This window comes from Manihot esculenta, chromosome 16, assembly GCF_001659605.2.
Source record: "Manihot esculenta cultivar AM560-2 chromosome 16, M.esculenta_v8, whole genome shotgun sequence".
NCBI classification, from domain to species: Eukaryota; Viridiplantae; Streptophyta; class Magnoliopsida; order Malpighiales; family Euphorbiaceae; genus Manihot; species Manihot esculenta.
The window spans coordinates 11,140,287-11,212,375 of NC_035176.2; the positions used below are offsets into that span (position 1 = coordinate 11,140,287).

The window sequence follows — 72,089 nt, forward strand, 5'->3', positions numbered from 1 at the left end:
ATTTGATGAGAGCTCTAGTATGGGTTTTATGTTTTCAGTTTTGATACATGCACAGGTCGAGCCTTGGTTCAAGAAATGTTTAAGTTTTTGTTTGAACTAAACATGGGCGTCACCTTCATCTAAGCTACTAATGCACCTGTACCAGACAACTCTAGCCGCAAGCCTTCTTTAGCAAGCCTGTAAAATTCTTTCACCACTAGACTTATCTTTACTGTGATGTGGGATAAACTGCCAAGTGATTTCCGGCTAAAAGCATCTACCACCACATTTGCTTTATTCAGATGATACTAGATTTTGCAATCACAATCACTAAACAGTTCTACCCATCTCCTCTGCCTCAAGTTTAACTCTTTCTGACTCAAGATGTATTGCAAACTCTTATGATATGTAAAGATCTCACATTTTACCCCATACAGATAATGCCTCCACATCTTGAGTGTAAAGATCACAATTGCCATCTCTATATCGTATATAGGATAATTTAACTCATGCTTCTTCAACTGTCTAGAAGCATAAGCAATTACCTTTTCATTCTGCATCAACACACAATCTAGTCCCACTCGGGATGCATCACAAAGCACTGTGAAATCCTCATTACTTGTAGGCAGAGCTAACACTGGTGCTGATGTTAGTCTTCTCTTTAGCTCTTCGAAACTTTCCTCACATTGATCTGACCAGATAAACTTTTGATTCTTCTGAGTCAACCTAGTCATAGGAGCAGCTATTTTGGAGAAATCCTGAACGAATCTCCTATAGTAACCTACCAAACCCAAAAAGCTTTTGATATCTGTTACAGTAGTGAGTCTGGACCAGTTAGCTACAGCTTCTACTTTCTTAAGGTCCATCTCAATTCCCTTTTCTGACACTACGTGCCCCAAGAAAGAGATACTCCTCAACCAAAACTCACATTTAGAGAACTTGGTATATAGGTCGTGTTCTCTTAAGGTCTTCAACACTCTCTTCAGATGGTGGGCATGCTCCTCTGCATTTCTAGAATACACCAAGATATCATCAATGAAAATGATAGAGCATAATTTAGACCACATATTGATGTTAATTTACACTTTTTCTGCCTAATTTTGTGATTTTGATCTTATTCTGTAGAAAATGGTGTAAAGAGACAATTTGGTGAAAATGCCCCTAAAACTGCTGAAAATGAAGCAAAGGAGAGCAAGCATGCCAAGTGCAACTTGAAGGAGCCAAATAAGGAAAGTAATTTGAAATTCAAGTTTCAAAGCCTTAAGAGAATTCAAAATTCAAATTCAAGATTCAGCCTATTAAGGAAAGTGGTAAATAAGGAAAGTGGCAAATAAGTAAAGTGCAGTCAGTAGAGCAATTTGAAATTCAAATTTTAAATCTTCAAGAATCCCTTTCCTTATTGAGGAAGCCAAATCTCAAGAAGATGCACATTGAAAATTTGAAATTCAAAATTCAGCTTGTTAAGGAAGCCAAATCTCAAGAAGACATACTTGCCCCCCAAATCTTGCACATTCAAAATTTAAAATTTAAAAGGAGGCTCCACCTCATTAATGTACACTTGGGCAGCAAGGAGACCTAGGGCAACACTTTCAACTATAAAAAGACACATAAGGAGCATCCTCATGCTTTTTCTACTCTCCATTAGACATACATATGGGATTGCAATTGGCCACATCTCTTCTTCATCTCTTTCTTTATTTTTGGTTTTGTTTCAGCCATGAGTGGCTGAAACCTTTTATTCTAGTTGAAGATTAGGTGAAACTTTGGTTGTTTTATGGATTGGAATATCTGAACTTAAGTTGTTTATCTTTTGGTTATTCAATATTTATGCAATTTCATGCTTGATTCCATTATTGCTTTGTTATTTTGATCAATGTGGCCAGTTGATTCTTTATTGCAAGGTAATATATTATTAGTTTGAATAATTTTGAGTCCGTAATTGCTTGGATTATTCAAACATAAGAACACTTGGTGGAAAAACTAAGGAAGTTGCATAATCTAGCAATATCACCATGCGTTTGGGTAGTTAAGATTAGATCTCTCTATTTCTTAATGCAATTGACAGTTGTTTTGATGTCTAAGGCCTAAGGACGTTCCTTGGCAACTTGTTGATTAGTGATTAATTAGAGAACGTTTCCTAATTGGTTTATGATTAAGGAGAGACATGGTGGTGAGAAGCGTCTTCCATCTCCATAACTAATTTATTGAATCTATCAAGGGAAACTAAGTGTCAATGATCAATTCCAACAACTGAAGTGGATCCAATTCTTCAACTAGATCTTTCTTATTATTGATTTCTCTTTATTTTTACTATTCACTTTCTTTTATTGCTTTCAACATTAGATCAGTTCAATCAATCTCAAAACCCCCCTTTTTACTTTACTTGCACTTTATTTTTATTTTGCTTTCAGTTTCTTTGCTTTCAGTTAATTCTCTTGGTCTTGACAAGGAAGATAGGTAAGTTTTCAATTCCCTGTAGATTCGATTCTTTCACCACTATCTGCAGTTGTAAAATTATTGATAACTGAAAAGGTTATTTTTGACCGGCTTCGATAACCGACTGTTAAAATTAGTGCCGTTGCCGGGGAATTGATTTAACTTATTTGTTTTTCTTTCATGACCAGATCTAAACTCAAGAAACTGATTCATGGCTGAGGTAAGTACATCTATTCTCACTGCTCAGATTTCTGAACTAACCTCTGTTATGAAAAGTTTTGTCATAGGTCGAGCTCAACAAGCCCAACAACTTCAGCGAATCAGACCATGTGGGATTTGCGCATATGTAGGACACCCAACTGATCAATGTCCTACACTTTATGAGGATGACCAACAAGTACATGCATTTGGAGGATTCTATGGACAGCCAAGACACGATCCCTACCTTAACACATACAGTCCAGGTTGGGGAGACCATCCGAACTACGGCTATGCTAGGGACAATGACTACCAAAATTATCAAGAAAATCAAGCCCAACCAGCACCTCCAAGTTCCAATACTAGTCTTGATGAGGTAATGAAGACTTTGCAAAGTCTCCAACAACAGATGGATCGAATGGCCACCTCATTAAGTGCACTCATGTTAAAAAGTGAGGAAGAGCTTCAAGATGTCAAGGCTGATGATGAAAGTTCGCAAGTACAAGAACATGTTACTAAAGAAAAACAGCCAGAAAACTATTTGTCCAAACAGAACCTGTTGATAGTTTAGATATCATTGATTGTTTGAATTAAGAAGTTTGTTATATAAATCAAAATGATATGCTAAACAATGATTTTTGCAGGGAGGCTAGCCAAAAAGACGAAGAAAGCCAAAAAGAGCCAAAATTGAAAGATAAAGTCTGCAACATCCAGCAGATGAATTGCATCCAAATGCAGGAAGACCAGGTACCGAGCACATCCTTTCAGCTTGGATCGCAAGACCAATCGCAGAAGGACCATGGACAATGCACACCTCTTTAGCTCAAACCACAGGGCAGTCTCCCCATTCATCCAACGCAAACAGCCTATGTGCACAAGGAACAAGTAGAAGTTCAATCGCCCAAACCAAAGGAGCATGCAGATCAATGCCTGCCCAAACCACCGGATAAGGTAGAATTTATTTTGCTCGAATTCAGTACCAAATTACAGCCACCTATGGAGAAATATGAATTGAAGTTTGAAGTGCTCAAAAATACAAACATAAGGGCTAGAGGCACACATCATCTGAAAGATGAAAAACTAATCATGTTACTTCATGAGTACATGAAAGAAATAGGATGGGTTGTGACCAAATCAAAAGGAGTGCTACACTTTTTACTTAATGCAGTTGGGACACTTTTTCCTCCCCCAATTACTTGAGCCTTGATCAAGTGGAGAAGGTCCAGCCCGTGACCTTAAATAAGGGCGCACCATGCACACCACCCCAGAGGAGTACTCAGTTTCCTTTGATCTTTTATATTTCCTATACATTGAGGACAATACATGATTTAGGTATGGGGGTGCATATCTCTGAACTTTTATTTTTAGTCATTTTTGCTTTCAGTTTTAGTTTGAATAGCCACAGTTTGAATTTTTTTTCATTTTTGTTATTTTTGCTTTCATTGCATACACATTTAGCCACATTTTTTTTTCTTTTTTGTGTTTTGATTTGCGTTACTCAAACTCATAGACCATGTTGGATGAGCTTTTTTTCCATGACCCCATTGATGTGATGACTCTTTAAACTTATGTTGAATCAATTGCAGTGAGTTGTATTCATGTTTGGGAATTGCCTTTTAAATTGAATCTTTGAGCTTGCCATGGTGAAAAATATATATTACTCATTAGATAGAATGAATTGAAAGATGTGTGAATGAACTTAACATGACTTGTTTTAGCAATTGGTGTTGATTTGCCCAAATCCATTGAGATAGAAAATTCGACAAAGGCTTAGACTTCATGAGCACAAATTGAAAACTGTTCTAATGGTTGAAAGACTATGAACAGAGCTAGTAGCCACTTAGACAGGTGACCAACTGAAAATATATACTTTCACATCAAAAGGTTGGTGACTTTTTCAAGCAAGATTTAAGTGCAAAAGGCTAAATATAGTACTTCATGGTAAGGGCACATCACTCTGAAAGTTAGAGAGAGTCTTAATTGAACAAATAATATGTGCATGTGTAATCTCTCTCTTGAGTAAAATAAATACTAGCTATGGTAGGTGAAGGGAGACAAGGAAAGAAGGTGAGTAACCTTGATGCATACATTCTTCACTGCAATGATTCAAAGTAAGTATCTAGAGTAAGAGTTTAAGTGGAAATAAAGGATCAAGTAGCAAAGAGAGCCTGTTTGACTATGTTTATTTGCTTGAGGACAAGCAAAAGACTAGGTGTGGGGGTATTTGATAGAGCATAATTTAGACCACTTTATCATGATGATATTGATGTTAATTTATACTTTTTCTGCATAATTTTGTGATTTTAATCTTATTTAGCAGAAAATGGTGTAAAGAGACAATTTGGTAAAAATGCCCTTAAAACTGCCTAAAATGGAGCAAAGGAGAGCAAGCATGCATGCCAAGTGTAACTTGAAGGAGCCAAATAAGGAAAGTAATTTGAAATTTAAATTTCAAATCCTTCAGAGAATTCAAAATTCAAATTCAAGATTCAGCCTATTATGGAAAGCGCTAAATAAGGAAAGTGCAGTCAGCGAGCAATTTGAAATTCAAATTTCAAATCTTCAAGAATCTTTTTTCTTATTGAGGAAGCCAAATCTCAAGAAGATGCACATTCAAAATTTGAAATTTAAAATTCAGCTTGCTAAGGAAGCCAAATCTCAAGAAGACATACTTGCCCTCCAAGTCTTGCACATTCAAAATTCAAAACGAGGCTCCACCTCATTAATGTACACTTGGGCAGCAAGGGCAGCAACTTGGGCAGCAAGGAGACCTAGAGCAACACTTTCAACTATAAAAAGACACATAAGGAGCCTTCCCATGCTTTTTCTACTCTCCTTTGGACATACATACGGGATTGCAATTGGCCACATCTCTTCTTCATCTCTTTCTTTATTTTTGGTTTTGTTTCAGCCATTAGTGGCTGAAACCTTTTATTCTAGTTCAAGATTAGGTGAAACTTTGGTTGTTTTATGGATTGGGATATCTGAACTTAAGTTGTTTATCTTTTGGTTATTCAATATTTGTGCAATTTCATGCTTGATTCCATTATTGCTTTATTATTTTGATCAATGTGGCCAGTTGATTCTTGATTGCAAGGTAATATATTATTAGTTTGAATAATTTTGAGTTTGTAATTGCTTGGATTGTTCAAACATAAGAATACTTGGTGTAAAAACTAAGGAAGTTGCATAATCTAGCAATATCACCATGCGTTTGGATAGCTAGGATTAGATTTCTCTATTTCTTAATGCAATTGACAGTTGTTTTGATGCCTAAGGCCCAAGGACGTTCCTTGGCAACTTGTTGATTAGTGATTAATTAGAGGACGTTCCCTAATTGGTTTATGATTAAGGAGAGACATGGTGGTGAGAAGCGTCTTCCATCTCCATAACTAATCTATTGAATCTATCAAGAGAAACTAAGTGTCAATGATCAATCCCAACAACTGAAGTGGATCCAATCAACTAGATCTTTCTCATTATTGATTTCTCTTTATTTTTACTATTCGCTTTCTTTTATTGCTTTCAGTATTAGATCAGTTCAATCAATCTCAAAACCCCCCTTTTTACTTTACTTGCACTTTATTTTTTATTTTGCTTTCAGTTTCTTTGCTTTCAGTTAATTTTCTTGGTCTTGACAAGGAAGATAGGTAAGTTTTCAATTCTCTGTGGATTTGATCCTTTCACTACTATCTGCAGTTGTAAAATTGTTGATAACTGAAAAGGTTATTTTTGATCGGCTTCGACAACCGACAACTGAAAAGGTTAATTATCTCAAAATTATTGTTCATTTTTTTTTATTTTAGACTATAGTTGTAACATCCTCGAACCCATAGTTAGGAATAGTGACATCACTATGTATGAGTTAGACTATTTCATTATTAGAGCAAGTGGTATTAGGAGAGATACTAGCTTACTCCGAGCTACTTAGGATAGTTGCTAGTATAACTCTACACTGCTAATAATTGAATCATAGAAAACTTAAATAAATAGATATATTCAGAATAAAGTAGACAGTGTGATTAGCGAGTTAGAAACGAGAGGAGGTGCTTAGGGTTTTCTGCCGTGCTCGCTTGAGATACTTGTCAAAATCTGATGTGTTTATCTAAGTAAAATAGATTTCTAAAGGTTAAAAGTATAATTTAGTAGGTCAATTTATGAATATTGAAAGTTTGAAACTAAATTGAAATATGTTAAAGAGTTTAGTAGGTTAAAGTGTGAATATGGAAAGTTTAAAGATAAAATTCAGTTTAGTCTATCATTTTTTCCACCTTTTCACTTAAACCCTCCATGTGTCACCTAACTAAGCATGAAAGAAATGATAAATCAAATGAAAAAAAAAAAGATTGTCTTCTTCCTTTCTTCATTTTGCCGAAGATCATTCCATTAAAAAGATAAAATCTTTACTTTTCTTTCTTCCACCAAATCTAATCCAAACTCTCACCAAATCAACTTATTTCTTTAATTAAAATCCACCCTAAGATCAAGAGCTAAAGAAAGAGACATATATTGAAAGAATTGAAGAAGAAAAGTTTAGGGTTCCATATGCACCAAGCTTGAAAACCAAATATGAGCTTAGAAATGTGTAGGAAATAACATCTTCTCATTTCTTCATGCATAAATTTGAATTATAAAGTTTTAATTTTTAATTTATTCAATCATTTTCTAAGATATAATTTACCTAGGTAAAGGAATATTAAAGGGAAAGGAGATAGCTACATAGTAGAAGTGGAAAAGAAAGAAAAATTCAAGAAAGGTTTGGTGTTTGTATGACTTTCTATTTTTCTTTAATTTTCTCATGAATATGTGAAATTAGGGATTGATTTTACTTGCTAAAAATATTACTTTAATTGTATAAATATGTAACATGAATGTTGAAATGGTGTTTGAAAGGTTTAAAGTAAAGAAATTTAACATGGAAGTTAAAAGTGCAAACCTGGCAGGATACATTTTAACAGGGCAACATGTGTTAGTAGCTTCATAACTCATTGTATAATTATTAAAATTAGACCTAAAATATACCAAATGAAAGCTGAGAAAAAGAGCTAAAACTTTTATGATTGATCAAATTCTGAATCTGTAGGTAAGATGATGTAAATTATAAGTAAACCTAAATTAGACACAATAATAGAGCATTCAGAACAGACAGTATTAATTATACTATAACTAATTCTGTACTAAATAAAATTAGATAAGACCAATGCCAAATGAATATTAAGAAGTATATCTAAATCTTTGTAGAAGATGCTTAAACTTAAATTTATATGAAAATGCATGTATCTGATATGTTTTGTGATACTAGAAACAAGTACTAATACTAGACTGATTAAGACCTTATTGAGCAACTTGTAAAGAAAAATTCATAACTTAACCTAGGGTAATTAGATTTGTATGAAATATAACTTATGGGAAAGATAAAATATAAATACACATTTTTTATGAGAAACTTAAGTCTAATTGTAGCTTTAAAATGCTTGAAAAGTTTATGCAAAATATGGTAAAATGCAGCCTCTTAAATTGAAATGCATAAAAATTGGCATACTTGCTTAATCGGTAAGAATTATCACGTGCTTACTTATTGTACTTGATTTTTGCACGTTCTTACTTGATAATAAAACTTATTTATACATGATGATTTGAGTAAAACTTGTCATTCTTTATGTATTAGTGGTATGAAATGTAAGAAGTAGATTAACTTGACGCAATATTGGAATGCTAAGTCGACAAAGTTTTGCACTATTTGCCATAAGTTTCTCAAATTGTTAACCTTGGCATATGACATATGTACTTTGGAAATAATTTCAAATAGTTTCAAATGATATGCATTTACGTTAAATAATTGATATATTAAATTAATGATACTTGGTCCTGATAAACTTAATAGGAGTCGAGATTAGTTTAAGGGTATGACATATCATATAAATATACAGAGTTTGCAGTATTGCTACCGATACATGATCTATATTTGAGGTTATATATCAGGTACCTCATAAGTATGGCCACGGAGTCCTGCTATCATAGTTTTGGCTTTTGAACCTATTATTTGGCACCATGTGCCCACCGTTATAACTCCTTATCTACCTAATCAACCCTACTATGTGTTTATAAGGGCTGAGAACCTAATTGATATTGATACTCGATTTTTGTGAAATTATCAGTGAGTGTTAGCATGTTTGCATCTACTGCATGCACTAAACTATGATGATTTGCTATAAATAAAAGGTGTGCAATAGTGACAAAAGAAAATATTTGTATTGAATCTGAAAGAAATTTTTGACATACACAAGAATACATATGACACTTCTATCTCATATCAAAAAATTTGACGAGTATGCTTTGTATCATATTAACTACACTTTACAAGCTTGTAATTGTTTATTTAATTATTTATAGACATAAATATGCTTGTTTTATTTTATTATTTGTTTGAAATCACCCACTGAGCATTAGCTCAGCGTGTTGCTTTTTACATCACACAGGTTATAGTAAAATAAACACTGTAGAGGTCGTTAGAAATCTACATTAGACATTAAGATTATTATCATAGCTTGTTATTTTGAGTTTTCGAGTCATTATACAGTTATATTTTGGCATGTACATATTAAATAGAGTGGGCTATGAAGGTTATGTAAATTAAAATAATGAAATTATATATGAATAAATAAAAAGAGCTAAATGTTTGTATGTGATGATATTAATGATAAAATAAGGGATGATGTTGTTATGAAATGTGTGTTGAATTAAAGAATAGTAAGATATCAAATAACAGTTGATAATTATAAATATGTTTTTCATATATATTAAAATGCTGATAAAACAGAAAAAACTCTACCAAAATTTTGGTTTAAAATCTCATATTTATTTTACTCACTTTATAAAAGTTGTACGATCTATCTAATAACTTGCTAATTACACATAAATAATATGATTTAATTTTGAAATATGTAAAAAAGTATAATTTGTGATAATTTTTATTCAGTTTACGCTTTTATAGAATAAAGAGTTTTAAATTGACTATTATAACTCTATTTAATTTTATTTTATTTTAAAAAAATCTGTCAAAATATTTTTTAATATTTAATAAAATTTAATATATTTAAGATGAATATAATTAAAAAGTTAATAAAAAAATTATTTTTTAATATGTATAAAAAAGTTAAGTAATCAATAATTATAAAACGGATGAAATATATTAAAGGATAATTTATTATTAAATTTTTAAATTTTTATAAAATTAATTAATTAATTTATATTTCAAAATTACTCTTCTAAAAAATTACATATTTTATAAAATTTAACTTTTATCTATCTTAAAATATTTATATTATTTAATTTTTATAATTTAATTATATGTATTATTTAGTTTTTATAATTTTAATTATTTATATTATTTAATTTCTTTAATTAGGAGTTGAATAAATTGGCTAATAGTTTTTTCGATAGAAAAAATTCAAAAAATTAATTTTATAAAATATGTAGGTATTTTAATTGATTGAATTTAAAATAAAAATAAATTAATAAATTTTTTAAAAGTTTAGGAATCTGATGTAATTTTTTATATAATAAAAATAATAATAATAAAACGACGTCATTGTGTGCGTAAGCAAAACACAGCTACGATTGCTGACGATATCGTAATCGTCATCGAAACGACTTCACCTCCCAACGCAACGACTCCGCCACCGACCTATCATCTTTCAATTGCATTTCCGCTGTTACCCAAAAGACTCCCTCTTTCTCTCTCTTTTCCTGTTACTTTGAAAGCGAAAAATGAAGTTTCGGTCTAACTCATTTGACACGTGCCAATGCATTCATCGTTACCCACTTGCTTCTAATCTCCTGCTATCCTCTCTCTTACCTTGGAATCACAAAAACGAAAGACACACTTCTACTTTTGGGGGTACTTGTTGTTTCTTGTTCTAGTTTTCACTTTTGGGTAAATCTTGGATAGATCTGGTTTTATTATGCGAGGTTCTTGCTGTTTTTCTTTCTGGGTTCCTTTTTTTGGGATGTATTTCATTTTCTTTAAATTTTGAGCTTACTTCTTTTTTGGGGATTAGTTTCTTGTGTACTGGTCTTAGTTTTGATTGTTTATCTGTACAATTAATTTCTGCAATACCCAGTTGCTCAATTTGGATTCAGAAACATGATTTCTTTTTTATTTTAATTTTCTGGTTTCTGAAAGTCAGAAGTCTTTTATTGGACAAATCCTAATTCGTGTAGCTTAGAGGTCTTCTCTCTGTTTTTTATTTTATTTATTTTTTTTGCAATTTTTCTTAATTTTCTTTTATTTGTATACTTGTATACTGTTTTTTGTTCTGTGAAAAATCTGCAGGATGATAACTTCATAATAAGTTAGGTGTGTGTTATGGATCATAAGTTCAATCTCAAAAGTCCTTCATAGGAAGTTCTCAAAAGTAGATTAATGGCTAATTTTTCTGATGCATCATCATCTTTGAGCTTTACTTCGTCTTCTCATGTATCAAATGGCTCAATTAGTCAAAATATATCCACCTCCTCAGTCTCTGAGGCAAGGCCTAGCCTTGAGGTGATCAGTTTAAGCAAGCTTAGCTCCAATTTGGAGCAGCTCTTCATTGATTCCAGTAGTTATTATAGTGACGCTGAAATTGTTGTTGAGGGAAACCCTGTTCGCATTCATCGGTGTATTCTAGCTGCTAGAAGCAGGTTTTTCCATGAGTTATTCAAGCAAGAAAAGGGGTCTTTAGACAAGGAAGGGAAACCAAAGTATTGCATGACTGATCTATTACCTTATGGAAATGTTGGATATGAAGCGTTCCTGGTTTTCTTGAACTACTTGTATACTGGAAAGCTTATGCCATCTCCTATTGAAGTATCAACTTGTGTCGACACTTCATGTGCTCATGATGCCTGTAGACCTGCAATTAATTTTGCAGTTGAAATGTTGTATGCCTCATCCATATTTCAAGTACCAGAGCTGGTTTCACTTTTCCAGGTTAGAGGCTTGTGTATAATATTAATTTTTTTAATTGAAATAAGAACTTAATGTTTTTTACTTGAAATTACTAAAGTTTGGGGATTGAAATTGTCTACCGTTGCTGATCTTTGCACTAATATAATTGAAGGATTTGAAATTTGTTAGTGTGCTGTCTAAGTTCCACTTTTTATTATAATGATATCAAAAGATATCCAATTAAAAAACCGAAACTTTGAACTCTATGCTAAGCCTGATCAATCGTTTGGGAAAGTTTGTGCTTGTATTGTTAATTCATTATGGTATGCTGTGTAAGAGGTCATTCTTTTGATGAGATAAACTGGCAAGGAAAAAGACTGGTTTTTGGCCCTTATACTTGGGTCAACCTGATTTTGGTTTAACACTTAGTTGAGTTGAGTTGTATTGCCTTTAGGTCATATTAGATTCCAGAAAAAACTGTAGTAACTTGATACTCTACTATTTGCAGAGACGCCTTGTTAATTTTGTCGATAAGGCTCATGTGGAGGATGTAATCCCTATACTTCTGGTTGCCTTCCACTGTCAATCAAATCAACTTGTTGCTCAATGTGCGGATAGAATAGCACGGTCGGATCTTGATAACATCTGGATAGAGAAGGAGCTTCCATATGAAGTTTCAGAGAACATTAAATTTCTTCGCAAGATGCCTGTGTCTGATGATGAACAGAATGTTGAGGCTGTGGACCCCATGCGCGAAAAGAGAATTAGGAGAATACATAAGGCATTGGACTCAGATGATGTTGAACTGGTAAAGCTTCTCCTGACAGAATCTGAGGTAACATTGGATGATGCCTATGCTCTTCATTATGCTGCTGCATACTGTGACCCCAAGGTTGTGTCTGAGGTGCTTGGCCTTAGTCTTGCTGATGTCAACCTGAAGAATTCACAAGGTTACACAGTTCTCCACATTGCAGCAATGCGAAGAGAACCAGCAGTGATAGTGTCTTTACTGGCAAAAGGGGCTTCTGCTTTAGAATCAACATTGGATGGGCGAAGTGCTGTTAGCATCTGCCGAAGGTTGACCAGGCTAAAAGATTATATTGCTAAAATAGAGCAGGGGCAGGAAGCAAATAAAGACCGGCTATGCATTGATGTTTTAGAGAGAGAAATGCGGAGGAACCCAATGGCTGTTGATGCTTCATTGACTTCCCATTCAACATCTGATGATCTGCACATGAAGCTTCTGTACCTAGAGAACAGAGGTATTCTGCTGCACATCATACTCTTGAATATCATTAATCTGTTTGCTAAACATGACATACAGGTGGTCTCTTTATTTATTTGCTTTTCCTCAAGTAGGACTGGATTTTGCTTTCTGGATCCAGTGGGTTAAAATTTATTTTTTTCTTTCAGAGAGTGTTCTTATATTTTTATTAGTTAATCTTGATGATCTCATTCCAGTTAATCTCCTTGCCCCCCCCCCCCCCCCTCCCTTTCTAATAATGTCAACTATGATCTGCCAAAACTGAAGTTTTGGATTATTTCTTATTCTCATTCTCATCCATGAGATTACTGATATTTATGATGCTTTGTTGCGAAACCTAGATCTTGAATATTAGTAACATTGTTAAAATGTTGATGACTTGTCTGTTTGCTAATATTGTAATTTTATACTGTAATTTGATTTCCCGTTTACCATTAATCCGTGAGTCAGTTTATCTCATTGTATTGCGTGTATAAAGCAAGCCAATATGTTGAAATAGTTCTTAATTGCTTTGGCTCTCATTCTAGGAAGAGTGAAAATGATAATGAACAATGTAAGAGTTCTAAATAATGGAAGCCATATAAATGAATTTGTGGTCTAATGATCTTCATATCTTCACATTATTTTGCTCTTATGAGATTTTGGTTGCTTATTTTGGCAATTTGTGCTTGTGATATTCTGCCAATGATTCTGTATGCTGTTCTCCAGATCTGAGAACTTTTTTTCTATTTCCATTTTAACATTTTACCCAGCATGCTTGCTGAGAACTTGGTTTGTTTCTTTAGTATTTGATGCTTATAAAGCTATACTGAAGAGATCATATCTATACAGCTGGCCTACACCAGATATGAAATTTCTTATATTTAGTTTCAAATTTGATGAAATAATATGGGTCTTTATCATGGGTTATGTATGCTTCAATACATAAAACTGTGTTGTGCATCACAGTGGCATTTGCACGATTACTCTTCCCTAGTGAAGCCAAGGTAGCCATGCACATTGCAAATGCTGAGAAAACATCTCAGTTTGCTGGCTTTTCTGCATCAAAAGGCGTGAATGGCAATTTCAGGGAAGTTGACTTAAATGAGACACCAATGATACAAAAGAAAAGACTTCTTTCTAGGCTGGAAGAACTTAATAAAACAGGTATGTTCATGCTTTTCCTTGCTGTTTTTTTTTAATCTTTTTCTGGATATGACAGAGTGCCAATTAATTTTATTTTCTGCAATAAAACTATTTTGTCAAATTACTGAAATTTGATGAGTGCTGCAATGTTTATAATTTGTGATGCTTATGTTGCCCTATGTTCTTGCTCTTTAGGTTTACTTCATGAATATACTTGAACATTGCATCTCAATATTTTTTTTTTTTCCTTTTAAGGTCAATACTTTATAGACATGCAAGTGAATTGAAGTTTACCATGCATGGATGAAGGGTATATCTAATTTTGGCGAATACTTTATAGATGTTTAAGGGGAATTCAAGTTTAACATGCATGATCTACATGAATGATGGATTTAATGCAACAGTTGGTTGATAAATCATTTAGACAAAAAGTTGCCAGATCATGGATTGTAGAAATTGTAGGTTATAAATGTATCCCCTCTGTTTAAAATAATCAATAGTCTAAATAAACAAAGGATTTAAGGAAATCAGAACAAGTTGAGGATGTTATAATGAATCTTTGGAGCATCAAATTCTGAAAATTATATAAGCTGGCAACTATTGAACTTCCTGAGATCACACAAGCTAATAGGAACTTATGTTTTTATTATTGTCCTCATATAAACTTTGTGGTTTTGATCATGGCAGTGGAAATGGGCAGAAGATATTTCCCTAGTTGCTCCGAAGTGCTTGATAAGTTCATGGAAGATGACCTTCCTGATTTTTACCTCGAAAAGGGCTCCACAGATGAACAGAGAATCAAAAGGATGCGCTTCATGGAGCTCAAAGAGGAAGTTCTCAAGGCTTTTAATAAGGACAAGGCTGAGCGCCCTGTGCTGTCATCCTCTTCATCCACATCTTCTCTCATAGAGCGAGCTAGTAACAGGCTCAGAAAATCATAAGGTCATGTAAAATATCTCTAATAAGCCCTGTGACTGAACATCAGGTTTTGGGAGAGAAATGGCAAGAGTCTAAAACGTTTTTGGCTCTGCCTGTATAATTTTAGCCGGAGACTAAACCAGACTCTATCAGCTAAACTCCAAACGCTATGAAGCCAGTGGCAGATTATACTTTGAGAATTCATAGAAAATGTTGTTTAGTTACGTGTAAGAAAATGTGATAATAGAAATTTGCAGCTAACTCATTCAATTTTAACCCATTTCGGTTGCATTTGGTAGATTAGTAAACTTGTTACAATTTTTATCCTTCCCTGCGAATGGACGAAAATCATTACCATAGTACTATTGAAACTGTACGATTTGAGTTTAAATCAATGGCATTATAGAAAAGAAAAAAAAAAAGAAGCGCATATTAACTTTGTTTGAAATTGGCCATTGTTGTAAAGGGGAATAAAATTTGAGAATTATATCTTCAAATGAAATTCCAAGTGGTAACTAACCATGGAATTAGACTGATTCTTTCTTTCCTTTTTTTCTTTTTTCTTTTTTTTTTTTTAATTTTTGTTTTTGGGGATATATGATGGCGTGCACAGGCTGTGTACTTCCATTACTAGCAGTACAGATTCCAACAGCTTTCCACTTCCATGAGAAGCATTTACAATGTCAAACCATTTATGTTTTTTTTTTGCTTTTAGAATCTAAATATTCTAGATTTAAAATAATATACGTGCTAATTTTTTGGAAATCACCTCTTTAGGGCTATGATTTTATTATTTTGAGTATTTAGTTTATATATATATATATATTATATTACCCCATTCGTTTGATAAATATAGATTTACTTTTCTCTTATTATTTGTTTTAAATTATATGCTATTATTTTTTATGTTAATTTATTGTTAACTTATTAATATACCTTTATTTTATATGCATTGATAAAGTAAAATTTATTAGTTTTAAAAATAATTTAGCTATTTAAAGTAATGTAAATAAACGGTCTATTGGGAAAATGTAAATAAAATTTATTGTAATATGAATATTAATTATATATATATATATATATATTTAAATTGTATGAAGACTGAAGTAAACTTATTTTTCCAATAGAGAGGTTATTACTTTAATACTCTTTTTGTCCTACAAAAGTCCTATTTTACATTTTCGTCTATTCTAAATTATAAGCTACTTTCTTTTTTGAGATTATAGTGATTTAATGCAATAATCGCCCAAAATGTGCCATGAGCTATCATCATAAAACAAAATTATGTGATAAAAATCTGATAAGCTGATATGCGGTCCCACCCATAGAAAGAAAAATTCGGACGCCATAATAACTAGTTCTTCATCAAAACTCGCCCTCTCCAGACACTGTTAGTAGATACGATCTAGTAGATCTCTGTTATGCCTGTACTAACAGAATCACTAATCAATTAGCCGGTGAGATCTTCCATCAATTAGCTTGCACCAGTCGAATTTTTAGAGAATACTATAATTAACTCCATCTTCTTATGAGATTAAAACTAGTGATCACAGAGATAAATGTAAGCTATTCTTACACAATTACTATTGAGCTCTAAGTAATTCCTTACATTTGCCTTTTCTTCAGTTTATTGACTTGAGTGTTGGAGTGGCTGCCGTAGTCACCAACCACCTCCGTTCTCTTTCTTGCAGGATTAACCAATTGCAGTGCAGCTCTATTTCGGCCTAATCATTTGATTTCGTTGTTGGGAATCCCTTTCTGTATGCTCATTTGGATTAAAACTAGCCTCTTATTCCCTTTCTCTTAAAAAGAAATCACTCTTTTCTCTTTCTCGAAATGGTCGACAATTTACTAGCTATTGTTAAGGTTATTGCTACCAATGAGGGCATTATCATTTCTTTCACTCCTGGCAGTGGACAAAGCACACCTTCTATAGTCAACGAAATAGATCTCAACAATCTGTGTAATGAGCAAATACTCCAATACATCAAAAAGCTACAGATTACTCTCTAGCAATATAAAACTCGGAGGGAGACATCTTTCATGGCTCCCAGGGGAAGGGAGAAAGCCTCCGTGACACCTTAAGGACTCGGACATAAGCAATCCAGATGCAGTCTAAAGAGAAGGCCGAGTTTGAGGAAGAGGAGTCATCGAACGATGCTCTGAGGGATGTCAACTGGAAGTTAGCATGGGCTGTTCAAACGTACTAGAAGGAGCAGGAAAAGGACTTTGGCTTAGATGATGCATGATAGAGCATATTTTAGACCGTTTTATCATGATATTATTGATGTTTATTTACATCATTTCTGCCTAATTTTGTGGTTTTAATCTTGTTTTGCAGATATTAGGTGTAAAGAGACAATTTGGTGAAAATGCTCTTAAAACTGCCAAAAAGTGCCAAATATGAAAAGTGCCAAATAAGGAAAGTTTTCAAATATGGAACGTCTTGAAATAAGGAAAGTGCAGTAGCAAAAACAAATAAGGAAAGCGTAGTCAGCAGATTATTTGAAATTCAAATTGCAGATCTTTCTTACCTCGTTTAAAGATGTGCAGACACCTCAGCAGTCAGATCTTCCTATTTAGGCAGCAAGATTTCAAGAAGACACACTTGCCTCTCTTGCATTCAGTATTCAAGATTTGAAATTCAAACGGAGGCTCCACCTAAAAAGGAAAGATTGGACAACATATCTTTCCCTTTGCACAACCCCATCCGCGCGCCACCTTCCTTCTGAAGAGCCATCCGCGCGCCTCCTTCCTTCTGAAGACCTTGCAACGCGATTCTTTCCTTTTCAGACACAACTTGGGCAGCAAGCAGCCTCTTGGGCAGCAAGTAAGGACCTAGGGCAATATTTTCAACTATAAAAAGACACATAAGGAGCCTCCCCACACCTTTTCAACTCTCCCTTGGACACACCTACGGGATTGCAAGTGACACCATCTCTTCTTCTTCCTTTCTTTATTTTTGGTTTTTGTTTCAGCCATGAGTTGCTGAAACCTTTTATTCTAGTTGAAGATTGGTTGAAACTAAAGTTGTTTAATGGATTGTGAGATCTGAACATAAACTGTTTGTCTTTGGTTTGTTCAATATTCATACAATTTGGTGTTTGAATCTATTATTACTTTGTTGTTTTGATCAAATTGGCCACTTGATTCTTGATTGCAAGGTAATTAATTGTTAGTTTGGATAATTTTAAGTCCGTAATTGCTTGAGTTGTTCAAACATAAGAACACTTGGTGTAACAATTGAGAAATTATATGATCTAGCAGCGTTTGAGTAGCTAGGATTGGATCTCTCTATCTCTTCATGCAATTAACAATTGTTTTGATGCCTAAGGCCCAAGGACGTTCCTTGGCAATTTGTTAATTAGTAATTAATTAGAGGACGTTCCCTAATTGGTTTAATCATAAGGAGAGACATGGCGGTGATAAGCGTTTTCCATCTCCATAACTAATCTATTGAATCAATCTCAAGAACATAAGTTTCAATGATCAATCCAAACAACTAAAGTGGATCCATTTCTTCAACTAGACCTTTCTCATATTTGATTTCTTTTTTATTTACATTATTCGCTTATTTAATTGCTTTCAATAGTTGCGTAATCAAATCAACCTCAAAACCCCCCATTTTAGTTTTATTGCACTTTATTCTACTTTCAGTTATTTGCTTTCAGTTTCTCATTCGGTTAAGTCTCTTGGTCTTGTTGAGAAAAATAGATAAGTTTTCAATTCTTTGTGGATTCGATCCTTTACCACTATCTCAGTAGTAATATTTTTGATAACCGGAAAGGTTATTTTTGACTGGCTTCGACAACCGCGAGTCAAAAATTGGCGCCGTTGCCGGGGAATTGATTTAACTTATTTGTTTTTCTTTCATGACCAGATCTGCACTCAAGGATATGCTGCCTTAAGATCCAAAAAAAAAATATTTTGAGCGCACAATCAAACGACTTGGGAAGCAAGTCACCGCCGAATCTACCTCTGAAGAGCCTGCCATCACAGAATTGATTCATGGATAAGGTAAGTATATATACTATCTCTTCTCAAATTTCTGAACTCACCTCTGTTGTGAAAAGTTGTGTCATAGGACTAGCTCAACAGGCTCAAGCATCCCAGCCACCAAGGCCATGTAGGATCTGTGCATATGTGGGACACCCAACTGATCAATGTCCTACACTTTATGAGTATGACCAACCAGTTCATGCGTTTGAAGGATTCAATACTCAGCAAGTACATGAATTTGGAGGATTCAATAGTCAGCCTAGACATGCATTTGAAGGATTCAATAGCCAGCTTAGACATGATCCATACTATAACACATACAATCCAGGCTGGAGAGACTATCCAGACTTCAGTTATGCATGGGATAACGACTACCAGGATTATCAAGGATATCAAGCCCAACCAGCACCTCCCAGTTCCAACCAGTACGTTGAGAAGATGATAGAGACATTGGCAATTTCTATGCAAAGCCTCGAACAACAGATTGGACAAATGGCCACCTCATTAAATGCAATCATGTTAAGAAGAGAGGAAGAGCTTCAAGATGCCAAGGCTGATGATGAAAGTTTGCAAGCACAAGAACAAGCTGCTGAAGAGAAACAACCAGAATACTGTTTGTCCAAACAAACCAGTCAAACAGAACTTGTTGATAGTTTAGATATCATTGATTGTTTGAGCAAAGATGTTTTTGATATAATCAATATGATATTCTGAACAATGATCTTTGTAGGGAAGAGAGCCAGAAAGAGCCAGAACTGAAGGACACTGTCTGTTGCATCCAACAGGTGGACTGCAACCATGCGCAAAATAAGGGAGAGCCAGTCGCACCTCTTAAGATCAGCCTTGCACAGACAGAGGGAACTCCAACCGAGCCACCTCAGCTTGGATCGCAGGACAGTCCTGCAACACTTCCCATGGCACCTATTCAGCTTTCATCGTATGAAACTCCTTCCATCCTTCCACTGCAGACCAATCTTGCGCAAAAGGAGGCAACTGAAACTAATTCTGCCATTCATCCAATGCAAACAGCCCATGCGCACAAGGAACAAATGGTAGTCCAAGCACCCAAACCAAAGGAGCATGCAGATCAGTGCTTGCCTAAACCGTCGGATAAGGTAGAGTTTTTTTTGCCTGAATTCAGTATCAAATTGCAGCCACCTATGGAGAAATATGAATTCAAGTTGGAAGTGCTAAAAAATGCAAACATAAGGGCTAGAGGCACACCTCATCTGAAAGAGGAGAAGCTAATCATGTTAGTTCATGAGTACATGAAAAAAATAGGATGGGTTATGACCATATCAAAAGGAGTGCTACACTTTTCACTCAATTCAGTTGGGACCCTTTTCCCTTCCCCAATTACTTGAGCCTTGATCAAGTGAATCGCACCATGCACACCACACCAGGGGAGTACTCAGTTTCCTTTGCTCTTTTATGTTTCTTATACATTGAGGACAATGCATGAATTAGGTGTGGGGGTGCATATGTAATACCCGGCTAGACTCCGGTATCGGAATTCCTACCGTCCGGTGGAATCTCGGATGTCGGAGATCTCTAGAAGGGTAGAATCATGTTTTATGAAATACTTTCATGTTTTTAATGGTTTTGAGTATGAAATTGAATGAGTTTTTACAAGAAAAGTCTTTGGAGGAAAACCCAGGTTCGGCCGCCGAAAGTCAAGTTCGGCCGCCGAACATGCATGCGTTTTGGAGGCACGTTAGGCCCCCGAAAGCATGAGTTAGGGAAGCAAAGGTTCGGCCGCCGAAAGTCAAGTTCGGCCGCCGAACATTGCATGGATGCGGAGGCACATTCGGCCCCCGAACGTGGTCTGGCCAGCCACTATAAAAGGGTCCCTTAGCCGAAAATGGGCGAGCTTTTTCTCCCCATTTCGGCCAAGGTGAGCATTCCGCCATCCTTCCCCAATCTTGAGTTTTTCCTTCCTTTTTCCATGATCTTTACAAGTTTATAACTTTGGTTTTGAAGATCTTTGAGCTTAGAACGAGTTTTGGAGCTTGGAGACCAAAAGTTGGAACTTCTCCCATCTCCAAGTTTAGATCTCCTCAACCCTCGATCTTCAAGAGGTAAGAGCCGATCTTAAGCTCAATGTATGATTTAAACAAGTTTTATGAAGTTTTTAAGGGGTAGAATGCATGTTAGGTTATATGATGAGTTATGGGTTAATGTTGATGTTTTGAACAATGTAGCTTGTTTGTGTGTGATTGAAGTGTTATAGATGGGGTATATGTATGTTTGAGGCCCCTAGGAACTTGTATGCATGCTTTGGTTGAAAAATATGCATGTTTGGAAAGGTTTGGAGGCGAGATGTGTTAAGGGAGCCAAGTTTCTGCCCTTTGGCAGAAACCAGGTTCGGCAGCCGAAGGTACTTTCGGCCGCCGAACATGGCTGGGGAGGCAGGCCTTTCGGCTGCCGAAGTTGCCCCCGAAAAGAGACTTTCGTCTCTGTCTGGGACTTTCGGCCGCCGAAGGTGCCGCCGAACCTGCCTGAGTTTCGTCTCTGTCCAGGACTTTCGGCCGCCGAAGGTGCCGCCGAAAGTGCCCTGTTCAGCCATTTCATGCATATTTTCTGTGATATTTTCAGGATGTTTTAGGGGGTTTTTGGGGAATAGTTTAGAGTTATGTTCTAGCATGTTTGGTCCCTCATTTGAGTCCACCTGTGTAGGTTCGGACCCGAGGAACCGAGGACCCCAGCAGTGAGTTCAGCTGCGGTGTTGTCAGAGTCAGCCAGAGGTGAGTGGAACTAAACTCAATCTTTTAAATTAAATGTTTTATCATGTTTCATGCATCATGATTATGCAATAGGATGATTGCATTAGTTTCACGAATATGCCGCATTGCATCATTTATTGTTGATGTGGGTGAATGTTGGATGACCCAATTAGTCCAAGACAGGAAGACCAGGACCCCATGCTACGGCCTGGCACAGAGTAAGAAAGACCAGGCCCCAGTCTACAGGCCTGGCACAGAGTAAGGCACGGTTATGGGACTCGAAGACCAGGAGCCCAGAGGAGGCCCTGGAAAATGGTAAGTAATGTATGTTATGACAGGAAGACCAGGCCCCATTCTACAGGCCTGGCACAGAGTTAACTTGGACTATTTGGTGACAAGTTCACCCAACCCTTATGTGAATTGTCTGTGTTATGATGCATTCCATTTGAGCATAGTGTTAATGTGTTTTACTAGCTCTACTCACTGGGCTTTTAGCTCACCCCTCTCCCTTTTCCCCCAGGCTTACAGGTACAGGATATAGTGCGGGAGTCCGGATAGAATAAAGAAGTCATGCTTATGTAATAGCTAGCAATGGACATGATCAAATTGTAATGTAAAAGTACAGTGTAATTATGTAACGGGTTTTATGGATGTTAGTATGTGCTTGACCATAGATTGTTGTATCCCTTTTTGCATGATCTTAGAGATTTTGTTAATGTTTATGCAAACCAACTCAACAAATGTATGTTACCCATTGAGGGCACAGATGAGATCCCACAGAGGGATCAAAGTTATGTTAATGTTATGCACAGGTTGAGTTTGGTTGATGTTCATGGAAAGAAAAGTTTTAAATTTTTATGCATATTGTTGATCATGTATGGGATTATACAGGTTTACAGGTTTTATGTCAGGCTTGCTACGGGTCCCGGCGGCCTTAAGTCGACCCGGATCCTAGCGCCGGTAGCGGTCCGATTTTCGGGTCGTTACAGAATGGTATCAGAGCCCTAGGTTCATATGGTCGGACCTAGAGTGTCGGGCTCATAGAGGTTATAGAGGGTCAAGCACAATAGGAAAAGATCATGTCCACTAGGATAGGATGTGGAGTCCTGTCTTGCATGATGATGTGAAATGCCATGATGATATGCATGTGCATTAATGATATGCTATGATATGTGATGTATGTGATGAGGGTTCATGTGTGCCCACATGAACCATATAATGCTAATGTTTATGTGTTGCGTACTGTCTTTCAGAAAACAGGATGAGAGGAACTCGTCGATCAGCAAGATTGACTGGAGTACCACCTGAGGATGAGGGCACGAGCGCCCGTCCTCCAGCATTGCCTAGGGCAATGTCAAGCAGGTCCAACAGGGACAGAGTAGCAAGAGACCCTAGAAGGTCTTTGGATCTGGGTAGAAGCAGATCAGTAAGAGGAACAGTGCAGGGAGGAGCGTCTGAGGATATGGAAGTAGATCAGAGGAGGGATGGCAGTCTCGGTGTGAGCATGCCGGAAGAGGGCATGGGAGAGTCCCAAGGAGGCACTCAGGCCTCGGAATTTGTTCAGCCACATCATTACCCACCCTATTCACACCATCCCGGGTATTCGATGGGAGGTACATCGGATTACCCTAGTTTCACCCCTTATCCCACACAGATGCCATACCCACCATACTACCCTCCGTACTCTCAGTACCCAATGTATCCACCTCCACCCTATTATCCAAATCCAGCAAACCCTACCTCAGAAAATGTTGCACCATCTCCACCACCTACAGAACCAGCAGCCCCAGTTGCTCAGCCATCTAGACCTAGCTCAGCCAGTGGGAGCAAGGTTAAGATGACAGACTATATGAAGCTGGGTGCTCCCCAGTTTGAAACCGGTAATGATCCGTTCGTGTACTTAGAGCGGGTCAAGGCAATTACAGATGAGATAGGGGCGGATGACAGTAGAGCCATTCAGATGGCCGGGTTCACACTTAAGTGCAAGAAGGCACGAGAGTGGTTCAAAAATTATGTGAACCCGAGAGTGGACAGCATGACTTGGGAAGAGTTTGCAAACGAGTTTGCAGGATGGGCTTTCCCTGATAGTTCAAGGGAATTGAAGATGATAGAATTCGAGCAGTTGAGGCAAACTGATGACATGAGTGTAGACGAATATACTGACAGGTTTATGGAGTTGCTGCCATTTGCAGGGCAAGACCTTAGCACAGACCAGAAGAAGTCGAGGAGGTATATCATGAAGCTCCATCCCAGGTATTCCTCCTTGGTACAGTCAGCAGATAGAGAGAGTTTTCACGCCATAGTAGACATGGCTAGGAGAATGGAGGCTAGTGCCATCGTTCAGGGGACAGTTAAGCAGACAGTGGCACAAGCTTCTGGTTCTAAAACTCCGGGAGGGGGAAGGTTAGATCCCTCTACCTTGAGTGCAGCAGCTTCAGGCAGTAAGAGATGGAGTAAACCTAAGGGTAAGAAGAATAAGTTCTGGAACAAGGTCAAGTCTAGTCTGGGATTTGGGAGTGGCTCAAGCTCTGGTGCGGATAATGCAGTTTGTGCGAGGTGTGGTAGACCACACAAGGGAGTATGTCGGTTTGGGGCGAACGTCTGTTTCAGATGTGGTCAGGAGGGGCATATAGCTAGAGATTGTCCAAGAGCGGCCCCGATGGCTCAGTCCCAGCAGACAGCTTCGGGCAGTGTAGCGCAGCCAGCAGCTCCAGCCATGACTCAGGCCAGTGGCAGAGGCAGAGGGAGAGGAGCAGCCTCTTCTTCAGCGGGTTTCAGAGGTGAAGGTCCGTCAGCCCCAGCACGGATCTTCACAATGACACAGCAGGAGGCAGACGCATCCAACACCGTGGTAGCAGGTAATCTCGTCATTGGATGTTCGGATGTATATGCATTGATGGACCCTGGTGCATCTCATTCATTTATTGCTCCGAGGGCCGTAGCGAGGTTGGGATTGATGATCTCTGGGTTAGAGTGTCCTCTCTGGGTCAGTGGACCCAAGTGTGATCCATCAGTGGCAGAGTCAGTCTGTCAGTGTAGTCCTGTGTTTGTTGAGGGGAGATGCATGTCCGCCGACCTTGTGGTTCTAGATTTGACAGATTTTGACGTCATTCTAGGGATGGACTGGTTATCTACCCATGGTGCTACCTTGGACTGCAGGGACAAGGTAGTCAGGTTCAGAGGTCAGGATGGATCAGAGGTTGTCTTCAGAGGAGACAGGAGGGATACACCTAGAGGTATGATCTCGGCTCTTCAGGCTCGTAGGTTGCTTAGGAGGGGATGTCAGGGGTATTTGGCTCATGTGAGAGAGCTAAATAGTCAGGTTAGAGAACCCGCCTCGGTGCCAGTGGTTAGAGAGTTCTTAGATGTGTTCCCAGACGAGCTGCCAGGTTTACCACCTGCTAGGGAGATAGAGTTCGAAATAGAACTGATGCCTGGAACTCGACCGATCTCTATCCCTCCCTACAGGATGGCGCCAGCAGAATTGAAAGAGTTGAAGGAGCAATTGCAGGAGCTGGTAGACAAGGGCTTCATCCGACCGAGTACCTCACCCTGGGGTGCTCCAGTCTTGTTTGTGAGAAAGAAGGATGGATCCCTTAGACTTTGTATCGACTACAGGCAGTTGAACAAAGTCACTACTAAGAATAAGTACCCATTGCCAAGGATCGACGATCTATTCGACCAGCTAGCAGGAGCGGGTTGTTTCTCCAAAATAGATCTGAGATCGGGGTACCATCAGTTGAGGATCAGGGAAGAGGACGTACCAAAGACAGCTTTCAGGACCAGATATGGGCATTTTGAGTTCCTTGTGATGCCGTTCGGGTTAACTAACGCCCCTGCAGCATTCATGGACCTCATGAACAGAGTGTTTAGCCAATACCTGGATCACTTTGTTATTGTCTTCATAGATGATATCTTAGTGTATTCCAGGAATGCAGAGGAGCATGCCCATCATCTGAGGTTGGTTCTGCAGACTTTGAGGGAACATGGCTTGTATGCCAAGTTCTCCAAATGTGAGTTCTGGCTGAGGAGTATTTCATTCTTGGGGCATGTAGTGTCAGAGAATGGAATAGAGGTAGACCCCAAGAAGACAGAGACTGTGGCTAACTGGCCTAGACCCACTTCAGTGACAGAGATCAGGAGTTTCTTGGGTTTGGCAGGTTACTACAGGAGGTTCGTTCAGAACTTCTCAAAGATAGCAGCTCCTCTAACCAGACTAACCAGGAAGAATCAGAAGTTTCTGTGGACCGACCAGTGCGAGGAGAGCTTTGAAGAGCTCAAGAAGAGATTGACTTCAGCACCAGTTTTAGCTCTGCCATCTAGTGGAGAGGACTTTACAGTCTTTTGTGATGCGTCCCGTGTGGGACTGGGTTGTGTACTTATGCAGAACAATCGGGTGATTGCTTATGCTTCTAGGCAGCTAAAGAAGCATGAGTTGAATTACCCCACACATGACCTTGAGATGGCAGCAGTAATCTTTGCACTCAAGATGTGGAGGCACTACCTCTATGGGGTTAAATGTGAGATCTTTACAGATCATAAAAGCCTACAGTACATCCTGAGTCAAAGAGATTTGAACTTGAGACAGAGGAGATGGGTAGAGTTGCTGAGTGACTATGATTGCAAGATTCAGTATCATCCGGGTAAGGCGAATGTTGTGGCAGACGCCCTAAGCCGGAAGTCACTAGGCAGTCTATCCCATATCTCGGCAGAAAGAAGACCGGTGGTGAAGGAGTTTTACAAGCTCATTGAGGAAGGTCTACAGATGGAGTTATCTGGTACAGGTGCCTTGGTCGCTCAGATGAAAGTGACACCCGTGTTTCTAGAGCAGATGGCTCAGAAACAGCATGAGGACCCAGAGTTAGTGAAGATTGCCAGGACTGTTCAGTCAGGCAAGGACAGTGAGTTCAGATTTGACAATAAGGGGATCCTCCGCTACGGGAGTCGATTGTGTGTACCAGATGACATTGGGCTAAAAGGAGACATTATGAGAGAGGCTCATAATGCAAGATACAGCATTCACCCCGGAGCCACCAAGATGTATCAGGATCTAAAGAAGGTTTATTGGTGGCCAGCTATGAAGAAAGAAGTGGCACAGTTTGTGTCAGCCTGCGAAGTTTGTCAGAGGGTGAAGCTGGAACATCAGAAGCCGGCTGGAATGCTTAACCCGCTACCCATTCCAGAGTGGAAATGGGAAAATATAGCTATGGACTTCGTAGTGGGGTTACCGGCGACGTCCAACAGATTGGACTCCATATGGGTGATTGTGGACAGACTCACCAAATCTGCTCACTTCATCCCTGTCAGGAGTGGCTACTCTGTGGACAAGTTGGCGCAGGTGTACGTTGATGAGATAGTCAGACTGCATGGGGTTCCTGTTTCTATAGTGTCAGATAGAGGGCCCCAGTTCACCTCCAGGTTTTGGCGGAGTCTGCAGAATGCCATGGGTACTAGGTTGGATTTCAGTACTGCCTTCCACCCCCAGACTGATGGACAGTCAGAAAGGACCATCCAGACTATAGAGGATATGCTCAGAATGTGTGTGCTGGACTTTGGCGGTTCTTGGAGGCAGCATCTACCTTTGGTGGAGTTCGCCTACAATAACAGCCATCATGCTAGCATCGGGATGGCTCCATATGAAGCTTTATATGGAAGGAAGTGCAGATCACCTGTTTGCTGGGAAGAGGTAGGAGAGAGGTCCTTAGCAGGACCCGAGCTAGTAGAGATCACCAGCAGGGTGGTGCCCATGATCAGAGAAAGAATCAAGACAGCTGCAAGCAGACAGAAGAGTTATGCAGACATCCGCAGAAGACTAGTAGAGTTTCAGGAGGGGGATCTGGTATTGCTCAAGGTGTCTCCAATGAAAGGAGTGGTTCGGTTCGGGAAGAAGGGTAAGCTGGCTCCGCGGTACATCGGACCCTTTGAAGTCCTGCAAAGGATTGGGAATGTATCGTACAAGCTGGATTTACCTGCTTCGATGGAGAGAATCCATCCGGTTTTCCATGTTTCTATGTTGAGAAAGTTCGTGTCAGATCCGGACAAGGTTCTTAGTGAGCCTGATGTGGAGATCCAAGAGGATCTCACCTATGTTGAGCAGCCAATACAGATCTTAGACACCCAGATCAGAAAGCTAAGGAACAAGGAAATCCCGATGGTGAAAGTCCTGTGGAACCACCACAATATAGAAGAATGCACTTGGGAGACACGGGAGTCCATGCTCCGGCAATATCCTCATCTCTTTTAGAGGTTAGTATCTATGTGTTCTACATGTTTAGTATGTATGTTATGTTTTATGCTATGCATGTACTAGTTGAGGAACATTCGGGGACGAATGTTCTTAAGGGGGGGAGAATGTAATACCCGGCTAGACTCCGGTATCGGAATTCCTACCGTCCGGTGGAATCTCGGATGTCGGAGATCTCTAGAAGGGTAGAATCATGTTTTATGAAATACTTTCATGTTTTTAATGGTTTTGAGTATGAAATTGAATGAGTTTTTACAAGAAAAGTCTTTGGAGGAAAACCCAGGTTCGGCCGCCGAAAGTCAAGTTCGGCCGCCGAACATGCATGCGTTTTGGAGGCACGTTAGGCCCCCGAAAGCATGAGTTAGGGAAGCAAAGGTTCGGCCGCCGAAAGTCAAGTTCGGCCGCCGAACATTGCATGGATGCGGAGGCACATTCGGCCCCCGAACGTGGTCTGGCCAGCCACTATAAAAGGGTCCCTTAGCCGAAAATGGGCGAGCTTTTTCTCCCCATTTCGGCCAAGGTGAGCATTCCGCCATCCTTCCCCAATCTTGAGTTTTTCCTTCCTTTTTCCATGATCTTTACAAGTTTATAACTTTGGTTTTGAAGATCTTTGAGCTTAGAACGAGTTTTGGAGCTTGGAGACCAAAAGTTGGAACTTCTCCCATCTCCAAGTTTAGATCTCCTCAACCCTCGATCTTCAAGAGGTAAGAGCCGATCTTAAGCTCAATGTATGATTTAAACAAGTTTTATGAAGTTTTTAAGGGGTAGAATGCATGTTAGGTTATATGATGAGTTATGGGTTAATGTTGATGTTTTGAACAATGTAGCTTGTTTGTGTGTGATTGAAGTGTTATAGATGGGGTATATGTATGTTTGAGGCCCCTAGGAACTTGTATGCATGCTTTGGTTGAAAAATATGCATGTTTGGAAAGGTTTGGAGGCGAGATGTGTTAAGGGAGCCAAGTTTCTGCCCTTTGGCAGAAACCAGGTTCGGCAGCCGAAGGTACTTTCGGCCGCCGAACATGGCTGGGGAGGCAGGCCTTTCGGCTGCCGAAGTTGCCCCCGAAAAGAGACTTTCGTCTCTGTCTGGGACTTTCGGCCGCCGAAGGTGCCGCCGAACCTGCCTGAGTTTCGTCTCTGTCCAGGACTTTCGGCCGCCGAAGGTGCCGCCGAAAGTGCCCTGTTCAGCCATTTCATGCATATTTTCTGTGATATTTTCAGGATGTTTTAGGGGGTTTTTGGGGAATAGTTTAGAGTTATGTTCTAGCATGTTTGGTCCCTCATTTGAGTCCACCTGTGTAGGTTCGGACCCGAGGAACCGAGGACCCCAGCAGTGAGTTCAGCTGCGGTGTTGTCAGAGTCAGCCAGAGGTGAGTGGAACTAAACTCAATCTTTTAAATTAAATGTTTTATCATGTTTCATGCATCATGATTATGCAATAGGATGATTGCATTAGTTTCACGAATATGCCGCATTGCATCATTTATTGTTGATGTGGGTGAATGTTGGATGACCCAATTAGTCCAAGACAGGAAGACCAGGACCCCATGCTACGGCCTGGCACAGAGTAAGAAAGACCAGGCCCCAGTCTACAGGCCTGGCACAGAGTAAGGCACGGTTATGGGACTCGAAGACCAGGAGCCCAGAGGAGGCCCTGGAAAATGGTAAGTAATGTATGTTATGACAGGAAGACCAGGCCCCATTCTACAGGCCTGGCACAGAGTTAACTTGGACTATTTGGTGACAAGTTCACCCAACCCTTATGTGAATTGTCTGTGTTATGATGCATTCCATTTGAGCATAGTGTTAATGTGTTTTACTAGCTCTACTCACTGGGCTTTTAGCTCACCCCTCTCCCTTTTCCCCCAGGCTTACAGGTACAGGATATAGTGCGGGAGTCCGGATAGAATAAAGAAGTCATGCTTATGTAATAGCTAGCAATGGACATGATCAAATTGTAATGTAAAAGTACAGTGTAATTATGTAACGGGTTTTATGGATGTTAGTATGTGCTTGACCATAGATTGTTGTATCCCTTTTTGCATGATCTTAGAGATTTTGTTAATGTTTATGCAAACCAACTCAACAAATGTATGTTACCCATTGAGGGCACAGATGAGATCCCACAGAGGGATCAAAGTTATGTTAATGTTATGCACAGGTTGAGTTTGGTTGATGTTCATGGAAAGAAAAGTTTTAAATTTTTATGCATATTGTTGATCATGTATGGGATTATACAGGTTTACAGGTTTTATGTCAGGCTTGCTACGGGTCCCGGCGGCCTTAAGTCGACCCGGATCCTAGCGCCGGTAGCGGTCCGATTTTCGGGTCGTTACAGCATATCTCTGATTTTTTCCTTTCAGTTTTGCGATTTTCCCTTCTTCTTTCAGTTCTGCAATTTTTTTTTTCTTTTTTCTTTCAGTTTGTGTAATTTTCCTTTCAATCTTCCTTCAGTTTGTCTTCTTTCAGTTCTGCGTGAGAATAGCTAGCCACAATTTGATTTTTTTTCAATTTCTTTTCCGTTTTTGCTTTCAATAACACACACAACCACAATCTTCTTCTTTTTGATTGCTCTATTCAAACTTATAGACTATATTGGATGAGCTTTCTTTCCATGACCCCATTGATGTGATGACTCTTTAAACTTAAATTAAATCAATTGCAGTGAGTTGTATTCGTGTTTGGGAATTGCCTTTTGAATTTAATCTTTGAGCTTGCCATGGTGAAAAATATATTGATGACACTCATTAAAGAGAATGAATTGAAAGTTGTGTGAATGAACTTAACATGACTTATTTTAGAAATTGGTGTTGATTTGCCCAATACATTGATCAAAGGAATTCGGCAAAGGCCTAGACTTCATGAGCACAAATTGAAAACTGTTCCAATGGTTCAAAGACTATGAACAGAGCTAGTAGCCACTTGAATAGGTGACCAACTGAGTAACTGGGGGTGGGTATCACCAATATGTACCTTCACGTCAAAAGGTTGGTGATTTTTTCAAGTAAGATTAAAGTGCAAAAGGCTGAATAAGTACTTCAAGGTAAGGGCAAATCACTCTGAAAGCTAAGAAAAGTTTTAATCGAACAAATAACATGTGCATGTATGATCTCTCTCTTGAGGAAAACAAATCCTAGCCATAGTAAGTGAAGGGAAACAAGGAAAGAAGGTGAGTAACCTTGATGCATATATTCTCACTGCAATGATTCAAAATAAGGGTCTAGAGTAAGAGCTTAAGTGGTAATAAGGATCAAGTAGCAAAGAAAGTTTGTTTGACTATGTTTATTTGCTTGAGGACAAGCAAAAGGCTAGGTGTGGAGGTATTTGATAGAGCATATTTTAGACCATTTTATCATGATATTATTGATGTTTATTTACACTATTTCTGCCTAATTTTGTGGTTTTAATCTTGTTTTGTAGATATTAGGTGTAAAGAGACAATCTGGTGAAAATGCTCTTAAAACTGCCAAAAAGTGCCAAATATGGAAAGTGCCAAATAAGGAAAGTTTTCAGATAAGGAAAGTTTTCAAATATGGAACGTCTTGAAATAAGGAAAGTGTAGTAGCAAAAACAAATAAGGAAAGCGTAGTCAGCAGATTATTTGAAATTCAAATTGCAGATCTTTCTTACCTCGTTTAAAGATGTGCAGACACCTCAGCAGTTAGATCTTCCTATTTAGGCAGCAAGATTTCAAGAAGACACACTTGCCTCTCTTGCATTCAGTATTCAAGATTTGAAATTCAAACGAAGGCTCCACCTAAAAAGGAAAGATTGGACAGCATATCTTTCCCTTTGCACAACCCCATCCGCGCGCCACCTTCCTTCTGAAGAGCCATCCGCGCGCCTCCTTCCTTCTGAAGACCTTGCTACGCGATTCTTTCCTTTTCAGACACAACTTGGGCAGCAAGCAGCCTCTTGGGCAGCAAGTAAGGACCTAGGGCAACACTTTCAACTATAAAAAGACACATAAGAAGCCTTCCCACACCTTTTCAACTCTCCCTTGGACACACCTACGGGATTGCAAGTGACACCATCTCTTCTTCTTCCTTTCTTTATTTTTGGTTTTTGTTTCAGCCATGAGTTGCTGAAACCTTTTATTCTAGTTGAAGATTGGTTGAAACTAAAGTTGTTTAATGGATTGTGAGATCTGAACATAAACTGTTTGTCTTTGGTTTGTTCAATATTCATACAATTTGGTGCTTGAATCTATTATTACTTTGTTGTTTTGATCAAATTGGCCACTTGATTCTTGATTGCAAGGTAATTAATTGTTAGTTTGGATAATTTTAAGTCCGTAATTGCTTGAGTTGTTCAAACATAAGAACACTTGGTGTAACAACTGAGAAATTGTATGATCTAGCAACATCTCATGCGTTTGAGTAGCTAGGATTGGATCTCTCTATCTCTTCATGCAATTAACAATTGTTTTGATGCCTAAGGCTCAAGGACGTTCCTTGGCAATTTGTTAATTAGTAATTAATTAGAGGACGTTCCCTAATTGGTTTAATCATAATTAGGAGAGACATGGCGGTGAGAAGCGTTTTCTATCTCCATAACTAATCTATTGAATCAATCTCAAGAACATAAGTTTCAATGATCAATCCAAACAACTAAAGTGGATCCAATTCTTCAACTAGACCTTTCTCATTGTAATACCCAGCTAGATTCTTGCATCGAAATCCCTACCTTCCGGCTAAATCTCCGTTGGAATATGGAATTCTGGAGATGCCAGAGTCTTCTAGAGGGGTAAAATGTGTTTTCTAAAATGTTTTCACATGATTTTATGGTTTTAAATGGAAAATAAATGAGTTTTGAAAAGAAAAGACCAAGGAGGCATGTGCCAGGTTCGGTCGCCGAAAGTGAAGTTCGGCTGCCGAACATGGGATAGTTTAGGGGGCACGTTAGGCTTCCGAAAGTGGCTTTCTTTCGGCCGCCGAACCCCATGTTCGGCCGCCGAAAGTGGTGAGGTTTTGGAAACAGGTTTGGCCGCCGGAAATGGTTGACCAGGCCACCTATAAAAGTTCCCTTGTCCAGAAAATGGGTGAGTTTTCTCCCCATTCTCGGGCTAAGGTGAGTTCATGCCCTCCTTGGGTTGATTTCATGTCTTTCCTTCAATCTTCCAATGTTTTTATGAGTTTTATCCTTGTTTTGAAGAGTTTTAAGCTTTGAGCTTTGTTTTGGAGCTTGGATTCTCCATATCTCTACGTTTGGATCTCTTCTCCTCTCGTTCTTCAAGAGGTAAGTGTAGATCCTTATGTTTTATGATGTTTTAAGTAAGTTTTATGAAGAGAAAAGGGTTAGGAATGCATGAGTTGCATGAGTTGAGCATGTGAGGGTTTATGTACCCTTTAAGCCTATGTATGCTTTATGTGTTTATGTGATGTTGTTTGTTGGAGTTTTAGCTTGTTTTAAGCTCCTATATGCATGGTTAAGGGTTTATGCATGGTTTTAAGAGGTTGGATGCATGTTTTGGGTGTTTGGAAGGTTTGGAAGGCTTGTATGCATGAGAGGCTGAGTTCTGGATGAACTTAGGTTCGGCCGCCGAAGGAGGGTTTCGGCTTTCGAACCTGCCTGTGGATGCATGGTTTGGCCGCCTAACCTTGCCTCCAAAAGTTGAGTTTCGGATCTGGAGCAGACTTTCGGCCGCCGAAGGTGCCTGACTTTCGGATCTGGAGAGGGTATTTGGCCGCCGAAAGTGCCCTGTCCGACCTTTTCATAGTGGTTTTCTATGCATGTTTAGAGGTTGTTTTAGGGGGTTTTTGGGGAGTTGTTTATGAGTGGTTTAGAGTGTGTTTGGCACCTCATTCGAGTCCACCTGTGTAGGATCGGACCTGAGGGACCGAAGAGGCCAGCAGTGTTAGCTGTTGCAGAGTCAGTCCAGTGTCTACCAGAGGTGAGTAGAACTAACTCAAATGTTTTAAGCATGTTCACGCATCATGAATACAATGTATATGTATTAGGTTGCTTGCATTAGATTTCACGAAGATGCTGCATTGCATAATTTGTTGTTGATGTGGATGGACCAAGGCGACCCCAATAGCCCTAATTATGATATGTTAATGAAGTCCTGAGGATCCCCATCGAGGGCCGGGCATAATGAAGTCTTGAGGAGCCTGAAGGGCCGGGCACCATGTTATGTTATAGAAGTCCTGAGGAGCTCCTTTGAAGGCCGGGCACAGACAGAGGGAGTTTTGGTGGTCATGTCCATCTGTGATGTGAATTGTTTGTGCTATGACGCATTCCATGATAGCATATTTTATTATTGTTTTTCATGTTCTGCTCACTGGGCTTTTTAGCTCACCCCTCTCCCTAACTCCCAGGTTTGCAGGTCAGAGGTAATCTAGGAAGATGTCAAAGGTAAAGGTTATGCTTATGTAATCGATTAGCATGTTAGTGTGGACATGTATTGTAAGATAATGTAATGTAGCGTATGGTAAAGTTATGGTTATGGATTAGTATTGTGCTTGGCCCTAAGATCTGGTTAATCCCTTTTTAGTACATGATGTATGTAATGTTTTAATGTTGAGTTGGGTATGAATCAAACTTGTGGCATGTGGTGTTTACCACACTAGAGTATTTGATGAGGACTCTAGTGGAGGTCTTATGCTTATGGTTTTGATGCATGCACAGGTTAGGTTTTGGTTCATCAGTTGTGATCCAAGCTTGATGTATGTAATGTTGACCCAGCGAGAGCATTTGATGAGGGCTCGAGCATGGGGGTTTTTATGTTTACAGTTATGTAGCATGCGAATCAAGCTTGGTATATGAAAGGTTTTAAAGTTTTTATGTTTATGTTTGATCATGTATGGGATTATACCAGCTGTACAGGATGTATGTTAGGCTTGCTACGGGTCCCGGCGGCCTTAAGCCGATCTGGATCCTAGCGCCGGTAGCGGTCCGATTTCTGGGTCATTACTATTTGATTTCCCTTTTATTTACATTATTCGCTTATTTAATTGCTTTCAGTAGTTGCTTAATCAAATCAATCTCAAAACCCCCTATTTTACTTTTATTGCACTTTATTCTGCTTTCAGTTATTTGCTTTTAGTTTCTCATTCGGTTAAGTCTCTTGGTCTTGTTGAGAAAAATAGATAAGTTTTCAATTCTCTGTGGATTCGATCCTTTACCACTATCTCAGTAGTAATATTGTTGATAACCAGAAAGGTTATTTTTGACCGGCTTCGACAACCGCGAGTCAATGCCTTGCCTCTTTCGGAAGAGATTTTGGCAGAGACATTCACCGCTAAGTTTTAACTTCCAAGTTTAGATAAATATGATAGGACAGCAGATCCTAGGAGTCACTTGATGATCTTTAGAATGACCATGTAGCTTCAGGATGTCAGTGACTCCGTGTTGTGCCGAGTGCTTCTGTCAACACTCACAGATTTAGCTCAAAAATGGTACCAACATCTGAGTCCAAGTTTAATTCAGAATTTTACGCAATTTGCTACTTTTATTTAAGTCAAGTGACAGGAGCGGTTGTCGAAGCCGGTTAAAAATAACTTTCTCGGTTACCTACAATTTACAACTGTAGACAGTGGTGAAGGATCGTATCCACAGAGAATTGAATACCTATTTATTTATCTCAATCAAGACCAAATAGAACTAATTGAAAGCACAAGTGAAAGCAAGTAATCAAAGAGAAATAGAAACAAGTGCAAGGAAAGTAAAAAGGGGGGTTTTGAGATGATTTGATTAACAACTATTGAAAGCAATTAAAACAACAAGTAATCTAAAATAAAAGAGAAATCAATATGAGAAAAGTCTAGTTGAAGATATGGATCCACTTTGGTTGTTTGGATTGATCATTGAAACATGGTTATCTTGATTGATTCAATAGGTTGGTTATGGGGGTGGAAGACGCTTCTCACCACCATGTCTTTCCTTATGAACAAACTGATTAGGGAACGTCCTCTAATCAATTACTAATCAACAAATTGCCAAGGAACATCCTTGGGCCATAGGCATCAAAAAAATTGCCAATTGCATGAAGAACAAGAAAGATCCAAACCCTAACTACTCAAACGCATGAGATGATGTTAGATCATGCAATTTCTTGGGTTTTTACACCAAGTGTTCTATGGACAGAATATTTCCAGCAATTACGGACTAACAAATATCCTAATCCAACAATCAATTAACTTTGCAATCAAGAATCAAGTGGCCAATTTGATCAAAACAACAAAGCAATCTTGGAATCAAAGCACAATTGCATGAATATTGAATAAAATCAAAGACAAAAGTTTATGTTCAGATCTCACAACCCTTTAAACAACCTTAGTTTCAACTAAACTTCAACTAGAAAGAGGGTTTCAGCCACTCATGGCTGAACCAAACAGAAAATAAAATAAAAGAAAGCAAAATATGAAGAACTAAGGTGGAGAGAGAGGCTTGGAGCCTTGCCGAAATTTGGGAGAGAAGAGGTGGAACCAAATCTGTCTTCTTGTCTTCTTGGAGCCTTTAAATATGTCTTGAGAGGCTGCCTAGGGTTTCATGGGAGTCCAGGAGACTTTTAGAAGCTGTCCAAAGTGCCCTTGGTGTTGCATGTGCCTTGTTTGTGCATGTATGAAGGTAAAAACGAGTTGCATGTGATGGAAAGCAAGTGGCGGCACTTTGGTCTTTTCATAGCTGTCCAAGATCCTCAAGATGTTGTACATTAAGTTCAAGAGATTGCCCATGCACTAATGAGGAAGGTGGAGCCTTCTTTGGAAACTTGAATGAAGTGGGAAACATGTGATCTTTGGATTTGGCTTCCTTAATAAGCTTGATCTTGAAATCCAATATTTGAATGTGAATCTTGGAGATTTGGATCTCAAGATATTTCCCTTATTTGGCTCCTCAAATGTGGCAACTTGGGATATGGCTTCTTGAACAAGGAAAGAGTGCAATAGAGCGCATTTTCGGCTGCCTAAGTTGAGTTTCGGAGGCTGGACTTTCGGCTATGTTCTGAAGGTTCGGGGGCCGAAGGTTGAGGTTCGGGGGCCGAAGGTTGAGGTTCGGCGGCCGAAGGAGGCCGACTTTCGTCTCTGGAGCCGATGTTCGGCAGCCGAAGGTGCCGCTGAAGGTGGGGCAGTTTCGTCTCTGGACTGGGCTTTCGGCCGTCGAAGATGCTGCCGAAGGTGGCTTTTCCAGATTTTGCACTTTTGAGCGTTTTTAGGAGCGTTTTCTCTTGAATGTCCCTTTTCACCTAATATCTGCAAAACATGATTAAAACCACAAAATTAGGTAGAAAAGATGTAAATAGACATCAAGAATATCATGATAATATGGACTAATTCATGCTCTATCAAATACCCCCACACTTAAGCTTTTGCTTGTCCTCAAGCAAACAAACATAGTCAAATAAGCTTCCCTTGCTCTAGATCCTTATTTCCACTTAAGCTCATACTCAAGACACCTATTTTGAATCATTGCAGTGAAGAATATATGCATGAAGATTACTTACCTCCTTTCCTTGTTTCCCTTTGCTTACCATGGCTAGGATTTGTTTTCCTCAAGAGAGACATGCACATTATGTTAAGACTTTTTCTAGCTTTTGGATTGACTTGCCCTTACCTTGAAGTACTTTATTCAGGCTTTTTTGCACTTTGATTTTGCTTGAAAAGATCACCAACCTTTTGACGTGAAGGTACATATTTGTGATACCCACCCCCAGTTACTCAGTTGATCACCTTTCCAAGTGGCTATTAGCTCTTTTCATAGTCTTTTTGACTATTGGAATATTTTCTTGTTTTGTGCTTTTGAGGGCTTTGCCTTTGCTGAATTTTCTTTCTCTCAATGATTTGGGCAAATCAACACCAATTGCTAAATCAAGTCACATTAAGTTCATTCACACAATTTCAATTTATTCTCAATCAATTGAGGGTCATCAATACATTTTTCACCATGGCAAACTCAAAGATTCACTTCAAAAGGCAATTCTCAAACATGAATACAACTCACTGCAATTGATTCAACATAAGTTTAAAGAGTTTTCACATCAATGGGGTCATGGAAAGAAAACTCATCCAACATAGTTCATCAGTTTGAGTGGAGCAAAACAAAAAGGAAGAAGAAGAAGGTTGTGGTTGTGTGTGTATTATTGAAAGCATAAACAAATTAAAATTTAACTGTGGCTAATTAGCTTAAAACTGAAAGGAAAAAGAAAAAAATTTTGCAATCTGAAAGCACGAGAAATCGCAGAAAAAGAGAAGGGAAGAAGAAGAAGAGGAGAAGAAGAAGAAAAGAGAAGAGATATGCACCCCCACACTTAAATCATGCATTGTCCTCAATGTAAAAGAAGAGAGAAGAGGAGAGGAGAAGAAGAAAAAAAGAGAACAAAAGAAACTGAGTACTTCCCTGGAGTGTGGTGTGCTTGGCATGATCACTTTAGGCAGAGTGAGTGACGAACAGATGTTCGTCTGGGAACTCTTCTTTGACTGGGCGTGGTGTAGAACTATATGGAAGTCGGCTGAGGTGGTCTGCCACAAGGTTTTCTTTGCCCTTCTTGTCTCTTATCTCAAGATCAAATTCTTGTAGAAGTATAATCCACCTAATGAGCCTTGGTTTTGCTTCTTTTTTCTTGATCAAATATCACAAGGCTGCATGGTCAGAATAGACAATGACTTTGGTTTCCAAAAGATATGGTCTGAATTTTTCCAAAGCAAATACAACTGCCAAGAGTTCTTTTTCAGTTGTTGTATAGTTGCTTTGTGCAGAATCCAATGTGCGAGAGGCATAGTGAATGACATGGGGGAAATTTCCCACACGTTGTCCTAAGACTGCTCCTACTGCATAATTGCTTGCATCACACATGATTTCAAATGGCAAGTTCCAATCAGGCCCTTAAATAATTGGGGCAGTCACAAGCAATTCTTTAATCAAATCAAACGCCTTTTTGCAATCTGCATGAAAATCAAATGTTACATCTTGTTGGAGCAATCTGCATAATGGCAAAGTGATTTTTGAGAAATCCTTGATGAATCTTCTATAGAATCCTGCGTGGCCAAGGAATGATCGAATGTCTTTAACGTTTGTGGGGTAAGGTAGATTTTTGATGGTATCTACCTTAGCTTTGTCCACTTCAATGCCCTTAGCTGAAACAACATGTCCTAAGACCATACCTTGATTAACCATAAAATGACATTTTTCATAATTAAGCACAAGGTTAGTCTCAATGTATCTTTGCAAGATCTTTTCTAAATTGGTAAGGCATTCATCAAAAGAATTTCCATGAACAGTGAAGTCATCCATAAATACCTCAATTGTCTTACCCACATAGTCAGAAAATATGCTCATCATGCATCGTTGAAAAGTGGCAGGTGCATTGCATAGTCCAAATGGCATTCTTCTAAAGGCAAAAGTGCCAAAAGGACAAGTGAAGGTAGTCTTCTCTTGGTCTTCTGGAGCAACTGGGATTTGGTAAAAACCTGAATAACCATCAAGACAATAATAGTGAGATTTACCTGCAAGCCTTTCTAGCATCTGATCAATGAAAGGTAGTGGGAAGTGGTCCTTCCTTGTTGCAGCATTTAGCTTCCTATAGTCTATGCATACCCTCCATCCATTCTAGACTCTAGTGGGGACAAGTTCCCCTTCAGCATTTGGAACAATGGTAATTCCAGTTTTCTTTGGAACTACATGTACAGGGCTCACCCATTTGCTATCAGAGATTGGGTATATGATGCCTGCATCCAAGAGCTTGACTATCTCTTTTTTCACTACCTCCATCATAGGTGGGTTTAGTCTTCTTTGAGCATCTCTGACTGGCTTGCACTCATCCTCCATGTGAATTCTATGCATGCAGGTGGAGGGAGAAATACCCTTTATGTCATCAATAGTCCATCCTATGGCTCCTTTGTGTTTCTGTAGTACTTTCAAGAGGCTTGCTTCTTCTTGTTGGCTCAATTCATTGGACACTATTACTGGTAGTGTCTTGTTTGCTCCCAAATACATGTATTTCAGATGGTCTGGAAGAATTTTTAGATCTGAAGGTTGTTGCAAAGATGGATTAGAAGAGCTTGCTTGCGATGGGGGCTGCTGGGAGAGGTTCAGCGGCCGAAAAGGTGCTGGGTTCGGCGGCCGAAGTTCTTCAATTTGCGGAATGAGATTCGGCGATGGATTCGGCTTCCGTAAGTCAGTGTGGTTCGGCGGCCGAAAGATGTTCGGCGGCCGAAGAATGTCTTCTTTCCGCGCAATGTTTTCCTGAAGTGGTGCGACAGAAGGTGGTGTTTGAAGGTCAGTGGAGTTCGGCGGCCGAAAGTGGGCTATGTTCGGCGGCCGAAGATCTTCTGTCTGCTTCATCTCAACTTGCTGAATGCTGCAGATTGTTTCTTTTAGTTTCAGGTTTTCAATCCTGCAAAGATCATCATCTAAAACAGAGTCTTGATTTTCATTAAACACATCTTGGCTCAAACAATCAATAATATCAAGACCATAAACAGGGGACATATCATGAGGATATTTCATGGCATCATAAACATTGTACTTGATTACCTCCCCTTCAAACTCCATGGTAAGAGTACCATCATGCACATCAATTTTAGTTCTAGCAGTACTCAAGAAAGGACGTCTAAGAAGAATATCAGAACTAGTATTGCAACTATCTTCCTTAGTATCAATCACATAAAAATCAGCAGGGAAGACAAGTTCATCTACTTGGACTAAGACATCTTTAAGAACACCTATGGGTATACCACAGATCTATCAGCCAATTGTATCACAACTTTTGTTTCTTTCAGTGCACACGCATTGAGAGATTTATAGATGGAGAGAGGCATGACATTGATAGATGCACCAAGATCACACATGGCTTTCTTTATACCAACATTCCCAATCTTGCAAGAGATAGCAAACATACCTTTGTCCTTGCATTTGGTGGGGAGTTCCCTTTTAATAACAGCAGTCACTACCTCACCTACACTTACTTTTTCTCTTTCTGCAAGCTTCCTTCTATTAGTGCACAACTCTTTCAGAAATTTCGCGTACCTGGAAATCTGCTTAACAGCATTTAGCAGAGGTAAATTGATTTGCACTTTTCTGAAGGTGTCAAGAATCTCCTTTTCTTCTTTTTCTTTTTGTGTTCTTTCAAATCTCTTGGGAAAAGGAGGTGGAATGTGGAAACTTACTTTCGGATCAGCTCTTGGCGCAGGGGGAACTTCAGTTTGCACAGGAGTGGCTTCCGGGATGGGTCTTCGCGCAATGTGCTCTTCTGCAGTTGGTTCTTGCGCATAGATTTCCCTTTCAGATTGTGTAGGAGGTGTTCTTTCATCAATCTTGGCCTCTTGAAGCTCTTTTCCACTTCTCAAAGTAATGGCACTGACATTTTATCTAGGATTAGTTTCAGTTTGAGAAGGGAGCTTACCTTGAGATTCAGATCTGCCGATGGATGCAGCCAGTTGGCCTATCTCTTGTCGCACGCCTTGCATGGTATTGACCATTGTTTCCATCATTGTTTGCATGATCTTCTCAAGGTTCTGATTTGGATTTGAAGGTGCTGGTTGAGCTTGATTTCTTTGGAGAATTTGGTAATTCTGACTATTGTTGGCTCTTCCATAGCTGAAATTGGGATGGTCTCTCCAACCTGGATTGTATGTATTGGAGTATGGGTCATGCCTAGGCTGGTTGTGGTACCCTCCAATAGCGTTGACTTGGTGGTGATCTTCTTGGAGTGTGGGACATTGATCAGTTGGGTGCCCTACATGAGCACAGATGTAACAGCCCGGAAACCGAACTGCTACCGGCACTAGGATCCAGATCGACTTAAGGTCGCCGGGACCCGTAGTAAGCCTGCTCTACTGTCTGTGTACCTGTGACATCCCAAACATGATCATACATTTTCTTTCAAACCATTAAAACTTTTCTTTTCTCCAGGGCTTAACCTGTGCATGCACTATTTCTGATCTATCAACTCATAATATTAAGCCTGGTTTTCTCATATTCATCACAACAAAAGAAAACATACATAAACTGATCATGTGTCTACAACAAGGGATTACAACTCTTATACGTCAAGCACAAAGCTACACACTATACATTATCTCGTTACATGTACATGTCCACACTAGCTATTACATAACTCTGCTTCTTGCAAACCCTGCTGGACTCCCTCTGGACTCTGAACCTGCAAACCTGGGGGATAGGGGAGAGGGATGAGCTATACAAGCCCAATGAGCAGAACTATATAAACCATAAGTTAAAAACATGATCTCATGGAATGCACTACAACACATCATCTCAGGGATAGACATGACCACCAAAAATCCCACTCAAAGGATGCCTGGCCTAGCCAGGTCTTACAACCTCAATCTGCCTGGCCTGGCCAGGTCTTACCACTCTGCCTGCCTGGCCCAGCCAGGTCTTACTATCTCTGCTGCCTGATCTAGTCAGGTCTTACCTACAGATGGCTGCCTGGCCCGGCCAGGTCTTATAACAGAGTTTGGGCTATTGGAGTCGCCTTGGTCTATCCACAGCCTCATACACATCGTATTATGCAATGCGTCAACTTCGTGAAACTAATGCAAACACCCTACTATACTCTTATGATGCATGACATATGCTCAAAGTAGTTTAGTTCTGAAAAGAGAAGTTCCACTCACCTCTAGCTGACTCGGCAGGTTTTGAAACAGTGCTCACTGCTGCTCTCTAGGGTTCCTCTGGTCCGTACCTACACAGGTGGACTCAAATGAGGGACCACACTAACTCAAGACCATCTCTAAGAAACTCCCCAAAAACCCTCTAAACGATCCCCAAACAATCACATAAAACATGCAAAAGAAAGCTGGACAGGGCATTTTCGGCGGCAGGTTCGGCGGCCGAAACCCCTCTCCAGAGACGAAACTCATGCATGTTCGGCGGCACCTTCGGCGGCCGAAGGTCTCGTCCAGAGACGAAACTCACACACTTTCGGCGGCCGAAAGTCCCCTTCTCAACCGAAAGCCTCGCTTTCGGGGGCAAGCTTTGGCAGCCGAAACTGCCTCCACAAGGGGTTCGGCGGCCGAACCTGGTTTTGCCCATTGGGCAGAACCCTGCTCTGTTTCATGCAAACCTTTCCCCCAAACTTACCCAACATGCATATCAACTACTCCCAACTAGCACATATCATAAACCATGCATAAAAGGGCCTAAAACTCACTTATCACCCCAAGAAACATACAAACAACACTTAAACATGCTTAAACACAAAATCATGCAAAACCTCAACCAAAACCTTATTCATGCATACTATCCATACAACTCCCATAAAACCTTCAAAAATCAGTAAAAGAGGTTCTGGATCTTGACTTACCTCTTCCAAACAAGAGATCAAGTGATCCTAACGTGGAGATATGAAGAACACCTCTTCTAAAGCTCCAAACTTCCAAACTTGCTATTTTTGCTCAAAACCTTCAAAACACACCAAAACTCTTAAAACCCTTGAAAGATTTGGTGAAAAACATGAAAAACATGAAAGTCAACTTGGGAGAGGCTGGAACTCACCTCTGGCTGCAAGTGGAGGAGAAATATCCTCCTTCCACCGACCTTTGGCCCTTTTATAGGTGGCTGGCCAGACCACCTTCGACAGCCGAACGTGAATCCGAAACCATGCAATGTTCGGCGGCCGAAAGTGACCTTCGGCGGTCGAACCTTTGCATTGCTCCCTTATTGCTTTTCTTTCAAAACTCATTTTCTTTAACACTTGAAAACATTCAAAACTCTTAAAACACACATGAAAACATATGTCTTACCCTTCTCGAGGGTTCCGACACCCGAGATTCCACCAGACGACAGGAATTCTGAGGCCGGACTAGAGCCGGGTATTACAACAGATCTCACATGGCCTAGGTGGTGGAATTGCTTGTATTTGTTGGACCTAGCTAAGGGCAATCTTTTCCACAAGAGAAGTTAGTTTTGAGATTTGAGATTCAACAGAGGATGTTCTTACCTCATAGATTCCTCTTTGCGTTGGCTCTTCTTCTTCATATTGCTTGGATGAAGCTGCAAGATTGGATATTAGTTCCTTCATCTCCTTAGGTGTCTTGTCTAGGATAGATCCTCCACAGGCTACATTTATGAGTTTCCTTTCTGATGGAATCAATCCTCCATAAAAGAACTGAATGAGGGCTTTGTCTGACATATCATGTTGTGGACAACCTGTACATAGTCTTTCAAACCTTTCCCAATAATCATATAAGTCTTCAGTTGGTTTTTGTCTTATGCTAGTGATTTCTCTTATTATGCCAATTGATTTAGATGGTGGGAAGTATTTGTCCAAAAAGGCTTGGACCATATCATCCCAAGAAGTTACAGATCCAGGTGGCAAATTAAATAACCAATCCTTAGCATGGTCATCTAATGAAAAAGGGAAGGCTCTTAGTTTAACATGACCTTCAGAGATCCCTTGAGGTCTCATGGATGAGCAAATAATTTTAAATTCTTTTAAGTGCTTATGTGGATTTTCATTTTGTAAACCTCTAAATTTAGGTAGCTGATGAATCAAACCTGATTTCAGTTCAAAGGGAACTGTAAGAGGCGAATAGGTGATGCAAAGTGGAGCATAATCATCTATAGGAGTTGCTAACTCCCTCATGGTTCTTTCCCTTTGTGCTTGTGGCCTATTTGCTGGATTTTCTTGAATTATCTGGCCTTGGACAGCATGTCCATCATGGGCAGCAGCTGGTGCTTGAGGTTCTGCCATTGGTGCAAAACTTGATTGCTGGAGTGCAGGACTTTCGGCGGCCGAATGTTGATGTGGTTCGGCGGCCGAAGGTTGGGTAGGATGTTCTTCAGGCGCAGAAACTTGCTTTCCAAGCCTTCTGAGAGTGCGTTCAATTTCTGGATCAAAGGGCAGAGTGTCCCTATGTTCAGACCTGGTCATGAAAACAAAAATAAACAAACAAGTAAAATCAATTCCCCGGCAACGGCGCCAATTTTTTACAGGAGAGGTTGTCGAAGCCGGTCAAAAATAACCTTCTCGGTTACCTACAATTTATAACTGTAGACAGTGGTGAAGGATCGTATCCACAGAGAATTGAATACCTATTTATTTATCTCAATCGAGACCAAATAGAACTAATTGAAAGCACAAGTGAAAGCAAGTAATCAAAGAGAAATAGAAACAAGTGCAAGGAAAGTAAAAAGGGGGGTTTTGAGATGATTTGATTAACAACTATTGAAAGCAATTAAAACAGCAAGTAATCTAAAATAAAAGAGAAATCAATATGAGAAAAGTCTAGTTGAAGATATGGATCCACTTTGGTTGTTTGGGTTGATCATTGAAACATGGTTATCTTGATTGATTCAATAGGTTGGTTATGGGGGTGGAAGACGCTTCTCACCACCATGTCTTTCCTTATGAACAAACTGATTAGGGAACGTCCTCTAACCAACTACTAATCAACAAATTGCCAAGGAACGTCCTTGGGCCATAGGCATCAAAACAATTGCCAATTGCATGAAGAACAAGAAAGATCCAAACCCTAACTACTCAAACGCATGAGATGATGTTAGATCATGCAATTTCTTGGGTTTTTACACCAAGTGTTCTATGGACAGAATATTTCCAGCAATTACGGACTAACAAATATCCTAATCCAACAATCAATTAACTTTGCAATCAAGAATCAAGTGGCAATTTGATCAAAACAACAAAGCAATCTTGGAATCAAAGCACAATTGCATGAGTATTGAATAAAATCAAAGACAAAAGTTTCTGTTCAGATCTCACAACCCTTTAAACAACCTTAGTTTCAACCAAACTTCAACTAGAAAGAGGGTTTCAGCCACTCATGGCTGAACCAACCAGAAAATAAAAGAAAAGAAAGCAAAAGATGAAGAACTAAGGTGGAGAGAGAGGCTTGGAGCCTTGCCGAAATTTGGGAGAGAAGAGGTGGAACCAAATCTGTCTTATTGTCTTCTTGGAGCCTTTAAATATGTCTTGAGAGGCTGCCTAGGGTTTCATGGGAGTCCAGGAGACTTTTAGAAGCTGTCCAAAGTGCCCTTGGTGTTGCATGTGCCTTGTTTGTGCATGTATGAAGGTAAAAATTGAGTTGCATGTGATGGAAGGCAAGTGGGGGCACTTTGGTCTTTTCATAGCTGTCCAAGATTCTCAAGATGTTGTACATTAAGTCCAAGAGATTGCCCATGCACTAATGAGGAAGGTGGAGCCTTCTTTGGAAACTTGAATGAAGTGGGAAACATGTGATCTTTGGATTTGGCTTCCTTAATAAGCTTGATCTTGAAATCCAATATTTGAATGTGAATCTTGGTGATTTGGATCTCAAGATATTTCTCTTATTTGGCTCCTCAAATGTGGCAACTTGGGATATGGCTTCTTGAACAAGGAAAGAGTGCAATAGAGCGCATTTTCTACTGGCCAGACCACCTTCGGCAGCCGAACGTGAATCCGAAACCATGCAATGTTCGGCGGCCGAAAGTGACCTTCGGCGGCCGAACCTTTGCATTGCTCCCTTATTGCTTTTCTTTCAAAACTCATTTCCTTTAACACTTGAAAACATTCAAAACTCTTAAAACACACATGAAAACATATGTCTTACCCTTCTCGAGGGTTCCGACACCCGAGATTCCACCAGACGACAGGAATTCCGAGGCCGGACTCGAGCCGGGTATTACATTCTTCCCCCCTTAAAAACATTCGTCCCCGAATGTTCCTCAAACAACGAAACACATAAACACATATATATAGAGAAACGGGAAACAACTAACCTAAAACAGATATGGATATTGCCGGAGTATCGACTCTCGTGTCTCCCAGGTGCACTCTTCTAGGTTGTGGTGGTTCCACAGGACTTTCACCATTGGTATCTCCTTGTTTCTCAGCTTTCGAATCTGGGTGTCAATGATCCGCACTGGCTGCTCGACATAGGTGAGATCGCTTAAGATTTCCACCTCAGGCTCACTAAGAACCTTCTCTGGATCTGACACGAACTTTCTCAACATCAAAACATGAAATACCGGGTGAATTTGTTCCATCGATGCAGGTAAATCCAGCTTATACGACACAGGCCCGATCTTTTGCAAGATCTCAAAGGGACCAATGTACCGTGAAGCCCATTTCCCTGTGAACCACTCCTTTCATTGGAGACACTTTCAGCAATACCATATCCCCCTCCTGGAACTCTATCTGCTTCCTACGGATGTCTGCATAGCTTTTCTGCCTGCTTACAGCTGTTCTGATCCTCTCTCTGATCATAGGCACTAACTTGCTGGTAATCTCAACTAACTCTGGCCCTACAAGAGCCTTCTCTCCTACCTCTTCCCAGCAAACAGGTGTTCTGCACTTCCTCCCATACAGAGCTTCATAAGGAGCCATCCCTATGCTAGCATGATGGCTGTTGTTGTAGGCAAACTCCACCAGAGGTAGATGCTGCCTCCAAGAACCGCCAAAGTCTAACACACACATTCTCAGCATATCTTTTATGGTCTGGATGGTCCTCTCTGACTGACCATCTGTCTGTGGATGGAAAGCAGTGCTGAAATCCAATCTTGTACCCATAGCAGCTTGCAGACTCCGCCAAAACCTGGAGGTGAACTGCGGTCCTCTATCTGATACTATCGACACTGGAACTCCATGCAGCTTGACTATCTCTTCTACATAGACCTGCGCTAACTTGTCCACAGAATAGTTACTCCTGACTGGAATGAAGTGAGCAGATTTCGTCAGTCTGTCCACAATCACCCATATGGAGTCTAGCCTATTGGACGTCGCCGGTAACCCCACTACAAAATCCATAGCTATGTTCTCCCATTTCCACTCTAGAATCGGCAGTGGGTTAAGCATTCCAGCCGGCTTCTGGTGTTCTAGCTTCACCCTTTGACATGTCTCACAAGCTGACACAAACTGTGCCACTTCCCTCTTCATCGCTGGCCACCAATACACCCTTCTCAGGTCTTGATACATCTTGGTGGCTCCAGGGTGAATGCTATACCTCGCACTATGAGCTTCCCTCATAATGTCTTCCTTCAACCTGCTATCATCTGGTACACATAATCTCTTACCATGACGAAGAATCCCCTCACTGTCAAATCTGAACTCTGCACTGTTGCCAGACTGAACAGTCCTGGCAATCTTCACTAAGTCAGGATCTTCGTGCTGTTTCAGAGCCACTTGCTCTAGAAATACTGGTGTAACTCTCATCTGTGCAATCAAAGCACCTGTACCAGATAACTGCAACTGTAGCCCTTCATCCATGAGTCTGTAAAAGTCCTTCACCACCGATCTTCTCTCTACTGCAATGTGGGATAAACTGCCAAGTGACTTCCGGCTTAAGGCATCAGCTACAACATTAGCCTTACCCGGATGATATTGGATCTTACAATCGTAATCACTGAGCAATTCTACCCACCGTCTCTGCCTCAAGTTTAACTCTCTCTGACTTAAGATGTGCTGCAGGCTCTTATGATCCGTATAGATCTCACACTTTACCCCATAGAGGTAATGCCTCCACATCTTAAGTGCAAAGATAACAGCTGCCATCTCAAGATCGTGTGTCGGGTAGTTCAGCTCGTGCCTCTTAAGCTGTCTAGAAGCATAAGCTATCACTCTGTCATTCTGCATTAACACACAACCTAATCCCACTCGAGATGCATCACAGAACACTGTGAACTCATCCTCACTGATCGGCAGAGCTAACACCGGGGCTGAAGTCAACCGTCTCTTCAACTCTTCAAAACTCTCATCACACTCCTCTGCCCATACGAACTTCTGATTCTTCCTGGTCAGTCTGGTCATAGGAGCAGCTATCTTCGAAAAGTCCTGAACGAACCTCCGATAGTAGCCTGCCAAACCCAGAAAACTCTTGATTTCTGTCACTGTCGTGGGTGTAGGCCAATTGGCTATTGCCTCTACCTTCTTGGGATCTACTGTTATTCCTTCCTCTGATACTACATGTCCCAAAAAGGCAATGCTCCTTAGTCAGAACTCGCACTTAGAGAACTTGGCATACAAGCCATGCTCTCTCAAAGTTTGCAAAACTACCCTCAGATGCTGGGCATGCTCCTCCGCATTCCTGGAGTACACTAAGATATCATCTATAAAGACGATCACAAAACGATCCAAGTACTCCCTGAAAACTCTGTTCATGAGATCCATGAATGCTGCAGGGGCATTAGTCAACCCGAACGGCATCACTAGGAACTCATAATGCCCATATCTGGTTCTGAAAGCAGTCTTGGATATGTCTCCTTCCCTAATCTTCAACTGGTGGTATCCGGATCTCAGATCTATCTTAGAAAAGCAACCTGCTCCTGCCAGTTGGTCGAATAGATCATTGATCCTGGGTAAAGGATACTTGTTCTTGATAATGACTTTGTTCAACTGTCTGTAGTCGACACAAAGTCTAAGTGGTCCATCCTTCTTTCTGACAAATAATACTGGAGCACCCCAAGGGGAGGTACTCGGGCGGATGAAACCTTTTGCTACCAAATCCTGTAACTGTTCTTTCAACTCTCTCAACTCTGTTGGCGCCATCCTGTAGGGAGGAATAGAGATCGGTCTGGCACCGGGCATCAACTCTATCTCGAACTCTATTTCCCTATCAGGTGGTAGTCCTGGAAGCTCTTCAGGAAACACATCTGGGAATTCTCTAACAACTGGTACTGAGGATGGTTCCCTAACCCGACTGTCTAGCTCTCTCACATAAGCTAGGAACCCCTGACACCCCTTCCTCAACATCCTATAAGCCTGGAGGGCTGATATCAAACCCCTAGGTGTCCCTCTCTTGTCTCCTCTGAAGACACACTCTGACCCATCCTGGTCTCTGAGACTCACTACCTTGTCCCTGCAGTGCAAGGTAGCACTATAGGTAGATAACCAATCCATCCCTAGAATGACATCAAAATCTGTCAACTCTAGAACCACAAGGTCAGCTGGAAGGCATCTATCCTCTATAAACACTGGACTGAACTGACAGACTGACTCTGCCAATGATGGGTCACATCTAGGTCCACTGACCCAGAGAGGACACTCTAACTCGGATACAATCAACCCCAATCTCTCTGCGGCTCTAGAAGAAATGAAAGAGTGAGAAGCACCGGGGTCCATCAAAGCATACACCTCTGAACACCCAATGATGAGAGTACCTGACACCACTGTATTCGACGTGTCTGCCTCCTGTTGCGTCATGGTGAAAATCCGTGCTGGAGCTGACGGACCTGCACCTCGGGAACCCATCCCTGATGAAGAGGCTGCCCCTTTTCCTCTACCTCTACCACTACTTGGTGGACGGGCTGAAGCTGCTGACTGGACGACACTACCTGAGGTCATCTGCTGGGACGGTGCAACCAAAGTCGCCTGAGGACATTCCCGTGCATAATGTCTCTCCTGCCCACATCTATAGCAGGCTGTAGATCCCAACAAATAAGCTCCTCTGTGCGGTCTCCCACACCTATTGCAAACTGGAAGATCTGTGCCAGAGCTGGAGCCGCTACTCATGCCCAGACCCGTCTTAATCCTGTTCCAGAACTTGCCTCTCTTTCCTCTGAATTTATCCCATCTCTTTTTGCTCGCACTTGCCGTACTCTGTGAGGAGGAACCTAGTTTAGCACCAGAAGACTGTGCCTTTAATTGCTTGACTACTCCCTGACTTATGGCATTGGCCTCCATCTTTCTAGCAGCATCCACAATGGAGTGGAAACTCTCCTTCTCCGCGTGGAGAATCAAGGAGAAATACCTGGGATGAAGCCTCGTGGCATATCTCTTTGCCTTCTTCTGATCCGTATCATACGCCTGACCCACGTATGGTAACAATTCCAAGAACTTATCTGTATACTCATCAACGCTCATCTCCTCCGTCTGTCTCAACTGTTCAACCTCCACAACCTTTAGCTCCCTAGAACTGTCAGGGAAAGCCCACCCAGCAAATTCGTTGGCGAACTCTTCCCATGTCATACTGTCTATTCTAGGGTCCACATAGTTCTTGAACCATTCTCTGGCTTTCTTACATTTTAATGTGAACCCTGCCATCTCAATGGCCCTGCTCTCATCTGCTCCCAACTCACTTGTTATCATTCTGACTGCACTGAGATACTCAAAGGGATCATCTCCCGTATTGAATTTAGGAGCATCCAACTTTAAGTACTCCGTCATCTTCACCTTAGTTACCCCTGAAGAACTGGGTTGTGCTTCAATAACAGGGGCTGCTGGTTCAGGTGGTGGTGGTGGAGGTACTGTTTCTCTGGCTTCAGGCGATGCTGAACTTGAATAAAAAGGTGGGGGTGGATACATGTAATATGGTGGATAGAAGGAAGGATAGGGCATATATGGCATGTAGGGTGGATATGGGGCAAAGCTGGAGTAATCCGACGTGCCTCCCATCGGATCCCCTGGGCCCTGTGGAAAGGGTGGATAGCCAAACCCCGAGGCCTGTACGCCTCCCTGGGACTCCCCCATACCTTCTTCTGACCTTCCTATACCCATACTTCCATCTCTACTCTGAGCCTCCTCCATAGCAACTCTCTCTTCTTCTGATCTTCCCCCTCTGCCTATTCCTCTTCTACTCTCGTCAGAAGACCTTCTAGGGTCTCTTGACGTTCCCTCCCTGCTTGACCTGTGAGTCCTTGCCCTTGGCAATGCAGGAGGACGAGCAGCTGTACCCTCACTTTCAGGTGGGACTCCAGTCAATCTAGCGGATCGACGAGTTCCTCGCATCTTAACTCTCTCTGGAAAACAACACATAACAGAGCACATAAGCAACACAAGAGGAAAACAACTCATGCATCATAGCATTGCACATCATCAACAGATAGACAGGACTAACATCCTATCCTAGTGGACATGTTTTCCTACTGTGCTTGACCCACTAAACCTCTATGAGCCCAACTCTAGCTATATAGGTCCGACCATGTGAACCTAGGGCTCTGATACCAATCTGTAACAGCCTGGAAACCGAACTGCTACCGGTACTAGGATCTAGATCGACTTAAGGTCACCGGGACCCGTAGTAAGCCTGCTCTACTGTCTGTGTACCTGTGACATCCCAAACATGATCATACATTTTCTTTCAAACCATTAAAACTTTTCTTTTCTCCAGGGCTTAACCTGTGCATGCACTATTTCTGATCTATCAACTCATAATGTTAAGCCTGGTTTTCTCATATTCATCACAACAAAAGAAAACATACATAAATTGATCATGTGTCTACAACAAGGGATTACAACTCTTATACGTCAAGCACAAAGCTACACACTATACATTATCTCGTTACATGTACATGTCCACACTAGCTATTACATAACTCTGCTTCTTGCAAACCCTGCTGGACTCCCTCTGGACTCTGAACCTGCAAACCTGGGGGATAGGGGAGAGGGATGAGCTATACAAGCCCAATGAGCAGAACTATATAAACCATAAGTTAAAAACATGATCTCATGGAATGCACTACAGCACATCATCTCAGGGATAGACATGACCACCAAAAATCCCACTCAAAGGATGCCTGGCCTAGCCAGGTCTTACAACCTCAATCTGCCTGGCCCGGCCAGGTCTTACCACTCTGCCTGCCTGGCCCAGCCAGGTCTTACTATCTCTGCTGCTTGATCTAGTCAGGTCTTACCTATAGATGGCTGCCTGGCCCGGCCAGGTCTTATAACAGAGTTTGGGCTATTGGAGTCGCCTTGGTCTATCCACAGCCTCATACACATCGTATTATGCAATGCGTCAACTTCATGAAACGAATGCAAACACCCTACTATACTCTTATGATGCATGACATATGCTCAAAGCAGTTTAGTTTTGAAAAGAGAAGTTCCACTCACCTCTGGCTGACTCGGCAGGTTCTGAAATAGTGCTCACTGCTGCTCTCTGGGGTTCCTCTGGTCCGTACCTACACAGGTGGACTCAAATGAGGGACCACACTAACTCAAGACCATCTCTAAGAAACTCCCCAAAAACCCTCTAAACGATCCCCAAACAATCACATAAAACATGCAAAAGAAAGCTGGACAGGGCATTTTCGGCGGCAGGTTCGGCGGCCGAAACCCCTCTCCAGAGACGAAACTCATGCATGTTCGGCGGCACCTTCGGCGGCCGAAGGTCTCGTCCAGAGACGAAACTCACACACTTTCGGCGGCCGAAAGTCCCCTTCTCAACCGAAAGCCTCGCTTTCGGGGGCAAGCTTTGGCAGCCGAAACTGCCTCCATAAGGGGTTCGACGGCCGAACCTGGTTTTGCCCGTTGGGCAGAACCCTGCTCTGTTTCATGCAAACCTTTCCCCCAAACTTACCCAACATGCATATCAACTACTCCCAACTAGCACATACCATAAACCATGCATAAAAGGGCCTAAAACTCACTTATCACCCCAAGAAACATACAAACAACACTTAAACATGCTTAAACACAAAATCATGCAAAACCTCAACCAAAACCCTATTCATGCATACTATCCATACAACTCCCATAAAACCTTCAAAAATCAGTAAAAGAGGTTCTGGATCTTGACTTACCTCTTCCAAACAAGAGATCAAGTGATCCTAACGTGGAGATATGAAGAACACCTCTTCCAAAGCTCCAAACTTCCAAACTTGCTATTTTTGCTCAAAACCTTCAAAACACACCAAAACTCTTAAAACCCTTGAAAGATTTGGTGAAAAACATGAAAAACATGAAAGTCAACTTGGGAGAGGCTGGAACTCACCTCTGGCTGCAAGTGGAGGAGAAATATCCTCCTTCCACCGACCTTTGGCCCTTTTATAGGTGGCTGGCCAGACAACCTTCGACAGCCGAACGTGAATCCGAAACCATGCAATGTTCGGCGGCCGAAAGTGACCTTCGGCGGTCGAACCTTTGCATTGCTCCCTTATTGCTTTTCTTTCAAAACTCATTTCCTTTAACACTTGAAAACATTCAAAACTCTTAAAACACACATGAAAACATATGTCTTACCCTTCTCGAGGGTTCCGACACCCGAGATTCCACTAGACGACAGGAATTCCGAGGCCGAACTCGAGCCGGGTATTACAACAGATCTCACATGGCCTAGGTGGTGGAATTGCTTGCATTTGTTGGACCTGGCTAAGGGCAATCTTTTCCACAAGAGAAGTTAGTTTTGAGATTTGAGATTCAACAGAGGATGTTCTTACCTCATAGATTCCTCTTTGCGTTGGCTCTTCTTCTTCATATTGCTTGGATGAAGCTGCAAGATTGGATATTAGTTCCTTCATCTCCCTAGGTGTCTTGTCTAGGATAGATCCTCCACAGGTTACATTTATGAGTTTCCTTTCTGATGGAATCAATCCTCCATAGAAGAACTGAATGAGGGCTTTGTCTAACATATCATGTTGTGGACAACCTGTATATAGTCTTTCAAACCTTTCCCAATAATCATATAAGTCTTCAGTTGGTTTTTGTCTTATGCTAGTGATTTCTCTTATTATGCCAATTGATTTAGATGGTGGGAAGTATTTGTCCAAAAAGGCTTGGACCATATCATCCCAAGAAGTTACAGATCCAGGTGGCAAATAAAATAACCAATCCTTAGCATGGTCATCTAATGAAAAAGGGAAGGCTCTTAGTTTAACATGACCTTCAGAGATCCCTTGAGGTCTCATGGATGAGCAAATAATTTTAAATTCTTTTAAGTGCTTATGTGGATTTTCATTTTGCAAACCTCTAAATTTAGGTAGCTGATGAATCAAACCTGATTTCAGTTCAAAGGGAACAGTAAGAGGCGAATAGGTGATGCAAAGTTTAGCATAATCACCTATAGGAGTTGCTAACTCCCTCATGGTTCTTTCCCTTTGTGCTTGTGGCCTATTTGCTGGATTTTCTTGAATTATCTGGCCTTGGACAGCAGCTGGTGCTTGAGGTTCTGCCATTGGTGCAAAACTTGATTGCTGGAGTGCAGGACTTTCGGTGGCCGAATGTTGATGTGGTTCGGCGGCCGAAGGTTGGGCAGGATGTTCTTCAGGCGCAGAAACTTACTTTCCAAGCCTTCTGAGAGTGCGTTCAATTTCTGGATCAAAGGGCAGAGTGTCCCTATGTTCAGACCTGGTCATGAAAACAAAAATAAACAAACAAGTAAAATCAATTCCCCGGCAACGGCGCCAATTTTTGACAAGAGCGGTTGTCGAAGCCGGTCAAAAATAACCTTCTCGGTTACCTACAATTTACAACTGTAGACAGTGGTGAAGGATCGTATCCACAGAGAATTGAATACCTATTTATTTATCTCAATCGAGACTAAATAGAACTAATTGAAAGCACAAGTGAAAGCAAGTAATCAAAGAGAAATAGAAACAAGTGCAAGGAAAGTAAAAAGGGGGGTTTTGAGATGATTTGATTAACAACTATTGAAAGCAATTAAAATAGCAAGTAATCTAAAATAAAAGAGAAATCAATATGAGAAAAGTCTAGTTGAAGATATGGATCCACTTTGGTTGTTTGGGTTGATCATTGAAACATGGTTATCTTGATTGATTCAATAGGTTGGTTATGGGGGTGGAAGACGCTTCTCACCACTATGTCTTTCCTTATGAACAAACTGATTAGGGAACATCCTCTAATCAATTACTAATCAACAAATTGCCAAGGAACGTCCTTGGGCCATAGGCATCAAAACAATTGCCAATTGCATGAAGAACAAGAAAGATCCAAACCCTAACTACTCAAACGCATGAGATGATGTTAGATCATGCAATTTCTTGGGTTTTTACACCAAGTGTTCTATGGACAGAATATTTCCAGCAATTACGGACTAACAAATATCCTAATCCAACAATCAATTAACTTTGCAATCAAGAATCAAGTGGCAATTTGATCAAAACAACAAAGCAATCTTGGAATCAAAGCACAATTGCATGAATATTGAATAAAATCAAAGACAAAAGTTTCTGTTCAGATCTCACAACCCTTTAAACAACCTTAGTTTCAACCAAACTTCAACTAGAAAGAGGGTTTCAGCCACTCATGGCTGAACCAAACAGAAAATAAAAGAAAAGAAAGCAAAAGATGAAGAACTAAGGTGGAGAGAGAGGTTTGGAGCCTTGCCGAAATTTGGGGGAGAAGAGGTGGAACCAAATCTGTCTTCTTGTCTTCTTGGAGCCTTTAAATATGTCTTGAGAGGCTGCCTAGGGTTTCATGGGAGTCCAGGAGACTTTTAGAAGCTGTCCAAAGTGCCCTTGTTGTTGCATGTGCCTTGTTTGTGCATGTATGAAGGTAAAAACGAGTTGCATGTGATGGAAGGCAAGTGGGGGCACTTTGGTCTTTTCATAGCTGTCCAAGATCCTCAAGATGTTGTACATTAAGTCCAAGAGATTGCCCATGCACTAATGAGGAAGGTGGAGCCTTCTTTGGAAACTTGAATGAAGTGGGAAACATGTGATCTTTGGATTTGGCTTCCTTAATAAGCTTGATCTTGAAATCCAATATTTGAATGTGAATCTTGGAGATTTGGATCTCAAGATATTTCCCTTATTTGGCTCCTCAAATGTGGCAACTTGGGATATGGCTTCTTGAACAAGGAAAGAGTGCAATAGAGCGCATTTTCGGCTGCCTAAGTTGAGTTTCGGAGGCTGGACTTTCGGCTATGTTCTGAAGGTTCGGGGGCCGAAGGTTGAGGTTTGGCGGCCGAAGGAGGCCGACTTTCGTCTCTGGAGCCGATGTTCGGCGGCCGAAGGTACCGCCGAAGGTGGGGCAGTTTCATCTCTGGACTGGGCTTTCGGCCGCCGAAGATGCTGCCGAAGGTGGCTTTTCCAGATTTTGCACTTTTGAGCGTTTTTAAGAGCGTTTTCTCTTGAATGTCCCTTTTCACCTAATATCTGCAAAACATGATTAAAACCACAAAATTAGGTAGAAAAGATGTAAATAGACATCAAGAATATCATGATAATATGGACTAATTCATGCTCTATCATCAAGGTTTATTACTTGTATACCTTTTAAAAAGCTCTCCTTTGACTTGTGAAAGATTCGCTAGGGAGAGGGTGAGTCTTTAAGGAGTTTTATCTCACAGTTTAATGTATAAGTAATACAGGTGGAGGAATTAAATCATGAGATAGCATGTGAAGTATTGAAAAAAGGAACACACAATGTCAAATTCATAGATTCCCTAATCAAGAACTTAGCCGCTACATACTAACTGCTAATGGACAAAGCCCAAAAGTACATTAGGCTGGATGATGAAGTTTAAGCGTTGAGAGAGGACAAAAGGATGAGTTAAAAGTAAAACCAAAAGCTAGAGAGGCGAGGATATGAAGAAGACCATAGAAGTTACCTGGTCTCTCGGGGAAGGGATGAACAAAGTAAGTATAAGAATTACATTCCATTAAATGACTCACGAACACGTATTTTGATATGTATTAAGAAAAATGACAATGAGGTCAGGTGGCCTCCCAAGCTCAATCTTGAGAGAGCTGAAAAATGAGATAAGACCAAGTACTTCCATTTTCATGAAGATCACGGGCATACAACAGAGGAATGTCAGTAGCTGAAAGACGAGATCAAGAGGTTAATAAGGGACAACACACTATGAAAGTTTGCTAGAAAGAATAGAAAAGAGAGAAGGCCTCGAGGTAACAACTCCTGAAACTACTTTGATTGTGAACCTGTAGGGCTTATTCATGTAATGGCAAAAGGACCTAGCGATGTTAAGGGAAAATAAAGGAATCGCAGAAAATGTCCTAAATGTTCATAGAGTCAAGTCACGTGTCTCTAATGTAGGATACTTAGCCCCTTAAAAGAACATATGTAACAGACGATAATGTCGAGTATGATAAGTGGAGCAAAAACTGGAAAAGACCATTTAGGGTCTCGAAGGTTATTCTCCCAGGATCTATAAGCTAGCCAAATTAGATGGCCGAGTCATTTCCCACTTTTGAAATATTTGTAATCTAAGAAAATTTTATCAATAACAATTAATGATGTATTTTTTATGCGTTGTGTTATTTAATGACAAGGAATGATGGGGTTTCCTTATTCAAAAAAAGATTAAAGAGTATTCATTAAAGGCCACAAGGCAGGCTCTGCCAATCCATAATTTGGTATTAGCTTGGCTAATCAAGGCATCTTATGCCAGGTCGCAAGGCGGGTTCTGCGGGCCATAATTCGGGTGTTAGTCCCGCTAAACAAGGCATCTTATGCCAAGCCATAAGGCGGATTCCACCAGGCCATAATTCGGGCGTTAGTCCCGCTAAACAAGCCATCTTATACCAGGCCACAAGGTGGATTCTGTCAGGCCATAATCTGGGTGTTAGTCTCACTAAACAAGGCATCTTATGCCAGGCCATAGGTGGGTTCTGCCAGGCCATAATCCAAGTGTTAGTCCCGCTAAAGAAAGCATCTTATGCGAGGCCACAAGGCAGGTTTTTCTGAGAGATAATCCAAATGTTAGTCTTGATAAACAAAGCTTCATATACCAGGCCACAAGGCAGGTTTCACGAAGCCATAATTCGGGTGTTCACTAATCAAGGCATTTGATGCCAGGGCATAATCTGGGTGTTAGTTCTACAGAACAAGACATCTTCTGCCAAGCCACAAGATGGGTATCTGCCAGGCTCAATGACCGGGTGGTAGTCCCATATAAAAATTTTTAAGGCATCTTATGCCAAGCCACAAGGCATGTATCCGCTAGTGTAATACCCGACTAGACCCCAGCACCAAAATTCCTACCTTCTGGCGGAATCTCCGTTGGAATCTGGAATTTTTGGATGTCGGAGCCTTCTAGAAGGGTAAAATAAAGGTTTTCTAAAATATTTTTTTTTCATGTTTTATGGTTTTATTGAAGAAAGAAATTGAGTTTTGAAAGAAAAAGACCAAGGAAGGAAAAAGTCAGGTTCGGCCGTCGAACATTGGCCTCTTGCGGAGGCACCTTTGGCCTCCGAAGGTGGTCTGGCCAGCCACCTATAAAAGGCCCCTTGTCCGAAAATGGACGAGTTTTCTCTCTCTATTTTCAGGCATAGGTGAAATTTCGCCCTTCCATGGTCGATTTGTTGTTTTCCTTCAAATCCCTTCAAGTTTTGATGAGTTTTTACTTTGTTTTGAAGATTTTTGAGCTAAGATCAAGTCTTTGAAGCTTGGAGACCCCAGAGCTTGATTTCTCCAAATCTCCAAGTTTGGATCACCCTCCTCTCAATCTTCAAGAGGTAAGTGTAGATCATATCTTCTCTTATGTTTTTAAGTAAGTTTTAAGAAGGGTTAAGGGGTTTTAATGCATGTTTAGACTAGTTGTTTAATGTTAGGGTTTATGTTAGTTAAATGATAAATGTATGCTTAATGTGATGTTTGTTGGGGTTTAGGCTAGTTTTATGCCCCTATATGCTTGAATAAGTGTTTATGCATGTTTTAGAATGGTTGAATGCATGTTGTGAAGTTTTGGGTGGCTGAATGCATGAGGCGGAATCAGGTTCTGCCATTCTGGAGAACCCAGGTTCGGCTGCCGAAGCCATGTTCAGCCGCTGAACCTGCCTGTGGAGGCAGTTTGGCCGCCTAAACTCGCCCCCGAAAGTTTGGACTTTCAGCTCTGGAGGGGAGTTTCGGCCATCGAACCTGCCCCCAAAAGTGGGTGACTTTCGGCTCTGGAAGGACTTTCGGCCGCTGAACCTTGCCCTCGAAAGTGCCTGACTTTCGGCTCTGGAGGGACTTTCGGCCGCCGAACCTGCTGCCGAAAGTGCCCTGTCCAGCCTTCCTTTGCATGTTTTCTATGATTGTTTTATGATGTTTTGGGGGGGGGGTTTTGGGGAGATGTTTAAGGTCATGTTAAAGTTTGTTTGGTCCCTCATTTGAGTCCACCTGTGTAGGATCGAACCCGAGGAATCGAGGAGGCCAGCAGGGTTAGCTGTTCAGAGTCAGTCCAGCATCAGCCAGAGGTGAGTAGAATACAACTCTATTTTATTTCAAAGCAACTAAAATGTTAAGCATGTTCATGCATCACGATTGCCATGTTTATAGGTTGTTGCATTAGAATTCACGAATATGACGCATTGTATTGATTATTGTGGATGGTTATTGAATGATCCATTAGTCCTCGATATGATATGATATGGTATGGTACGGAAGTCCAGGTCGAGGCCCATTCTATGCCCCTGGCACAGAGTAAGAGAAAGTCCAAGTCGAGGTCCATTCTACGCCCCTGGCACTATTGGATATGTTATGTTATGTTATGTTTAAGAGGAAGTCCTGAGGAGCTCCGTCGAGGGCCGGTCACTTATTGGATATGTAGAGGGCTATTGGTGATAATACCATCTTAAGGTGATTTACTTGTGTTGTGATGCATTCCATGAAAGCACGTGATTATTAAACTGTTTTTACTGTTCTACTCACTGGGCTTTGGTAGTTCACCCCTTTCCCCTAACCCCCAGGTTTGCAGGTTCAGGATAGACTGGGAAGTCGTCAAGGGTAAAGGCTATGTTTATGTAATAGTCTAGTAGTGGACATGAATGTAAAATGATGTAATGTAAGATATTGTACAGTAATGTATTGAGGATTAGTATTGTGCTTGGCCCTAATGTATAGTAATCCCTTTTTGTACATGATCTATATGTTAATGTTTTAATGATGTTATATGTGAACCAAGCTTGATGTATGTTATATTGACCCAACTAGAGCATTTGATGAGGGCTCTAGTGTGGGGTTTTATGTTTACAGTTATGGTACATGCACAAGTCAAGCTTGGTGTATGAAAAAGTTTAAGTTTTTATGGAAATGTATGATCATGTATGGGATTTATCAGGTATGACAGGTTGTATGTTAGGCTTGCTACGGGTCCCGGCGACCTTAAGTCGATCTGGATCCTAGCGCTGGTAGCGGTCCGGTTTTCGGGTCGTTACAGATTGGTATCAGAGCCCTAGGTTCATATGGTCGGACCTAGAGAGTGTCGGGCTCATAGAGGTTATAGAAGGGAAAGCACAATAGGAAAAGATCATGTCCACTAGGATAGGATATAGAGTCCTGTCTTGAGGATGATGTGTAATGCCATGACAATATGCATGTGCATTAATGATATGTGATGTATGTGGTGTGGGTTCATGTGTTTCCATATGAACCGTACAATGCTAATGTTTATGTGTATATGTTGTTTTTCAGAAGATAGAATGTGAGGCATTCGTCAATCTGCGGGATCGACTGGAGTCCCACCTGAGAGGGAGGGTATGGATACCTTTCCCCTGCTCTGCCAAGAGCACAGTCGTGTAGAGTCAGCAGATGGGAAACATCAAGGGATTCTAGAAGGTCTTTTGATGTAATCAGAGAAGGAATGGATCCAAGAAGGTTGTCAGCTGATGTGAGGGAAGCAAAGATGGATGTTAAGAGAAGAGATGAAAGTTTGGAAGTAGGTGTGCCAGGAGAGAGTATAGGGGAGTCGCAAGAAGGCGCTCAGGCCTCGGGTTCCACAACCCCGGATACAGGGAGAATTGATCTCTCATCTCTGAGTGTAGCCCCATAAGAAGTAAAAAGTGGGGAAAAACCAAGAGGTCGAGGAAGAATAAGTTCTGGGAAAGGTTGAAGTCTAGTATGGGATTAGGTGCTGGTTTGAGCTCTGGTTCAGATAGTTCTAGATGCATTAGGTGTGGAAGGCCGCACAAGGGAGTATGTTGGTATGGGACTACAGCCTGCTTCAGGTGTGGGCAAGAGGGACACATGGCACGGGAGTGTCCTAGGGCAGCTTTTATGGCACCGTCCCAGCAGACAGTTTCAGGCAGTGTGGCACAACCTGTGGCTCCAGCCATGACACAGGGCAGTGGCAGAGGCAGAGGCAGAGGGTCAGCCTCTTCTTCAGCAGGTTCCTGAGGTGAAGGTCCATCAGTTCTCGCTCGGATCTTCACTATGACACAGCAGGAGGCTAACACGTCAAACACCGTGGTGTCAGGTAATCTCATCATTGGATGTTCTGATGTGTATGCTTTAATGGACCCTGGTGCTTCTCATTCTTTTATTGCTCCGAGAGCCATAGAGAGGTTGGGTTTGATAGTCTCTGGGTTAGAGTGTCCCCTCTGGGTCAGTGGACCCAAGTGTGATCCATCAGTGGCAGAGTCAGTCTGCCGGTATAGTCCAGTGTTTGTTGAGGGTAGATGCCTTCCAACCGACCTTGTGGTTCTAGACTTGACGGATTTTGATGTCATTCTAGGGATGGATTGGCTATCTGCTCATAGTGCTACCTTGGACTGCAGAGACAAGATAGTCAGGTTTAGAGGACAAGATGGGTCAGAGGTTGTCTTCAGAGGAGACAGGAGGAGTATGCCTAGAGGTTTGATATCAGCCCTACGGGCTCGTAGGTTGCTTAGGAGGGGTTGTCAGGGGTTTCTAGCTCATGTGAGAGAGGTTGATAGTCAGATCAGGGAGCTCGCCTCAGTGCCCGTAGTCAGAGAGTTTCCAGATGTCTTCCCAGACGAGCTTCCAGGACTACGACCTGCTAGGGAGATAGAGTTTGAAATAGAATTGATGCCTGGAACCAGACCAATCTCTATTCCTCCCTACAGGATGGCACCAGCTGTAACGACCCGAAAATCGGACCGCTACCGGCGCTAGGATCCAGGTCGGCTTAAGGCCGCCGGGACCCGTAGCAAGCCTGACATACAACCTGTAAACCTGTTTAATCCCATACATGATCAACAACATACATAAAAATTTGAACTTTTCTTTTACCAAGCCCAACCTGTGCATGCATATAAACATATACATAAACATAAACATAAACCTCACATTGGAGCTCTCATCTAATACTCCAATGGGGTATCTCATCAAACACAAGCTTGGTAGGACATCATCATCATAAAACATTCTATAGATCATGTGTCAAAGGGGGATTACAATACTCATAGGGTCAAACACAAATTTCTAATCCTCAATATCATTATACATAACATAACTATTCAAAACTTTACAATACAACCTTTTTACAATTTATCATGTCCACATTCTAATTATTACATACAACAGACTTTACTCCTGCTGACCTCCTGGTCTACCCTGTACCTGCAAACCTGGGGGATAAGGGGAAAGGGGTGAGCTACTAGAGCCCAGTCAGCAGAATCATAAAGCATTTAAAACACATGCTATCAAAGAATGCATCACATGACAACTAATCATATCAAGGATGAACTTGTCACTATTTAGCCCTCTACATATTCCAATCATGCCAGGGGCGTAGTGCAGGCCACACCTGCTCTTTCTCTTATACATAACATAACATACATAACCAATGGTGCCGGGGGAGTAGTGCAGGCCACATCCTGTCTTTCTCTTACATAGTGCCAGGGGCGTAGTGCAGGCCACACCTGGACTTCCATATCATATCATCACGTCATAACATATGAGGGCTAATGGATCATTCAATATTCATCCACATCAACAACATATTATGCAATGCAACATATTCGTGATTTCTAATGCAAACAACCTAAAATATCACATGGCATCCGTGATGCATGAACATGCTCAAAACTGATTTATTTACTTGAAACATAAAGAGTTATTCTACTCACCTCTGGCTAGCTCTGACACTGACTGAAGCAGCTGACTCACTGCTGGGGTCCTCGGTTCCTCGGGTCTGAACCTACACAGGTGGACTCAAATGAGGGACCAAACAACTAGAACATAACTCTAAAAACATCCCCCAAAAACCCTCTAAAACTCCTCAAAACATCCATGCAAAATCATGCAAAGGAAGGCTGGACAGGGCACTTTCAGCGGCAGGTTCGGCGGCCGAAAGTCCCTCCAGAGCCGAAAGTCAGGCAGGTTCGGCGGTACCTTTGGCGGCTAAAACTCCCAGACAGAGACGAAAGTCCTCTTTCGGGGGCAGGCTTCGGCAGCCGAAAGGCTTTCCTCTCAGGTAGGTTCGGCGGCCGAAAGTCCTTCGGCTGCCGAACCTGGTTTCTGCCAAAGGGCAGAAACTTGGTTCCTCATGCATATTTTCCTCTCAAAACCATCCAAACATGCATTTCTCCTAATCTACAACATACATACTCAAGCATGCCAGTTCCTAGGGGCATCAAACTACCTTAAACCCCAACTACAACACATCAAGCATCCACATTGCTCATAAACACATATAAAACCCATAAACCTAACCATGAGCTAAACATGCATTCTACCCCATAGGTCTACTTAAAACTTACTTAAAACATGCAATGAGCTTAAGATCGGCTCTTACCTCACGGAGATCGAGAGAGAGACGACCCAAACTCAGAGATGGGAGGGGTTGAGTTTCCTTGAACCTCAAAGCTCCAAAACTTGCTCAAAACTTGAAAATCTTCAAAACAAAGCAAAAAATCATGAAAATCTTGAAAGATCTGAAGGAAGAACTCAAAGATTGGTGAGGGACGGCGAATAGCTCACCTTGGCCGACAATGGGGAGAAAAGCTCGCCCGTTTTCGGCTAAGGGACCCTTTTATAGTGGCTGGCCAGGCCACGTTCGGGGGTCGAACGTGCCTCTGCCTGCGTGCCATGTTCGGCGGCCGAAATTGAGGTTCGGCGGCCGAACCTGGACTTCCCTCACTTATGCTTTCGGGGGCTTAAAAGCGCTCCCGAAGGCATGCATGTTCGGCGGTCGAACTTGAGATTCGGCGGCCGAACCTGAGTTTTCCTCCAAGGTTGTTTTCATGCAAAAACACATTTCCTTTTTACTTAAAACCATGAAATACATTAAAACATTTTATGAAAACATGTTTCTACCATACTAGAGGCTTCCGACATCCGAGATTCCACCGGACGGTAGGAATTCCGATACCGGAGTCTAGCCGGGTATTACATTCTCCCCCCCTTAAGAACATTCGTCCCCGAATGTTATTCAACTAGCACATGCAAGGCATACAACATATCATACACATAAAACACATGAAACATATAAGAAACTAACCTTAGAAAAGATAAGGGTATTGCTGGAGCATGGACTCCCGTGTCTCCCAAGTGCATTCTTCCAAATTGTGGTGGTTCCACAGGACTTTCACCATCGGGATTTCCTTGTTTCTTAGCTTTCTGATCTGGGTGTCTATGATCCGTACTGGCTGTTCAACATAGGTGAGATCCTCTTGGACCTCCACATCAGGCTCACTAAGAACCTTGCTCGGATCTGACACAAACTTCCTCAACATTGAAACATGGAAAACCGGATGGATTCTTTCCATTGAAGTAGGTCAATCCAGCTTGTACGACACATTCCCAATCTTTTGCAAGATTTCAAAGGGTCCGATGTATCGTGGGGCTAGTTTACCTTTCTTCCCGAAGCGAACCACTCCTTTCATAGGGGACCCCTTGAGCAATACCAGATCCCCCTCCTGAAACTCTACCTGTCTTCTGCGGATGTCTGCATAACTCTTCTATCTGCTTGCAACAGTCTTGATCCTTTCTCTGATTATGGGTACTACCCTGCTGGTAATCTCTACTAGCTCAGGCCCTGCCAAGGCCTTTTCTCCAACTTCTTCCCAGCAAACAGGTGATCTGCACTTCCTCCCATACAAAGCTTCATATGGAGCCATCCCGATGCTAGCATGATGGTTGTTATTGTAGGCAAACTCCACCAAGGGTAGATGCTGCCTCCAAGAACCGCCAAAGTCTAGCACACACATTCTAAGCATATCCTCTATGGTCTAGATGGTCCTTTCTGATTGTCCGTCCGTCTGTGGATGGAAGGCAGTGCTAAAATCCAACCTGGTACCCATGGCGTTCTGCAGACTCCGCCAAAATTTGGAGGTGAACTGGGGCCCTCTATCGGACACTATCGAAACAGGAACCCCATGCAGTCTGACGATCTCATCGACATACACCTGCGCCAACTTGTCCACAGAATAGCCACTCCTGACAGGGATGAGTGAGCAGATTTGGTGAGTCTGTCCACAATCACCCATATGGAGTCCAATCTGTTGGACGTCGCCGGTAACCCTGTAATACCCGGCTAGACTCCGGTATCGGAATTCCTATCGTCCGGTGGAATCTCGGATGTCGAAAGCCTCTAGTGGGGTAGAAACATGTTTTCATAAAATGTTTTAATGTTTTTCATGGTTTTAAGTAAAAAGGAAATGAGTTTTTGCATGAAAACAACCTTGGAGGAAAACCCAGGTTCGGCAGCCGAAACTCAAAGTTCGGCCGCCGAACATGTATGCATTTCGGGTGTGCCTTAGGCCCCCGAAGGCATAAGTGAGGGAAGTCCAGGTTCGGTCGCCGAACCTCAAGTTCGGCCGCCGAACATGGCATGCATGCGGAGGCACGTTCGGCCCCCAAACGTGGCCTGGCCAGCCACTATAAAAGGGTCCCTTAGCCGAAAACGGGCGAGCTTTTTCCCCATTTTCGGCCAAGGTGAGCTCTCCACCGTCCCTCACCGATCTTTGATGTTTTTCCTCTAGATCTTTCAAGATTTTCACTTGTTTTAACTTTGTTTTGAAGATTTGAGCTCGAGCTTAGAGGTTGAAGAACCCAATCTCTCTCACCTCCGAGTTTTAGGTCGTCTCTCTCTCGATCTTCAAAAGGTAAGAGCCGATCTTAAGCTCATTGTATGTTTTAAGCAAGTTTTAAGTAGATCTATGGGGGTAGAATGCATGTTTAGGTTATAGTTATGTTTATGGGTTTTTGATGAGTTTTTGAACAATGTGGCTTGTAATGTGTGTTTGATGTGTTGTAGTTCGGGTTTAAGGTAGTTTGAGACCCCTAGGAGCTTGTATGCATGTTTTGGTTGAGCTAAATGCATGATGGTTTGAGTTTGGAGGCATTTGTGCATGTTTGAACCAAGTTTCTGCCCTTTGGGAGAAACCAGGTTCGGCAGCCGAAGGGACTTTCGGCCGCCGAACCCTCTTGTGGAAGCAGCCTTCGGCTGCCGAAGCTTGCCCCCGAAAGGAGACTTTCGTCTATGTCTGGGAGTTTCGGCCGCCGAAGGTGCCCCCGAACCTGCCTGACTTTCGGCTCTGGAGGGACTTTCGGCCGCCGAACCTGCCGCTGAAAGTGCCCTGTCCAGCCTTTCTTTGCATGTTTTTGCATGGATGTTTTGAGGTGTTTTAGAGGGTTTTTGGGGGATGTTTTCAGAGTCATGTTATAGTATGTTGGTCCCTCATTTGAGTCCACCTGTGTAGGTTCGGACCCGAGGAACCGAGGACCTCAGCAGTGAGTCAGCTGCTTCAGTCAATGTCAGAGCTAGCCAGAGGTGAGTGGAATAAATCTTATGCTTTTAAATAAATAAATCAGTTTTGAGCATGTTCATGCATCACGGATGCCATGTGATATTTTAGGTTGTTTGCATTAGAAATCACGAATATGTTGCATTGCATAATATGTTGTTGATGTGGATGAATGTTGAATGATCCATTAGCCCTCATATGTTATGACATGATAATATGATATGGAAGTCCAGACGTGGCATGCACTACTCCCCTGGCACTATGTAAGAGAAAGACCGGACGTGGCCTGCATTACGGCCCTGGCATGATTGGATTATGTAGAGGGCTAAATGGTGACAAGTTCATCCTTGATATGATTAGTTGTGATGTGATGCATTCATGATAGCATGTGTTTTAAATGCTTTATGATTCTGCTCACTGGGCTCTAGTAGCTCACCCCTCTCCCAAATTCCCCAGGTTTGCAGGTACGGGTTAGACAGAGAAGTCAAGAAGAGTAATGAAGTCTTATGCATGTAATAGTTAGAATGTGGACATGACAGATTGTATAATGATGTATAGATATGTAATGTAACGATATTAAGGTTAGAAGTGTGCTTGACCATAGTATATTGTAATCCCTTTTTGATACATGATCTTAATGTTTATTGATGACTATGTTTAGCCAACTCAACACTTGTTATGCTACCCATTGGGGGCATTGATGAGATCCCGCAGAGGGGTCAAGTTTATGATTATGGCTATGTTTAGTGCATGCACAGGTTGAGTTTGGTGTATGAGGAAATGATGAAAGAAAAGTTTTAATTTTTATGTATGTTGTTGATCATGTATGGGATTAAACAGGTTTACAGGTTGTTTGTCAGGCTTGCTACGGGTCCCGGCGGCCTTAAGCCGACCTGGATCCTAGCGCCGGTAGCGGTCCGATTTTCGGGTCGTTACAGAATGGTATCAGAGCCCTAGGTTCATATGGTCGGACCTAGAGTGTCGGGCTCATTGATGTTATAGAAGGTCAAGCACAATCGGAAAGATCATGTCCACTAGGATAGGATGTGGAGTCCTGTCTTGCATGATGATGTGAAATGCCATGATTATATGCATGTGCATTAATGATATGCTATGATGTGTGATGCGGGTTCATGTGTGCCCACATGAACCATATGATGCTAATGTTTGTATGATGTGTACTGTTTTTCAGAAAACAGGATGAGAGGAACTCGTCGATCAGCAAGATTGACTGGAGTACCACCTGAGGATGAGGGCACGAGCGCCCGTCCTCCAGCATTGCCTAGGGCAATGTCTAGTAGGTCTAGCAGAGAAAGAGCAGTAAGAGACCCTAGAAGGTCTTTGGATCTGGGTAGAAGCAGATCAGTCAGAGGAACAGTTCAGGGAGGAGCGTCTGATGACTTGGGGGATGATATGGATGTAGAGCAGAGGAGGGATGGCAGTTTGGGAGTTAGCATGTCAGAAGAGGGAATGGGAGAATCCCAAGGAGGCACTCAGGCCTCGGGATTTGTTCAGCCACCTTACTACCCACCCTTCTCACAAAACCCTGGGTATTCGATGGGAGGCACATCGGATTACCATAGCTTTAGCCTGTATCCCACACATATGCCATACCCACCTTATTATCCACCATATTTACAATACCCAATGTATCCACCCCCACCTTACTATCCAAATCCAGCAAACCCTACCCCAGGGGATGCTGCACCTCCTCCTCCTCCAGCAGAACCAGCAGCCCCAGTTGCTCAACCTTCTAGACCTAGCTCAGCCAGTGGGAGCAAGGTCAAGATGACTGACTACATGAAGTTGGGTGCTCTCCAGTATGAAAAAGGGGATGACCCATTTGTGTATCTTGAGAAGGTCAAGGTGATCACAGATGAGATTGGGACTGATGATAGTAGAGCCATTCAGATGGCTGGGTTCACACTTAAGTGCAAGAAGGCACGAGAGTGGTTCAAGAATTATGTGAACCTGAAAGTGGATAGCATGTCTTGGGAGGAGTTTGCAAACGATTTTGCAGGATGGGCTTTCCCAGATAGTTCAAGGGAGCTGAAGATGATAGAGTTTGAGCAGTTGAGGCAGACTGATGAGATGGGTGTAGAGGAGTTCACAGACAGATTTTTGGAGTTGTTGCCATTTGCAGGGCAAAACCTTGATTCAGACCAGAAAAGGTCAAGGAGGTATATCATGAAACTCCACTCCAGATATTCCTCCTTGATCCAGTCAGCAGATAGGGAGAGCTTCCATGCCATAGTGGATATGGCCCGGAAAATGGAGGCCAGTGCCATTGTTCAGGGGACAGTTAAACAGTCAGTGGCACAGCCTTCTGGTTCTAAGACCCCAGGCTCTTCTTCAATGAGTGCAGCAGCTTCAGGTAGCAAGAAGTGCGACAGAGGTCCCAGGAAGTCTAAGAAGAACAAGTTCTGGAACAAGGTTAAGTCCAGTCTGGGACTAGGGAGTGGCTCAAGCTCTGGTGCGGATAATGCAGTTTGTGCAAGGTGTGGTAAGCCACACAAGGGAGTATGTCGGTTCGGGACGACAGCCTGTTTCAGATGTGGTCAGGAGGGGCATATGGCTCGAGAATGTCCAAGAGCAGCCCCGATGGCACAGTCCCAGCAGACAGCTTCAGGTAGTGTAGCGCAGCCAGCAGCTCCAGCCACGACTCATGCCAGTGGCAAAGGCAGAGGGAGAGGGGCAGCCTCTTCTTCAGCGGGTTTCAGAGGTGAAGGTCCATCAGCTCCAGCATGGATCTTCACAATGACACAGCAGGAGGCATATGCATCTAACACCGTGGTGGCAGGTAACTTAGTCATTGGTTGTTCAAATGTGTATGCCTTGATGGACCCGGGCGCATCTCAATCTTTTATTGCACCGAGAGCCGTCCAGAGGTTAGGGTTGATGATCTCTGAGTTAGAGTGTCCTCTCTGGGTTAGTGGACCCAAGTGTGATCCATCTGTGGCAGAGTCAGTCTGCCAGTGTAGTCCGGTGTTTGTTGAGGGAAGATGCTTGTCCGCCGACCTTGTGGTTCTAGATTTGACAGATTTTGACGTCATTCTAGGGATGGACTGGTTATCTACCCATGGTGCTACCTTGGACTGCAGGGACAAGGTAGTCAGGTTCAGAGGTCAGGATGGGTCTGAGGTTGTCTTCAGAGGAGACAGGAGGGGTACACCTAGAGGTCTAATATCAGCCCTTCAGGCTCGAAGGTTGCTCAGGAGGGGATGTCAGGGGTATTTGGCTCATGTGAGAGAGCTTAGCAGTCAGGTTAGAGAGCCCGCCTCGGTGCCAGTGGTTAGAGAGTTTCTAGACGTCTTCCCAGACGAGCTACCAGGTTTACCACCTGCTAGGGAGATAGAGTTCGAGATAGAATTGATGCCTGGAACCCGACCGATCTCTATCCCTCCCTACAGGATGGATCCAGCCGAGTTGAAGGAATTGAAAGAACAGTTGCAAGAGCTGGTAGAAAAGGGCTTCATCCGACCGAGCACCTCACCTTGGGGTGCACCAGTCTTGTTTGTCAGAAAGAAGGATGGATCCCTTAGACTTTGTATCGACTACAGGCAGTTGAACAAAGTCACTACCAAGAATAAGTACCCATTGCCAAGGATCGACGATCTATTCGACCAGCTAGCTGGAGCAGGTTGTTTCTCCAAAATAGATCTGAGATCGGGGTACCATCAGCTGAGGATCAGAGATGAGGACGTGCCAAAGACAGCTTTCAGGACCAGATATGGCCATTTTGAGTTCCTTGTAATGTCGTTCGGGTTAACCAACGCCCCTGCAGCATTCATGGATCTCATGAATAGAGTGTTTAGTCAATACCTGGATCACTTTGTTATTGTCTTCATAGATGATATCTTGGTGTATTCCAAGAATGCAGAGGAGCATGCCCATCATCTGCGGTTGGTTTTGCAGACCCTGAGGGAACATGGCTTGTATGCCAAGTTCTCTAAGTGTGAGTTCTGGCTGAGGAGCATTTCATTCTTGGGGCATGTCGTGTCAGAGAATGGAATAGAGGTGGACCCCAAGAATACAGAAACTGTGGCTAACTGGCCTAGACCCACTTCAGTGACAGAGATTAGAAGTTTCTTGGGTTTGGCAGGTTACTACAGGAGGTTCGTTCAGGACTTCTCGAAAATAGCAGCTCCTCTGACCAGACTAACCAGGAAGAATTAGAAGTTTATGTGGACCGACCAGTGCGAAGAGAGTTTTGAAGAGCTTAAGAAGAGGTTGACTTCAGCACCAGTTTTAGCTCTGCCATCTAGTGATGAGGACTTTACAGTCTTTTGTGATGCGTCCCGTGTGGGACTGGGTTGTGTATTGATGCAGAATGAGAGGGTGGTTGCTTATGCTTCTAGGCAGCTAAAGAAGCATGAGTTGAATTACCCCACACATGACCTTGAGATGGCAGCAGTAATCTTTGCACTCAAGATGTGGAGGCACTACCTCTATGGGGTAAAATGTGAGATCTTCACAGATCATAAAAGCCTGCAGTACATCCTGAGTCAAAGAGATTTGAACTTGAGACAGAGGAGATGGGTAGAGCTGCTGAGTGACTATGATTGCAAGATTCAGTATCATCCGGGTAAGGCGAATGTCGTGGCAGACGCCCTAAGCCGAAAGTCACTAGGCAGTCTATCCCACATCACGGCAGAGAGGAGACCAGTGGTGAAGGAGTTTTACAAGCTCATTGAGGAAGGTCTACAGTTGGAGTTGTCTGGTACAGGTGCTTTGGTGGCCCAGATGAGAGTGGCACCTGTGTTTCTGGAGCAGGTGGCTAAGAAACAGCATAAGGACCCAGAGTTAGTGAAGATTGCCAGGACTGTTCAGTCAGGCAAAGATAGTGAGTTCAAATTCGACAGCAAAGGGATCCTCCGCTATGGGAGCAGACTATGTGTACCAGATGACATAGGGCTAAAAGGAGACATTATGAGGGAGGCTCATAATGTAAGATACAACGTTCACCCCGGAGCCACCAAGATGTATCAAGATCTGAAAAAGGTTTATTGGTGGCCAGCTATGAAGAGAGAAATGGCACAGTTTGTGTCAGCCTGCGAAGTATGTAAGAGGGTGAAGCTGGAACATCAGAAGCCGGCTGGAATGCTTAACCTGTTACCTATTCCATAGTGGAAATGGAAGAATATAGCTATGGACTTCGTAGTGGGGTTACCGGCAGCGTCCAACAGATTGGACTCCATATGGGTGATTGTGGACAGACTCACCAAATCTGCTCACTTCATCCCTGTCAGGAGTGGCTATTCT

At 41.6% G+C, this 72,089-nt stretch overlaps 1 protein-coding gene across 1 annotated transcript; it reads left to right on the plus strand.

The window, feature by feature from the left end:
• The first annotated feature begins 10,329 nt into the window (after positions 1-10,329).
• LOC110603600 (BTB/POZ domain and ankyrin repeat-containing protein NPR1) lies at positions 10,330-15,132 on the plus strand. The gene is made up of 4 exons (XM_043951853.1): positions 10,330-11,587; positions 12,054-12,807; positions 13,758-13,955; positions 14,622-15,132. The coding sequence occupies exons 1-4, from the start codon at positions 11,039-11,041 to the stop codon at positions 14,873-14,875; spliced, it is 1,755 nt and encodes a 584-aa protein (XP_043807788.1). The 5' UTR covers positions 10,330-11,038; the 3' UTR covers positions 14,876-15,132.
• The last annotated feature ends 56,957 nt before the right edge of the window (positions 15,133-72,089 follow it).

Coding starts and splice junctions, on each gene's coding strand:
- LOC110603600 (XM_043951853.1), top strand. CDS start 11,039: ATGGCTAATTTTTCTGATGCATCATCATCTTTGAGCTTTACTTCGTCT. Junction 11,588..12,053: donor AGCTGGTTTCACTTTTCCAG/GTTAGAGGCTTG, acceptor TACTATTTGCAG/AGACGCCTTGTTAATTTTGT. Junction 13,956..14,621: donor GGAAGAACTTAATAAAACAG/GTATGTTCATGC, acceptor TGATCATGGCAG/TGGAAATGGGCAGAAGATAT.